The sequence below is a fragment of the Delphinapterus leucas genome, chromosome 2 (genome assembly GCF_059928025.1).
Source record: "Delphinapterus leucas isolate spDelLeu-1000000601 "Yukka" chromosome 2, BTC_Dleu_Yukka2, whole genome shotgun sequence".
Classification (NCBI taxonomy): Eukaryota; Metazoa; Chordata; class Mammalia; order Artiodactyla; family Monodontidae; genus Delphinapterus; species Delphinapterus leucas.
Window position 1 is genome coordinate 128,055,664 of NC_143130.1, and position 62,641 is coordinate 128,118,304.

The following is a 62,641-nucleotide window of genomic DNA, read 5'->3' on the forward strand; positions in this document are numbered from 1 at the left end:
TCAGATTCACAGAATTAAGTTGATTCTACTCTATTTCATGAAATGCTATTATGTTGGTCACAAAGTCCCTTTATTTGTTCTCTTTTTATTATTATTTTCACTATGTTTCTTATCCTCAGTCCATATTTTTCTTACTCTTGTGAATTTAACGTATATCTATCAAACTTTCCTTTTATATATTTATATATTTACATGTAAGTATAGAACTGAAAAAAATACACCATTCTTTATGTGTGTTTAAAAGTAGTAAAAGTGGGGCTTCCCTAGTGGCGCAGTGGTTGGGAGTCCGCCTGCTGATGCAGGGTACACGGGTTCGTGCCCCGGTCTGGGAGGATCCCGCGTGCCATGGAGCGGCTGGGCCCGTGAGCCATGGCTGCTGGGCTTGTGCATCCTGTCTGGAGCCTGTGCTCCGCAACGGGAGAGGCCACGGTAGTGAGAGGCCTGCGTACTGCAAAAAAAACCAAAAACAAAAAAAGTAAGATAAAAGAAGTAAAAGTGGCTTTATCCTAAATCTTATTCTCTTCCCAACTGTTCTCAAATATCTGTTTATTTTGAAGGGTATTCTGACTGCTCTATGTAGATCTAGCACCAAGTGGTATATCATTTTGTAGCATCTTTTCTTTTCTATCTCAGTGAGAAATTATAGTAAAACTGGGTTCATGCCTTGGTGCCAAAGACACAACGAAGCCAAAGATCTGGAGAAGGAAGGATTTATTACTTGCAGTAAGTAAGGAGAACACTGGGAATCTTTCCCAAACAGTGTCTCTCTAAACAGCAAAATTGGGGAAGTTTTAAACTAAGGGTACATGCATATTCATGGAGGGACTGGGGCAGAGGAGAATTTAGCATAGAATTGGGGCCAAGGTTGACATAGTCCAAGCTTTAGTTGACTGAAGTCACGAGGGTCAACATCATGGAGACCTTAGTTCCTGCAGGACTCAAAGACATGTATCAGATTGGTATGTATATCTCTTAAGGAGAAACTAGGACTCAGTTTTATCACTGAACTATTGTTTCTTGACTGCTTTTCCTTTGTTCCTGCATTCCCTTACTTTCCTTAAGATTATTAATTACTGAGACCTATTCAGGGGCAAGCATTGTGGCTAGGCTTAGATAACGAAATGGCTTAGGCCAAAAATGGCTTCTCTTATGTCGAGAAAGCCATGCTTGGTGGTCTGTCTCTGGGGATCCCCTACCCTATCTGCTTACAAAATGGGGCATATTTCTTAACTATATCATAAGAATAATTGCACTTAAATCATACATAGTGTTTACATGAAACGTGCTTATTCAAGAATAAGTCTTCCCCAAATTTGCCACTTTCCCATGAGGATTACTTCGAACTAAAGGCAATCAAGACTGAGCTGACTCAGGAAAAGCTCTTCTTCCCCCTGACTACCTAAAAGAAATATAAATTTCCACATTTGTGGGGAAAATCTGCAGTAATAAAAGAATTTACATTGGAAAGGGGCCTATACTGGGAGGAGAGCTACTACCAAAAATAACTTGTTACCTAAGAAACTTATTTGCATAACAGGGCAAACTTTGTTTACCAAACACTTCCTCCTCTCACCTTCCTGTGACTTGTCTTCCCCTTCTTTGTATCCCAGACCTCTACCCCTTTCCTTAGCCCAAGAAGTTTTATATCTCAATTGCCTGGCTGCCTTTTGAATCTCTTATCTTTATGGGGCTCCCCTATATACATAGTTAAATTCATTTTTCTGTTGTTAATCTGTCATATGTCATTTTAATTGTTAGATCAGCCACAGGATCTAGAAGAATAGAAGGAAAATTTTTCCTCCCAACAATAAGAACTAATTATATGAGACTAATCTGAACACAGCAAACACACCTAGACTTTATACCTAACATCTGTGATTATATATCTAACTACCATGTCTTCTGTTTCTTACTTGTGGAACCAAAATGGTAAATTCTACATTGAGTAATACAATTAAGGAGAAAGAAAATTTCCTGAGAAATGCCATGTACTCTAAGTCACAGGTTTCCAGATTTGGCTGTACATCAGAGATACTTGGGGATCTTATAAAAAATTATAGATTCCTCAGCCTCCCTAGCTCTAGTGAATCAGAATTATTGAGAGTTGTGGCCATTCCTCTAATTTACAAGTCAATTTGGTAGGAGAAGCTAATGTAATCTCTCCTAATCTTTCCAGGGATAATTGCAGTGAGGAAAGTAGAGGTGTGTGAGGAGTCTGGAGTCTGTCTGTCTGTCTCTCTGTTTACCTATCGGTCATCATGTAACTATATCTCTAGATATCTAGAGTGAGAGATAGAATGATCTAGATGATATATAGAAACAGCTTCTATATATCTTCATCTAGATGGATCGATCTCTTTAGAGAGAGAGACCTGGAGAGAGATCTCTATCTTATATATATCTAGAACTGATCCATATCTTCCTCTATATGTATATCTCCATCTATATCTATCACTATCATCTCTATTTTTTCCATATTCTCAGGCAGTTGTGATATAGCCAGTTCTGAGTAGCGCTGCTTAGTACACATAGCATTTCTGAGATTTATCAGAGATGAATAGCCAGATCTGCCATTCCTATTCTATCACAGAAAGGATTCAATTTCATGGTATTGATGTTGGCATAGATCGTTTAGAGACCGAAAAATGCTGTGTGTTGGTTAAGCGTTTAAAATAATGAAAAAAACAATAGTGATAGTAGTTATTGCAGAAAAGCCTCAGATTAATGATTCTCATTGCTAATATTAGCTATAATTTGAAAATTTTAACATCTTGAATTTCTTCTTGGTCTAATAATTCCTAGGTCTGGGTGTTTTGGTTTTCTTCTGCATCTAGTATTGATGAATAAAAGCATTTTCAATATTATTTTGGATCAGTTAACTTAGTGGTGGGTCATTTCAGATCACTAACATTTATATGTGAAATTTCTAATTCCTTAGCTACTTAATTTAAAATCTTATTTGTGTATATGGGAATATCTATTAGTAAAAATAGAAGCTATAAGTGTGTGAATAAAGCTGTCCAAATCAGACTTTAATTGCTAGTCTGAAGATCGTATAAATGTTCAAAATTCATCCCAGCACTTGTTCACTCATAGTTTGAGTGCTTGGTCAACACAGATAAATCCAAAACAAACTCCTGAGTGGACGTGTACTTATTGCTTTTAGGGGAGAAAATGGCTGACAGGTTTGCAAATCACTTGTGGCTAAATATGCTGGCCTCAGCCACTGAGAAGGAATAATTACTAGACATTTTTGTTGCCACTCAGAATTATACCACAGTCACTTTTAGAGCCAATTTTGATAATGCCCTATGAATATATGAACTCTGATCGGTCAGAAATGATTTTTATGGATCCATGCCAGACTTTTTTTTTTTAATCAATAGCTGAATGATTTCTAAAAATAGGAGCTAAAAAATATTTTCTAAACACAAGTTGTTCAGATGACATATGCTTATTTTTTCACTGAGGAAAAACTATAGACTCTAATTAACAAATAGTACCTTAACATTCTTTGAGGATAAGAGATTTCACTTATAAAATGATGACAGAAGTGATTATGAAGGTATTACACTCAGGTTGTATTCCCTGAAGATGTGGCGGTAGCTTTTTTCCCCTCCTAGTAATCTATCGGCAGCCCAAGGCTCTTTAAACCCTGAAGGTTTGATAAGAGCAATTGAAAAACTATGAACAAATGTTTAAAACTACTTTTCAGCAAGGAGGGGTTAATTAAACTCAATGAATAATCTTCAACTACTGTACTGTGTCAAGATTTCAGTGGTTTAGGGCTGCTACAGGAGGAAAAGAATGTGACAGGAAAAATGCACTATGTTTTTCTTCAAATGGAAGGGAGTGGCAATAGAAGATGAGAAAACAAAAGATGATCACATATGGTCTACAACTGGTTAACAAGGTAGTCCAGGCAGTCAGAGGACTGAGTGCTCTAAAATACTGCTTACTTATTGTGTCTGGGACAGTTTGTTTCTTTCCTGGTTAAAAAGATATTATTTTCCTACTTAGGAAATTCTCATTTAGCCTTAGCTGAGAAATTCCCTCCCTCTCTTCTTTTTTTTTTTTTTTTTTTTCTGTACGCGGGCCTCTCACTGTTGTGGCCTCTCCCGTTGCGGAGCACAGGCTCTGGACGCGCAGGCTCAGCGGCCATGGCTCACGGGCCCAGCCGCTCCGCGGCATGTGGGATCTTTGCGGACCGGGACACGAACCCGTGTCCCCTGCATCGGCAGGCGGACTCCCAACCACTGTGCCACTAGGGAAGCCCCCTCCCTCTCTTTTTAATGTTCTAAGGACTGCCACTCATCTCAGAATGGCTCCAAGGTTGGATAGGTAGGGGAAACAAACAAACAAACAAAAACATAGAAGTCTTTACTACCTGTAAAGAAATATCAGGTTTTGGCCAAGCATGACTCAGTTAAATATCGGAAATGACTAAGAGAATCTGTGGAATCACAATAATGGAAGAAGGTTTTATGCATTAACATTTAAGTGAAATTCTGAATGTACCAATTTTAAACAAGTCCCATTAATAGATTTTTAGTCGTAACAATTTTTCTTAAAGATTTACATCAAAAACATAATCCAAGTATGTAGTTTTCTATATAGAACCTTATCTTGTAGATGTGCCATTTGTATGTGCCTGTAGCTTTCTAGTACTTCATTCATTGCGCTGAAGATCCGTGGTGCACTGTGTGCTGGCATTTTGCAATGTAATTTCCTCAGGAAAGACAAACATGTTACTAACAATAAATAATAATAAAAATAATGGCAGCACCAAGAAAGGTGACATTTAAAAAAGCATTTTACATTTAATTTTTTTGTGAGAAAAGGAAATTTATACAGAGATAATTATAGAAAACACAAACATCCTAACTTTGTTAGTCTGAAACCAGAATAATTGTATGATCATAATGTGTAGATATGTATAGTCATATCTATGGATTAAATTTTAGCATAAATTTGATGTTGTCTATATAAGGGGAAAAAGATACAATACATAGGATTGGGTAAGAAGTCTCATACAATACCAGTAAAAAAATACCAGGAAATATCTTTTATTTATATTATGTAAATTATTTATTTATTTACATAGATTAAATTTTCTTTTTATTCGCCAGAAAATGAACTGGATTTCCTACTCTTGCATGCTGATTCGTTTTATGCATTTCACCCCTATTTAAATATTTTTACTGCTACCATGCAATAATATCTGATGAGAACTTCTCAAACATTTTCATGGGAAGACAGTATTGAAGGAATTTTCTTTTAGCAGGTATAATTTTCCAGTAATAAAGGCTCATTAATGTTTTTCTTAAACAAAATGTATTTTCTAATTCGGCACATTATTATTTTTTTCTTCACCAACTGCCCTAAATTATTTCATTCAAAAGATGTAGTTTCTCAAGGAATATATTCAACAGCAACTTAGACTCAAAAATGTTACCAAACCAGGTCCCTTTGTCCAACGGACAGCAACCCGAACTCTGAGTTGCTAAGGTTTATAGCCGACAAACAGCTGATTCGCAAGGAAACCGGAGAACAAGTCTCAGAACTGCCTCCCCAAAGGCGAGGATGTTGGGATATTTATGGGATAAGCAGGGAGGTCTTAGGAGTACAGAAAGGTAATGGGAGGCAGGGAAGGTGAGGCAATCCGTGTTCTGAGCAGGCGCATCTCTTTGGGAGCTTCTGCATATTCAAAATAGAGGCGCTGAGCGTGATTGGGGGGTGGAGTTTTCCGGCGTCTGACGTCACCAGGCCCGTTTTAAGCGCAGTGGTTGCAACCAGCCCTAGCTGGTTCTCAGGATAAGCTGACTCCAAGTTCCTGTAAAACAGCGGGGCTGCCAGAAGCTGGAAAGGTATGCAATTAAAAAGAAGGGGGGAGAGCTTCCCTGGTGGCGCAGTGGTTGAGAGTCCGTCTGTCAATGCAGGCGACATGGGTTCGTGCCCCCGGTCGGGAAGATCCCACATGCCGCGGAGCAGCTAGGCCTGTGAGCCATGGCCGTTGGGCCTGCGCATGCGGAGCCTGTGCTCCGCAACGGGAGAGGCCACAACGGTGAGAGGCCCGCGTACCGCAAAAAAAAAAAAAAAAAGTGGGGGGGGAAGAAAAGGAAAGAGAAAATGAAAGCGAACTTAGTGAAGGCAGTTTCTAAGTAAAGGGGTTTTAACAAGCTGTTCCCTTACCTGTTGTTCTGTAAGATGAGCTCAAGAATTTATGTTATCAGCTTCTGTTAACTCTGTGGGGCACGGTTTCAGGAAGTATTGCTGATAATAGGGGAAGTATGTGGCACAGCCTTCGGAGTCAGAGCAAACAGTAACAAAATCCTGGCTCTCCCATTTAAAGTATGAGATATTGGAAAATTGCTTAGTACCCTTAACCTCAGTTTCATCATTGGGGACAATAAATATTCACAGTGTTGATCAGATTAGATGAGACAACACATATAACATGTTTAGTACAATTCCTGGCATTTAATTATATCTCAATAATGCTAGCTATTATTGTTATCACTATTATTGAATTCTTTAACCCACTGCCTATGACCAAGATAGCCTTAACCTTCCCCTTAGCTTGTCTAAACTATATATGGGCCTTTTCCTGACTCAGGGCCCCTGACCTCCCTTTTCCTATAGCATTTACTTTAGAGAACTAGGTATTGTAACTTTTTCTCTGCCCCTTTGAGATTTAAATATTTTTAAAAGTCTCTGGACCCTGGAGCCATCCCTTTGAAATTTAATCAAGGAAGAAGCACCTCTGTCTCCCAGTCTCTGTGGGAAAGTGGGAGCCTCAGTGGGCATCTTGCTCCTAGTTGTAAAACTTTCTCTTGCCTGGAGAAAATTTACTTTTCTTTTGGGTAAAACCTGTTAGCAAATACAGATCCTCCAACTATCCTCTATCTCAGCTTGTAAAATCTCTCCTGCCTTTTGTTTCAGCAGAACTGAGTTTCCAGACTTGGTCTGTGCTCTCTCCTCTTTTGCCAGCCATAGTATCAAAATAAAATAAACTTCTCTATGCCCATCTTGTCTGGTTCAAGCTTTTCTTTAATAACTAACTCATAGCAAGTACTTAATAAATGGCGGTAGTATTGTTTTTAGTATTATTAGAATAGTGGTACGAAGGATCACTTTTTTAAAAACACATTTGCTTGAAGAATAGCTATAACAGGTGTTTGCATAAAAAAGAAATGTAGAAGTTTCTGATGAGAGTATAGTGTTTCTGCATTATTTATTTACAATAAGAATTTGGGGTGAAGACAGGATCCAGGTGTAGATGTGAGTATGAAGAGGCTGAGTTGTGGATGATTTTGCTGAAGATGAAGCATTAAAGGAGCTATGAAAACTAGCTGGCCTCATAAAAAGATAAAAAATATAGAAAAATTGTCAAGTCTTGGAATAAAGAAAACCTGTGATTCCTGTGTCTCAGTGATGGTTGGCTAGGAGGTGCCAGCTTGTGTGGAGTTGACAACGACAGGGAGAGGAAGACAATAATATCCTTAAAATAGGTTGGAGGGAAAGGGCCTGGAATTGGTAATGACCTAGAATTGGTACTAACCTGGAGCTTTCTGTCCTTTATTCACATCAGCTGATGATATCCCAGGATTCGGTTCTCAACATGTGGTGCCTATACCAGCAGCATCAACATCACCTGGGAACAACTTGGAAATGCAAACTCTCCACTCCCACCCCACTTGGGTGGAGGTTCAGAAATCTGCATTCAGCAAGGCTGAAATATAGGTGAGTTATTATTATTCATTTGTTAGGCAAAGCCTTCCAGTTAAATGTGTTCTCATTGTTTATGTTTAACAGAAAAATCCCAGAGGGTTCATTTCAGCCTTGAATTTTATCTACCCCAATTCTTTTTCAACTTAGCGAGTTTAGTGTTAAGGTAAAATAAAAATAAGAAAAGAATAAAAAAGAAAAAACAAATGTAGGAAAAAAGAAATAAAAACCAAGAGGGAAAAAAGAAAAAGACCTAAGACCTAAGACCAAATATGCCTTGCATAGCAAAAGTTCAAGAAAGGAGAACTTTCTGTCTCACATGTAAGAGAATAAGCAGGTTTGTTTTTAACGCCTATTCTGATTTTTCTGGGAAAACTGCAATGAGAAAAGAAGATAGCACAAAAGACTTCTGTATCAGGAAAAGCAAGTCAGAGGCTCTCAGACTTTTTAGTTTCAGGACACTTTTACATTCTTAAAAGTCATTAATGGCCTCAAAGAACTTTTGCTTGTGTGGGTTTTATCTATTGATATCAACCATATTAGAAATTAAAACTGAGAAATTAAAAAAGATAAAATTTATTTTAAAATAACAGTAAGAAATTTATTACATGTTAACATAAACAGACAATCTTAAGGAAGATTATTATATTTTCCAAAACAAAAAAATATGAAGAAGAGTGACATTCTTTTATATTTTTGGAAATTACTTTAAAGTCTGGCTTACTAGAAACTAGAATTCTCACCCCTGCTTCTGCTTTCAACCTTCTGCAGTATTTTGTTTTGGTTGATGAACATGAAGAAAATCCAAACTTACACCGGTCTGTAGTTGAAAAGGAAGAATTTTGTGAAATGCCCAAAAGGGTGTTGGGGACCTCTGAGAGGTCCTCAGACCTTACTTTGAGAACTGCTGGGCTAGAATATCCTAGATTCTCCAAATCTCAGTAGTTTACCATGAACGCCTCCCAAATCTCAGAGACTTGCTCCTTGGTCATGCTGCATTTTATGTGAATCAGCTGGGGGCTTTGCTCAGAGACACAGGCTGTCTGAACAGCCACTGCCTGGGCATTGCCAGTCGTTGAGAAAGAGGAGGATGAGCATGGTGATACATGCACTGGTTCTTTTTTCTTTCTTTTTTTTTTTATAGCTATTATTATCATTGTAAGAGTGTGACTTTCAGAGAAAAGACAATAAAGAGGTGGAGGAAAGTGGGGAGCAGAAGAGAAAGTTAAGTGAATTCATACCTATTTTTCTGTGAAGGCCTGCACTGGTTCTTAACGATTCTTCTGGGAAGTTACCGCCTCACTTGTGTTCACACTTTGTTAGCTGAAGCACCTACTTTAAGTGGCAACAAGCCGAATCCTCTTTCAGGGAGGGGCACTGAATATTGGTGAATAGAATTTAGTTTACCATACTTAAACCTACAGATGACCAGAAGATGCTTGTGAAAAATGTACCCCCGACTAGCTGTTTTTTTGTGTTTTTTTTTTAAAGATTTATTTATTTATTTGGCTGCATTAGGTCTTTGTTGATGGGTGTGGGCTTTCTCTAGTTGCTGCGAGCGGGGCTACTCTTCGTTACGGTGCATGGGCTTCTCATTGCGGTGGCTTCCCTTGTTGCAGAGCGTGGGATCTAGGCGTGTGGCCTTCAGTAGTTGCAGCACGTGGGCTCAGTAGTTGTGGCTCACAGGCTCTAGAGCACAGGCTCAGTTGCTCCGTGGCATGTGCGATCTTCCCGGACCAGGGCTCGAACCCGTGTCCCCTGCGTTGGCAGGTGGATTCTTAACCACTGCACCACCAGGGAAGTCCCCTGACTAGCTTTTGATAAAAGTGTTTTTTCAAAAGGAAATCATGTTTAAATAGTTATTACAACATTATACTGTTAGATGTAATTTGGTTTCTGTTTTTCTGCTTCATTGATGCCCTCTTAAGAAATGATACAGGCTTCCCTGGTGGCGCAGTGGTTGAGAGTCCGCCTGCTGATGCAGGGGACACGGGTTCGTGCCCCGGTCCGGGAAGATCCCACATGCCGCAGAGCGGCTAGGCCCGTGAGCCATGGCCACTGAGCCTGCACTTCCGGAGCCTGTGCTCCGCAACGGGAGAGGCCACAACAGTGAGAGGCCCGTGTACCGAAAAAAAAAAAAAGAAATGATACAGCAGGCAAGCATATAATTTTTAAAATATCTAATATTTCTTTTGAACATTAAGCATGAGTTCTTGATAAAGAATATGGTCTTTGAGAAAATAAAACATGCCAAAATTTAAGCTAGCAATATTATAATAAAAATGACAACATTTTCAAACATTTACTGAGTACCAGCTGTGTACTGATGTACTATGCTATGGTTTTAGGGTTTTACCTCTTACCTGGGTTAATTTCTGAATGGATTCCTTTGTGTGGTCATGTGTGGAAATTGTGATACATATAATAGTAAACACAAATAAAGGTCTTGAAGATAGTTGAAATGACTTTGATAAAAAAAGAGTTTATCAAAATCATTTATTCAACCCAGAAATAAATTTTATTGTAGGTGCTAATGACTTAAAAAAAACAAAGATTTTTCTTTCTTTGGAAAATAGTAGTCATTTCATGTGATGATTTATCTTCTTACTAATATATTAGTTTCCTATTGCTGCTGTAACAGATTACCAAAAACGTTGTGGCTTAAAACAATACAAATTCATTATCTTTCATTTTGGGAGATCAGAAGTCCAAAATGACCTTATAGGCTAATATAAAGGTGTAAGCAGAGCTATGTTTCTTTTGGAAGCTCTTGGAGAGAATCCATGTCTTTACTTTTTCCACCTTCTAGAGGCCTCTTGCAATCCTTGTCTCATGGCCCCTTCCTCCGGCTCACAGCCCATCTCTCCAACCTCTGTTCCTTCTTCACATTTGCTCTCTGGTGCTTCTGTCTCCCTCTTATCAGGACCCTTGTGATTACTTTGGACCATCCTTGTGATCCAGGATAATCTCATTTCAGGAGCCTTAACTTAATCACATATGTAAAGTCTTTTTTTGCCATGCAGGGGAACATATTCACAGTTCTGGGGATTAGGACATGAACACCTTTGGCTGGAGGAGGAGTTCATTATTCTGTCTACAATAGCTTTTATTCTTAAAGAGTGCAGGGAGATGTCTGTCGGTTTCCAGTTACTTGTGGGACCATAAGAGTTGCATATTTAGAATTTAGGTGGAAAAAATGTGTTCTTTTATATCCACAAAAACTGCAGAGGACTGCCAAATACCTTTCCTCACTCCTAACTGCAGATCACTTTATCCATGAAGATTGATAACCATTGTATCTTACAGGTTTTGTATACTATTATTATCCACATTAAAAAATCTAATTATCTCTTCAGTTTCCCTGAGTTGTTTTCATACATAGCTGGGCAACCCAGCTATGCCCCAGAATGAATGGTGGAGATCTTTAAAAAAAAAAGGCAAAGCATAAAACATGATTTAATTGCCTAGATTTTTTCCAGTTAAGTAAGTATTAAATAGGAATGTGCCAAGATTACCCACCAGTTTCAAGGATGTTTTTCTGTTTGTCACTCTCTGTAACACATTCCATGTCACTACCTCAGGTAGATCACTTAGATCACTAGGAGGAAGTGTAATAGAGGATAACTCAACTGAAGAGCTGTACACTAGAGGCTGTCAGAATTACCACCTGTCTCATTTTCTTTAGATGAAAACAAGAGTCAATATATAGACTGACCTATAAGACAATGGCTTTGTTATTCAATAAACATTTTAGAGTTAATTTCAATGGGAATGATTTTCCTTATTTGATTTTTTTGTTAATACTGAGTTTCTTATTTTTGAATTAATGTGTGCAACATATATTGAATTCCTACATTTGCCAGGCTGCATATAGGCTCCTCACACATGTTTTCACCCAATGCTTTTATGAAGCACATGTAATTGATACTAATCCATGTGTAATCAAGGCCTATCTTGTCTTCTCATCCTTAGCTATTTATGTCTTTGTATTCAGGTAAAAGTTTTGCTCGCAGCTAACCTGGGTATGGACCTAAGATTTCTTCAGGTTGCCTATGCATATCTACTTTAAAAAACAAAACAAAACAAAACAAAACAAAAAAAACCTAGGGAGCAAATTGAACTCACAGAAGGTTTTATAATAGAGATAGAAGATGGGTTTACATATGACATATCTGTGCTATTCACAGTGTGATCCAAAGACTGGTGCCTGACCACAAATTATTTGTTACCTGATCAGTGATGAAGTAAGCACAACAATTTTATGCCATGGGGATGAGAGATTACCGTAGTGTTTCTAAATATTACTCTCATTATCTATGCTTGTCTTGTCATGGACCAATACCAAGCAGTTTCTGGACTGACATTGTTTGGAGTGTTACATTTGAGAAACACTACTATACTGTAGAGTAGATAAGTTAGAATAACTTATTTGAAAGTGCCATGCAAACTGTGAGTCTACTTGAGGTTTTACCTTATGCAACTTTCCCTAATCCGGGTCCACATTTCTATAACCATTATGGCCCCTCCCCCAAACTCAAATTCCTCATTTTTTGTTACTTGATCAATTGCTTGAGGTTATAACCTATTCAAAGCAATTTATTGAGAACTATTTATGAAATATTCTCCTCAAAAGGCATGTTTTTCTCAGAATGTGATCATAAGAAAACTCATAAACTCATACACAAAAATAATACAATGAGAATATAAATCAGATCTGTGTGATTCCAAAGTCTGTGAGTTACAACCCTCTTTACAAAGACATTTTATAATACTATAGGTACATATTAGACAGTTGAGTTTGTTTTTTACCTTCTTTACATTTTTATATAAAATCTGGAAAATTTGAAATATCTAGCTGAAAATACTCTGAAAATAAAATTGAAGATGTCCTTTATGTGCCTGATGAGTAATTAATACTAGTTAATACTATTTTATCTTTGGAAAAGATAACTTTGGAATAATAAAGCGAGACCTGAAACTCCCAATTGCTACCAGAAGGGGTAAATGCAGGCAGTGATCAAGTAGTAGGAACAGAAAAATAGGTTACTGGTAAACCTGAGAACCTCAAATTAAACCCTGTGGGAAAACAACCCTGTTATGTATTTTTAATCTAAATATACATCCTGGATGCATGACCATTGTATGATCTTGTTTATGAACCTACCATTCCAAACGCCCAATACTAAGACAAGGCCAATGTCTGTTCACAAAATTTTTATCAATTGGCTGCAAATTGATAAAAATAAGGATTGCATAGTAGATCTTTAATAAAATAAAAATACTCAATTTAAAGAACAGATTTTTATTTTTAGATTTCCAAAGTAAATTTAAAAAATTACTCCATTCTCCAAAACCTTTTTGAAATGTTTACGTGTCTGTGAAATTCAAAGGTTAAGGCACTGCAAATCTAGGGCAAAGAGTACAGGTGCAGGAATCTGGGAATTTCATAGTTTAGCCATTTTCTATATATAACTGAAGATACAAATACCTCCCTCTGATATATGGACACTGTATGTAGACACTGATTAATTGATTTAATGCATAGATGGACATAGAAAAAATAACGATCATTTAATGTAATTGAAATATCTTAGTAAAAGCCATGGTCAGATACACTTTTCACAGTTTGAATCACTTAAGGAAGTTGGGGAGTTGAGTGATCATGCCACAAGTTTATGGCAGACTATTTAATTTTGGAAAGAAGAAATAATTTTTCTATTGATGTTTTTATCCACCTGTACCTAATTAAATTGGTTTTAATTATCATTTAGTGTTCGCATGGGTAAAGGAAATGCCTACATTTTTTTGCTAAGAGTGGATAGCCATTTTGCTCCTTGCAAAAGACAATGTGGTTTGGAAGTGATGTGCATATCTTTCTCTTTGCTTCTGTTCTTTTCAGGAAAAGATGCAGGAAATTGAACAGAAGGGTATGACAGAAAAACCTCCTGAAATGAAAGAAACAACAATGTATTCTAACCCCTTCTATGTGAGGCGATACTGGATGCTAACACAATAAGAGCATTACAATAGCTCATTGCTGATGCATAAACATGTAGAAAGGATGCATTTCATTTATATAAAAATTCTCTGAGGCAGAAAGGCATTTATGTTTGGAAAATAGTTTAGTCCTTGTTATAGAAACTGAGTGCCTAGGGCCTGTTTATTGGCTCAAGATAGTTTTATAAAGGAGGAAAGAAACCACTCTGGTCAATTGAAAGTGAATTTGAAGCTCCAGAGGAGAATCCAAAGAATAGAAAGTGAGCAGAGGAGGAGGGTAGCAAAGCAATGGCAGAATGTTTTATGCTATGTAATATAAATCCTCACTAGAATACCTACATATCTTTAATTAAAAAATAAAAATCTAAGGAACCAACAACTATGAGGAGATAGAGAAACTTGAACTAAGTTTTCTTGGTTATCTGGTAGGTGTGGAGATCTCCATTGAGATTTTGGTTGTGCTAAGGTTGAATTTCTGTTATAGTTGTTTGCTACTGCTGAGGATTAAGTATTTCATATTAGATTGTGTAATAAAACAGCTTATTTTATATTTCATCAGTTAGGATTACATTTAGAAGTAAATAACATAAAACCCAAGGAACTATGGTTTAAATGAGTAAAAGACGTTTTAATCTGATAACAATATGAAGACCTGGTGAAGGCAAACTCTGCCCAAAAATGTCATCAGGGGACCCAGACACATTCCACTTTTCTGTTTCCCCATCTTTAGCATGTGGCTCTTACCATGATGCTTGTCAGCACTGGTGCAAGATGACTGCTAAACCTGTAGGCATCATGTCTACATGCCAGAGAAATAGAGAGAGAGAGGGAGAGAGAAAAAGGGAAAAGGAAAGAGAAAGAGAAAGAAAGAGTGCTGGTAGCCTGCCAAGGCTGTCTCTTTTTTAAAAAGCTTTCTTTGGAAGTTCCACTTATTAATTTCTGCTGTTTCTCATTGGCGGAGCTGGTTCCACTGGCCAGATCTACTTGGAAGGTTGCTAGAGAGAACAGAAAGCCAGCACACTAAGAACTTGTGCCACAAATTTCTTCAAATTAATTCATTCTTTTTGAATATATTGACAGTATTCAGTTTAAATCAGGTATAATTATAGTTAATGTTACATTGATGACAAAATACTAACCAAACAATTTAACAGATTTTTAAAATTGAAGTATAGTTGATTTACAGTGTTTTGTTAATTTCTGCTGTACAGCAAAGTGATTCAGTTATATATATATATACATTCTTTTTTTATATTCTTCTCCATTGTGGTTATCATAGGATATTGAATATAGGTCTCTGTGCTATACAGTAGGACCTTGTTGTTTATCTCAATAGATTGTCGATGTCCTAACTAGGACATCAATTAAAACTACTAAAACATTGTCCTATTTAGCAATTTCTTGCTTCTACTGATAAATTATTGAGGCACAAAGATATTGATAAAAGTTATTGGAATAACTATACAGTTATGAAGACTGGAATAGTTAAAATAATTGTCCAGATTGTGATTAAAAATATGGACAATTTTCAATATTGATAGTAAATACTTATCAAGTGTTTGTTGTGTGTGTTGTGCATTAGGAAATATTTTCATATTTACGTTAACTTTCAGCTATGCAGCCACAAGAAATAATTGATGGGGATGGAGAATGCTCAGTTCAGGTGCCTGATATTGTATTTGCTGAAGATTCACACCTTCCTCAGGGAACTGTCATACATCTGTCTGCCAAAATACAAATATTACTGGAAGGGTAATACTCTTTAACTTCTAATTCCTTTATATTAAGGAGTTAATTAGAAACCTACTTTAGTGATAGAATGGATTTGGGACTGGGCCTGACTTCTAAGATTTTAGGATATAAAGACATAAGTCAGGAGGACACTGAATAGAGAAACGAAAGAGTCTAAAATGTTTCTGCTTTGCAATTTTGGCTAAACCTGATGCAGGGAGGAAGCTAAAGAGTTAAACGTTTAATGAGACCTGTTATAGCTTCTAGAATTTAGAGGTTATCAGTATGAAATCTTTATGACATTCCTCCCTGAAAATCTATTTCTGCTTGAATAATTTAAAAACATATATCTTCTGCTTATGAATTATTGTTATTTTTTTTTTTTTCGCGGTATGCGGGCCTCTCACCGTTGTGGCCTCTCCCGTTGCGGAGCACAGGCTCCGAACGCGCAGGCCCAGCGGCCATGGCTCACGGGCCCAGCCGCTCCGCGGCATGTGGGATCTTCCCGGGCCGGGGCACGAACCCGTGTCCCCTGAATCGGCAGGCGTACTCTCAACCACTGCGCCACCAGGGAAGCCCTTATGAATTATTTTTGTAAGAGGTTTTCACATCCAACTTAGCAAAACACCCAAATGCAAGGAGATAAATGATGTCCTCTCTGGTTGGCAACATGTTGAGGTTTTTCATCTCTAATTCTGTTATGCTATGGTCACCATCTCCTCTGAATTACGTATATATACTGTCAATTAAATTAAAAACCTTTCAATGAATTATGCTTAGAACTGGAAACAGTGAATCTATTCTGAGCTAATGTGATATTCTCTCTTCATTATCCTTTATTGGTTTAAGAAAAAAAAGTAGCCTCTGAACCTTGTGCTAGCATATAATTTTGAGGCACCACTGGTTTAAAATTAGGAATTCTCTCTACCTATCAATAATTTCACAAGTGAACAACAGGAAAACTAGTTCAGATACCTTAGGACTGGTAGTTGGTTTTTCATCTATATTATTCAATTGTTCTAAAAAGTAATGTAGATAAAAAGCTCCACTAGAACCTATCTTTCCTGCCTTGATGTTCTGTTGGCAAAAATCACCACACATAGCCTCCTTACTGTGATATCCAGGATTAGGAGAGCATACTCTGAGGTCTGCAAAAAGGAAAAAAAAATATAGGGAGAAGAATGCATGTTATACTATTTTTCTTCTTTTTTAGTTTGAAATAATTTCAAATTTACAAAACAATTTGGAAGACTATTACAAAGAACTTTTTCTCCTGAACTGTTTGGGAGTAAATTGCCAGCACGATGATCCACCATCCTTAAATACTTGGGTCCGTATTACCTGCAAAAAGGGGAATTTCCTGTATAATCACAATACAACCCTCAGCTTGGGTTTTTCTGATGCTTTCTCATAATTGCGTTCAGCTTATGCATCTTTGGCAGCGGTATCACAGAAATGATGCTGTGTTATGCTCATAGCATCCTATCAGGTGGCACATGATTTTGACCTGCCACATTGCTGATGCTGATAATTTTGGTCATTTGATTAAAGTGGTGGTTTTCCAGTTTTTCCACTGTAAAGTTACTCTTTTCTCCTTTATATTAATAAGTATTTCGTGGGGAGGTAGTTTGAAAGTATATAAATATTCTATTTCCCCCTCCAAATTTCACTTACTACTTTTAGCATACATTGATGTTTCTTGGCTTAATTACTTTTTGCTTTGATAATTGTCAAATGGTTATTTTCTAAACTACTGTTCCTTCTACATTTATTAATTTGCATTCCTCTGTAAGAAGAAGTTTTCTTTTTAAAAAAATTATCTCAGTATGGACTAATGGATTTTGTTTTGCTTAATGAGTTATATGTTATTTGCTGTTATTTACTTTGTTGCTCACATGTCCAGATCCAGTCAGTGTGAACACCTTCAAGATGGCTCTTGAGTTAATTTTGCTTTGTTTTGTTTCTATGTTTGTTTTGATATGCCCCCATCATTAAGCACTTCCTTGCTTTCTGGCACAAGATGTTCCAGGATCATCTTATTCTTTCCTAGCCCCAGGCCTGGACTCAAGCTCTTTCTACAAGGAGTTCTGGTTCCTTTTAGTAGAGAATACTATTTAGAAACCAAGATCTGTGATCTTGGTGTGGTCATTGCCATTGGGGTGTTGTTTTTCTCAGGCCATGCAAGTCGATAGAGCTACAACACACATGCGCGTGCACATATACACACACACCCTTCCTTTTACACTCATACTTAATTCTGTATCTTTATAGATTGAAAACCATATGATTTCACTAATACCTTTAATTCCAGTAGATCGCTTTCTATATTAAAAAACCACAAATTCATACTAATACCTCCTATTCAAACTGATACCTCAAATTCCTATTCTATTTCAGCTATACAAAGTGCGTTTTCGTTTTCTCCTTTTCTATATCCGTAGTCCTCTCCTCAAATAGTAAGAAGCCTAGCTCCGTTCACCCACAGTATATTTACAATTGGATTGGTGCTCCCTTCATGTAACCAGTTTCCCACTGTCACAGTAGCCATCCCCTCTGCACAGGGACCTCCTCATCCTACTTGGGCTCCAGCCACCAGCCAGGATGTCTTTTCACCACTTTTCTTCTCCTTCTCAGACCATTGCTCATACTGTTCAGGCTCTGAGACACCACACTGGGCTCCTGTCGTATGCCCTTTTACACCTCTTAGGCTCTGATAACACATACACAGCCTCTGATGCACTTCCTCCCAAATGCCTTTTACTCCATTTGGGTTTTAACAGTTAGAGTTGTGCTACTGCCTCATCCTCCCCCATAGACTCCTAACCTGTTCAGACCATGTAATAGTTTTAGACTGAGAGGGAGAAAGGAAGCAGGGAAGGAAGGAAGGAAGGGAGGAAGGGAAGGGAGAGAGGAGGGATGAAAAAAGAAATGCATGAAGGACAGAAAATAGAAAGCCAAGCAAAAAAGGAAGCTATACAATTATTTAAAATTTCAGAGAATGCCAGTCTTCATTTTACAGGTGTGAGTGTGGACACTTACCACATACAGCTAGAGGCACTCATTATTTCACCTCTTTAACAGTAAAATTTAACTGGAGGTTGCTGAAAACAGTAATCATGTCAGAAGGTGGTGATTTTATAATAAAGTACAAAGTATGCAGAGCAGAAGGATTTAAATCTGTTCAGTGATCTTTGAGGTCACTTTAGTCTGTATAATCACAGGATTCTTGGGGGAGAAATAGATGGGTACAGGAATATGAAGAAAGCTTTTAGAGAATTTTGTATTGTTGGTGATTCATTATGTGGTCTGTTTTTGTTTGTTTCTTTGTTTCCAGAAAACAAATACCAGAGAGACAGAAGATTAGACAGTACAGGATTATTATCATTCTGGTTTTGGTTTATAGGTTGATTATTATAATTTGATTGCCCACAGCAGTGACTAAACACTGATACACAGTAGAGAATAACTCTTGAAATCAAAGCCTAAACTTAGTGCATTGGCAGTGATGACAAGTCACATCCATCAACTGTTTGTGAAGATACTGGACTGAATGAGATTTTTGCATATTTTCAGTTTCAAACTCTCATGTATTTGGATCAAAATCCTAATATTTTAGGCAAATATAGTCAATTTTCTTACACAGTCAATATTTATGATGCTAAGCCTGTGTCAGAATGACTCTAAATCATCGTATTTGGCAAAATATTATATGTAACAAGCTCAGAATTAAGTACGAATATAATTACTGAGCTGAAGAAGGGAAAACATCCAAGAGTTGTTAGTTTATGCTGTTCAGAAAATGCACATATACACAGACATGCACCACAGTAACAGGCAGTAATTAGTGATTTATACTTTGGTAAGCATTCTTTAAAGGAAATATATATTTTCCTAGCATCACTTTTATGTCTACACCTACAAAGATGATTATTTCCATGTGTAGCGTCACCTAGAATGAAGTCCTCTACCATTTGAATAATTCTAGAATAGAAATAGTCACAGTAAATAATCAGTCTCCTATTAAAATAAAAAATGGCCCCACTGCTGTCCCACAGCATGTTAAAGAAACATCATAAGGTTGATAAGGAAAAATTATTAATGTTGAATATTGAACATTTACTCTTCTTACACCACATATATACACGTCTCAACTTTCACTAAGAGGGGCCCATCACAGGACCTGCTCTGTGTGGTCTATAAATAATAGATTATGAAAAAAGAATAACAGAAGTGCCAGGAAAGCTTAAATTAACCTACATATTACAGAGCTTAGAAAGAGTGACAGTTATTTATATTTAATTATGTTTTACTTGAATCAGTATTCTTTGCAAAGACTTTTATAGCAAGACTTCCTTCTCCATTGACAAAATCTTCACTTGCATTAATCAAAATAAGTTTAGTTGAATAGTATCTTCAGATAGATTTGGTATATTTTTGAGCATATGAAATTTGAGGATTCCTTTCTGTTGATTTCAAACATGGACAGTAACACATGACATCTAATAACGTACAAGAGAAGTTTAAGATGAGTTGGATTTTTTTAGATTAAATTATTTGTAAGTGGACTGCTTTTTTCCTGCCTGTTTTGATATGAGATTTTTGTGTCTATCTTTAGGTAGACACAAAAATGTCACTAGGTTCTACTCTGTTGTTTATTAAAATTTTAATTAAATTAAATTCTGGTAACACTTTCTGGTTACATGGAAGCCCCTTGGATTTGCATGTTCAATTTTTTCTTTGTTTCAGATATTTAAAAAATAATAACATTATTAAAAATTTTTAAATTTTTTGGTACTTTGTCTTTTTAATAAAATATAAATGCTATTTTTTATTGATTCTGTCTTATTTATTATTTTTTCCAGTCATCCAAACTAGTTTGACCTTTATCTTTGTGTCAGTCTTCCAGGCCTTTCTAATACCTCCGTAGCTCCACTTTCATCTGTTGTTATCCTTTACTTTGCATTATAAGTGATTTTATCGGTTGTCTTCTTCACATCTCTGATTTGGTTTTCTACATTGTTGAACTTATCCTTTATTGGTTCTGATAGCACTCATTCAATTACGTAGCCCTTCTGTCTGTCTTCCCGTTCTAAGGGTTCATCATCTGCTGTTTTTTTCTTTATTTGCACTTCGTATGCAATGTGCCTACTTTTGGTTAGTTACAGAATATTTCCATAATTCTACGTTGCTATCAGTGGAGTAATTTCTGTCCAACCTTTATATTGGAAAAATAAAAATATTGCAAATTTGCTTGGCTTCCCTCTCTGTTTACCTAGATATATCTTGAATCCTCTAGTTAGAGCTTTTATTGAAATTATGTAAGTTGAAGGATGATATTCAATAAGCTACATGGTTTGGACAGGTGGGTGGGGCTATGGAAAGTTCCAGGCAACGTTTTGTCTCTGTCATGTTTGTATGATTCTTGAAAGCATAGAAATTCAGGGCCAATTTTGCCCAACTGAGCAAATATTCCTTGCTATTGAGTGAAGGCCTTCAAATTTTGCTGTGTTGCTTCATACGGTGGTGAGCCCAGACATAAATGAATAAATGAGTGCCTGAATAAATGAGTATGTCAAGGCATGGCCAGCTTCTATACTTTGGGCCCCAAGAATGCTTTCCATATGTATAGGAAAAGGGACTCCATATAAGAAAAGCCTCCCACGTACTGCAAAAAAAAAAAAGAAAAGCCATTTTTTCCCAATTCTCTCAATTAGAATATTGTTAGTTAAATTGCTCTCTAAAGAGAGGGATTATACTAACCAAACAACTTAATTTTTCTAAGTGGGTGAAGGTAGGTGAAGGAAAGTAAAGTCCCAATTTTCCTATTTGTTTTCGTTGTTATTTTCTTTTTAGAAAAAGGTCACTCTTACTAATATTCTACCATAATGCTCTGCTTTTGGGAAAAAGTAATTTTATATCATTTTACCACGTCCTGTTTCAATTTTGACATCATTTAATTGTGTTCTTGTTGGTATTCTTATTTTTTGTATATTGTATAACAAGATATCCTAAAGTTTTGTAGCATAATATTGAAATGATTCCTAGTTTCAGCATTTTGGCATTGGTGATATTTCCTTAATGGTTATCTTTTGCTGCTTCTAATCATTTTGCATTCACAATGCCATATTCCCTGGATATCTTATTTCCTTTTCTCGATTTCATCTCCATAATCCTAGATAACCAGAGACATCTAAACTTGATAGAAGCAAGTGTAACAGTAAAATTTCTGTACTTTTCCCACACCATTCCCGGTGTTCAGTGTGACAAACCGTAGATGAATATAGGTAGTCTCTGGTTATAAAGTAGCTGTTAAAATCATTCATGCTTCCACTTATATTTTCAGTTTATTTCTCTTCTACTTCACAGCCTGGCCTTTCCATCTTTGCTTACATGATACAAATATGGGAATGTAAAGGAATGGAACATTCTAAGGTTAACAAGTCATTCTGCTTTTTTCTAAGAAGCCAGAATCAGCCACAGGCTGATGAATAGACAGCCCATTATTTCTACTTGTCAGAGTTAACATCCTGATGTCGTTCTTGGTAAGGAATGTTAACTAAAACTTTTCATATGCAAAGATATTTTAAAATCATCTTTATAGCTTTCATTTCAGGAAGGTCTCATCTAGTCATTTTATATTTTGACTTCATGAAAACTCTGAGTTTACATGTTATATAAAAACATAATGATTGATATAACTTGACATAGAAATCATTTAAAAATTAGAATATTTTTTCTTATATAATTGAAATATATCTGAAGTTGTGTTTATAAGTTGCATATTTTGGTAATAATATATACAGGAGTGTTTTCTATTTAAAGTGATCCTGTTTGAATCCTACTCTAAAGGGAAGAATCATTTTCCATATAAGATGATTATTTTCATGTCCTGTATATATATTCTTTGGTATATTTTTAGGTGGTATGTGCATGTGAACAGAAGTGCCTGTGTGTGTGTGTGTGTGTGAGTGAGTGTGTGTGTTTTTGTGTTGGTGGTATTATGAATAAATATCTTTCTCTTAGTAATAGAATTCCTTCTTTGGAAGGGACCTGTTACTATTGAGTCAATATATCGATAAGTCAATCGAAGTGGAGGGTGAGATTTCCCTAAAGGCACTGTTGCATGTAGTAGGCTGCCTTTTGAGATGGTCTGCAATGATTCCTGATTCTTGATATTGAAGTGTGTCTTCCCCCTCCCCCACACTTTCTCTCCCCTCCCTCTCCCCACTCCTCTCTCTCTCTCTGTATATATATATATGTACATATATATACACTCACACACATACACACACACACACACACACACACATATTGCTCCATTTCAGTGTGGGCTTAACCTAGTGTATCTCTTTTAACAAATAGAATAGTCCAAGAGCGATTTGGAATGCCACTTTCAAAATTAGGTTTCAAAAAGACTGTGACTTCTCTCTTGCCTCCGCTCTCTCTATCTCTTCCTTCTTGCTCTGATGAAGCAAGCTGCCACGTTTGAGCTGCACAATGGAGAGGCCAACGTGGCAAGGAACTGGGGTGGCCTCCAGACAACAACTGTGAGGGGCTAAATCCTACCAGCAACCATGTAACTGAATATGGAAATAAACCCTTCCCTGGCTGAGTCTTGAGATGACTTCAGTCTCGACTGAAATCTTGATTGCAGCCTGTGAAAGACCTTGAAGTAAAGGACCCAGATAAGCTGCACCTGACTCCTGACCTACAGAAATTGTGTGATAGTAAGTATTGTTTGAGGCCACTAGTGTTGGGGGTAATTTGTAGTAACTAATACATTGAGTTAGAATATATAAACTGTTCTCTGAGAAGTCACGGTCTGCTAATAAAAGGACTTTTATTGGTGGGTGAAGAAAAGTGAAGGCCAGAGATAAATATTTCCCAAGAGTAGCAAAATAGGCTTTTACTCAGAGTGGGGCTTGGGAGGAAGAATTGAGGTGCCTAACGAGAATTACAAGGGAATTTTGCAATATGATATGCAATATAAAGTTTCTTCTAGTTTTCAAAGGAAATTTTTAGTAACATCTACATTACCTACAAGTATATTGTTGAGTTGAATCTCTATTGAAGGGATGTGATAACATATTGTGAGTGAAGTAAAGGTGACAACGGGGGGCAGGGGAAACCTTGAGGAAGTTCTTGGGAGCCCAACCACATTGGAATTGCACCTTGTTTATTTAAAGTTAAGTTTACCTCTTTGTCAATTGCCTAAGTAATTTGGCTGCAACTGAGTTAAATTACAGGTATTTTTATTTTAGATCAAAAGCTCTGAGATGAGTTATGGACATAGATTACTGTCAAAATTGGTGAACAGCACAACTTTTAATATTACTAAACATTTGGAAAGAAATATTGACTAGGAAACATTTATAATATGTGTTTTGTGTTTATAATTTCTATGACATTTTCTATGACAATATTATTATGTAAAAAATATGGTTTTGGCCTTTAAATATACTTTCAGAGAAAGTATTAAGGCTGAGATAATGCAAAACTGAACTTCTGGAAAAATCTGTCTAATTTACATGTAATAGAAAGATAGCAGGGATAAGAGAAAGCCCAGAAAATAGCATATTGGTGCTCATGAATTAGAGAGGAGTTGATGTGGAAAAAATCTGCATTAACATTATCTTTATTTTGTTTGTTTTTAAATTCAGTTACAGATAAATAACCAGATGTGAAAGACATTCAGGATTTTGGGGAGATATCAAATGATATAGTGCTCCCAGGTCTTTGCCAGAGTCTCAACTTAGAATCCTTACTTAGGTGAAAATATATGCAATACTCATTTCCATTGAAATAAATGGAACTCTACTGTGTGTAAACAGAAGACAATTTGACTTTCACACCTCTTGTCTCCCTGCATAGGTTACTTTCTTCACTATCCTTAGGGAAATCTGTTACAGATAACCACCACCCTTTCTATTAGTCTTAAATACTAAACACTCTAGTAATTTCCAGACATGATAACCGTTACATTTCACTAATATAAAATGAGTGGCTCAGAGCAACAGTCAAAATTCTAAATTTCATCAAAGCTTGAATCTCTCCCCTACCTCAGATTTCCTTTAAACCTGAAAGTCTACAGAGTGGTAAAGGGAAAACTGGTTTCTCATCTATTTTTCTCACTTTTTTCTTCTGTTCCTCCACACCAGCAATCTGACTGTGTGTTCTGATCCCTTTATATTTGGAGCTGGGGGAGAGGAGCGGTGAGGCAAGATGTTGCTTGACGGGCACTGTCTTTTTCAGGTGTCAGTTCTCTCTGTGCCTGGCATATAAAGTAAGGGAGCCTCTGGGTGTGAGAAAGGTCTTGAGAGCTGATCCTTTCTCTTGTAGAGGGCTCTTTGGGTTTCTGGAAGACCCCTTTTCACAGGATTTGTTACCTTTGGTTCCGTTAATTCAGATAATGTCTCCTTTGCTTACAGCTTTGCTAACTTTTTGGGTTTTTTTAACTGTCCTTTCCACACATACATATTTTGTTAGGGTCTCATGGCTCTTCCAGATACCTGTCTTGGGGAAGAAAAATCCCATTACAGTCTCTCCAGACCAGTTCTTTCTTCCTTTGTGGTCTCTAACAAACTGTGCTAGGACAGGCTGTTCTCAGCATTGCCATTTCACTCTCCTTCATTGTCAAAAAAGCAAGTCAGACACAATTTTAAATTTGGTTCTTGCTCTGTCTTTAGTAACCCACATACTGCTGGGGTCATGGGCCATGTTCTCTGGTCTCCATGAAGTCCTTCTTCTCTTTCCTGTGGGGGTAAGGGTGTGATTGGGAGGAGAATATGCAACAGAACCTCACAGTCTTTTTCCAAACAAATTATTTCCCTGTTTTTGGTTAATACCACTCAATTTCTTTTATATTTTGGGGGTGGTTATTGAACCAAGGATTGCTAGATATTTTAAAATCTTTGCATAGTTCCACATAGATGATGTTTGAAATATGGAAGTATCAATACTTCCTAACTTTAAACAGAAGGTGTCATATTTTAACATCCTATTATTTATAGAATTAGGGCTTGATATCTGAAGGAATGGGATTAGCCAAGCTGTTACCATAAGTACTGCTTGCTGCAGGACAGGCCAGTCAATCAGGAGATGAGGTGTTAGGGCAGGGAATAGTGACTTTATTCAGAAAGTCATCAGACCAGGAAGATGGTGGACTAATGTCCTAAAGAACCATCTTTCCCAGGTTTGGATGCTAGTTTCTTTTAAGGTTGGGGGGCGGAGTGTGAGGAGATAAAGTTTTAAAAAGGAGATAAGTTGCTGTAAATATTTCCTAGTTCTGTCCAGACTCCAGAGGGAATGTGTTAAATTCTTCTTTCCTATAGCCGTTCACAGGTGGGCCTGGTCAGGATGTTTCCTGTGAGCTAAACAAAGGTATTTTAGCTTAATACTCAGGCATGGGAGGCAGGGTACCTGGAGATGGGCCATTATGTATATTTTAAGCTACAGGAAAGAACCCTTTAGTGATTAACTTGCAGCAAAGGCAGTAGTATATAAATATTAAAGTCAAAGAAACAGATCCAATATGGAGTCAGACTTGTTCTTTCCTATTACGAAGGTACTGAAATTAGGGGGTCATTAATCACAAGAAATCAGTGGTTTGGCATAAAAACTAACCATGTCTTTAAGGAAACTTTTTACCATTTTCTTCTACTTCACTGAAGTCTTAATAACTTTGCAATTCAGGTTTCTTTTAAGGCATTTAGTTGTGTGCTGTCTTTTCTGGATATTTGGTATTTTAAATATGTATATTAGATTTTCAGCTGATTTTTTAGTTTCTGAAAGGAATAGTTTCTTATATTTCTTTGTATTCTACACAACAAAGGGGGAATGCATATAATAAGTACTAAGTAAGCATCTGTAAATAAGTTTGTAAGTTTATCTCCATTGCAGAAATTTTATCAGAGGTCAGTGGTCCATAGAAGTCCAAAACTATTTGGTAGGAGCTCCAAGGATTCTTAACTATAGATGTAGCTGAGTAAACACAGGACTCTTGTGGTGATAGGAGACTAAAATATAAATTCTGTGTCATTAACAAACCTCTCTTTTATACGTGCAGTTGTATATTCACATACTCATAATTAAAAAGTGTGTTGGTAACAAAGATTTTGAGAGTATCATTTGGGCCAGGTGTTATAATTATATATTTTTTCCTTGTTAACATCCATAAGAATAAATGAGATTCCATGTGAAAAAATTCCAATTAATTTTATATTATACTTTGGAAAATAATTAGTAGAATTTTTGTTTGTTTTATTAGGCAGTGTTTATTCTGGTGGTTTTGAATTGAATTGAAAGCCTTAGGTACTATAAAAATAGATCTTTTCTGACAATTGTGAACGTAATCACAACAGTATGTTGTCACAATTCATGCCTGTTGGGAAAATATGATTAATGAGAAAAAGTATTTCTTAGTATGACATATTTATGCAACTTTTCCATGGTTGACTCATGTGTTAGGAAACGAACCCCAGATTTAAATAATCCTTCACTGTTTCTTATGCATAAGAATATGTCAGCACCAGTGAGGAGCTCCAGCAGGAAGGCACTAAGCTATTGGTCTTTTTCAATATATGTGCCAGGGCTGAGAAATGATAAATCAGTATGACTTCAGAGGAGAAGCTTTTAATTAAATGATACCTGTAAGTCACCCTTTCTGTTTCCTTAGAGTTCTTTGTGAAAATCTCTCCAATGTGGCTTTGATGCTTAAATGTATGAATATATTCACTCTGTCTCCAAATTGCTTCACAATTTTCACCTCACTTTTTTCTACATATTGTAAAGTGTCAACTTTAGCATTTCCAGAGTCTTTTTTAGGCACCTTATTTATTATTGCCCAGCTACAGTCAGCTTTACAAGCTTTAAATGTGTATAAATAGGAAAAAGCAACACTTTATAAAGCCTTTAAGTGTTGTAACAGAAAAACAAGCTTAAAAAATGAAATTTAACTAGAGCTTTACTGAGTTCACAGACCATTTTCACAGTAGTGTTGTGACAGTGTCTTTTAAACCTCAATTTCAGGAGAGGTTCAGGTGCCTTTGAATATATACTACTTACCTGTCTGGATAATCCTAAAAACAAGCCACAGGTCAGTGAGCTCTGAAACCAATAATAAAAGGAGTTCAGCACTATCCTTTCCCATTTACACACACACACACACACACACACACACGTGACCAGTATTGGAAGGGTTATATAAGAGAATAAAATGTCTAATTTCTGAGGACCTACAAAAAGCTACATAGCATTCAGTATCAGAAATTTTAGTCTTCATAACAGCCCCATTATACCTCCCTTGGAGAGGTTGAAACTGAAAATACTATGCATCTTGCCTGGAGGTATATAGTCAGGGATGGGAACTCAGACTAGGGGTTTCTGGTGTCACAGTCAGGTCTTCCCCACAACCCCTACTCCCCCAACACAATATACCACTTGTGTTCCCAGGAGACAATTCTCACTAACAAAGTTTAAAATTTTGCATACAATCTAGAAAGAAACAGAGGCCCAAATTACTCATGATAGTAACTCTTGCAATTCCTTTATTTATAGTATTTTATAATTTATTTTGTTTTTATTTATAGAGTGTGAAGGAGAGCTAGATAATTAACTAATGTTAGGCTGAGGATAAACATAAAATTGGTATATAATCCCTGAAGATAAGCAGTCAGAGAAGTAGCAGCATAAAGTTTCCAGACACTCAGAAAACACAGCTACCTGGGGTTAGCAGAACAGATTGTTAGAATATCAGCTACAGAAAAAGGAGTGGATTAGAGGACAAAAACTATTTTGATCAGATTTACTATAAGCAAAAACATGAAAGAAAACAATATTTTATCAGCTCAAATAAAGAAAAGCTCTTTCTGTCAGTCAAGACTGATAAGACTGATAGGAGATGTCTTTATAGGCAATCGTATGTCAATTTGTTTATTCAATAATTTTAAAATTTCTAGAACTAATGAGTCACTGATTATTTAGTCAATGAGAAATTGGTATATCTTATTGTACTAACCTACTGTTATCAAAATGTATTACAGGAAAGGGCAAAATGCAGGGAGAACAAATGGATAGTTTCCAGTTTTACTCAACATTCTACTCTGAGTTGTAGCTGGGAGCTGTCAGCTGTGATAATATGAGAACAAGGGATAAAACCTCAAATTATCTATTCAAAAGATGCATAAATAAGTGAAATTTAGTCAAGTTTACAAGTTTATTTTGGGGTGTAAGAAGTAAAATGAATTTGGGCTTTATTAAGTATTTGATGCTACCAAATACTTAAAAATTATATTTTTAAAATTTACTTAATATTATCTAAAAATTATAAAATTCCATTGTAGAAGATATTTCTGCTCACAGGTATATGAACATTAATATTTACAAAGCAGATCTACTCAATTTTTTTTTTTTGTACACAGAATCACATTTAGTGCATATCAAGTACAAAGCCTAGCCAATCAGGTGGACAATAATGTGGGAGGTGCCCACAGTCCAGGATATGGCTCCTAGATTAAAATACAACAAAAAATTGAATGTTACAAATTTACCAGAAATGAGCATTCTACATGGAATAGATCCTTGCTAACCAAACTCTTAAGGAGTTGATATGCAAACTGTAATGACAATATGTACTCTGTTTCCTGCAACTGCAATATATGTATTTGCTATTTAAATCATCTGCTTCCTAGAATTAAAGACAGTCAGATTTACCACAGTAGACATCAACTGCTGCTTTTATAGGCTCAGAGGACAGGCTTTGAGACATTTCATTTATATGTTAACTTTCTTTCTTGGTCTCACTTCCATTCCATGTATAGAATATTAACTTGGGACTTTTCTGCCTAAATTTAGAGTTAGGAAGAAAGGCTAAGAACTAAGCCTGAGACTTCCTTTGCCATAAAACAGTAGATGGCAACCCTTTTCACTTTCCAAACAAAGCAAAGTGCTAGATTCTAAGCAGTACTATAAATGAGATAACTAAGAGTTTTGTGAACCATAGTTAACCACCTATTTATAATTTAGATTGAGAGGCTGTGCACTGGACATGGGATTATTTTGGAAAGGTTGGGATATTATTCTCAACTTTTTTTTTTTTTAATTTCATATGAAATCACAGGAACTTGGAGTTTGGGAGACAGTGGACTATGGTCATAAGAATCTAAATGACAAGAGGCTGGCTCCTGTAACCCATGGTTATAGAGTAGAGGACTGCCATTGGGAAGTATCTGTAGTAACAGTGAGAGTGGGCCATTGGCCTTATTTTAACATGATCCTATGTGTAGGCCACGTTGAAGCTGAACTTGGATCTTCTCAAGTCCTGAACAAGGGGGCTACGTGGAAGCTTGAGGAGACTTAAGCAGAAAGAATCTAGAAAATTTCTGTGACTGGCCATGGCCTGAGGGGAGTATTGTAAATGACCAAACAGAGAAGTCACATTTACATGCATCAAGGATGCTACAGATAAAACATCCTTGACAAAGACAACCTTATCCATAACCCACAAAGTTTCTCTGTGAAAGAATCAGCTTTTAAAACTTTGAAGGCAGTTCAAACAGTACCAATCAAGTAAGATTTTTCCTGCTTCTCTAGCTTTGACTCATGCTGGAGGGGTTAGAAACTCAGGTTAGCAAACAGAGGAAAGAGGGAAAGGGAGTCTAGGAGAGGAAATAAAGAAGATCTCTGTGACTGTTTTCCAAATGTTGGCTTCCACAGGCCCAAATGGAAGGAGAGAAGTATGAATTGTGAATGAAGTTTGGAATAGTGCTTTTCATACTGGGCTAGATGTTGTAAATTCTTACGTGATACTGACTGTATGGGGGACTAAGATGATTTGAGGACTTTTAATTTTCTTAGATGTAAGAATACGGGACTGTCTAAATTTTCTTTCAGGGTTAATGAGCTAGTCCAAAAGAAGGGTTTACAAAATTTAAGAGAAAAATTTTAAATGGTTTATGATTGCATCCTGTGTTCTGATCATTCAATATACTTGATTGAAGCACATCTTTAACTGTTGGAGGTGAAGACTCAGGAATGGATATGTTCAAGCAAAATCTTTAAAATCACATGGTAAAGATATAAATAGTATTGTAAGGCTCTAGATAGTGTGCTTAATGCCAAGAAATACACTTAAAGTTGAGAATTACCAAAATAGAAAAACTATAGGGTAAGAAATAAACATTTTGTGAGTGTGAAAAAGTGTATGTTTAAGGAAAGGAAATGCCCACTCCTGTTGTAAATGTCTGCAATAGGAAGAACTACTCAACTGTTGCTTTACATCCCCTCTCTTCTTTTGCTCGTGTCTATAAAAGACATTAATAATGTCGCTGTAGCAGAATGCATTTTCTAGAGTTGGCCACATCTCTTATCTCACATGTTCTTCTTTAAAGCCATGTGAACATGCCGCTCTCCCATCAAGAGGTAGAGACTATGTCTCTACACCCTGGAATCTGGTTGGACCTTGTTACATCTTAGACTGATAGAATAGGACAGAGAGATGACGTACTGTTTCCAGTGAATCACTTAACTGATATGGAAACTTCTTACCTCTTGGAACTCTCACTCTTATGACGCTCCCTCTGGATAGCAGATCACCAAACTGAGAATTCAAAGACACTGGAGGCCATGAGTGGACTCTCTGGTAGACAACCCCAGTGGAGCTTCCGACAGTCAGCAACTACCAACCACGTGTATGAGCCATCTTGTATGCTCATCCTAGTCGAGCCTTCAGATGACTGTAGACCCAGCTGATATCTGACTGTGACTGCATGAGAAACCCCAAGTGAAAATCTCCCAGCTGAATTCAGTCAACTGACAGACCCATGAGAGTAGTAATTCATTCTTTAAGCCATCAAGTTTTGGAGTCTTTGTTCTGTAGCAATAAATATCTAGAATCATCTGTAATCCTAAAGCTGTGGTAGGATAGTCACTTCATTTTTGCCTATATAATTTCTTGGAAGTGTAGAATAAAGAAATCTTATTTTATGCTATTATGTCTTAGCTTGGGTTCTCAAAAGCAGAACCTATGTGATGATGCTTTATTGAGGAGTACAAACGCAGAGAAGCAATAGTGAAAGGAAAAGAAAATGAGGCATAAGAGTAAAACAAATGTTGGTATATTACTAAGGTGGCTACAGTTTCATAAACACAGCTGTGTACTCAATCAAGCAATGTGTCTGGCTAGGCCATCTGGGCCTACTGTGCCTCAGAATAACCCTTTGGAGAGCAAGGGAGAGGAATTCATTCTATGGCTCCTTCGCATATATTGCCTCTCATTGGTCAAAATCTGCCCAAAGGGCATTTGTTCCCTCACCCTTCCAGGTTGTGTTGCCTGCACCTCCTGGACAGCTGCTGAGGAATGCAGAATCATAACCTTGAGCATGGCACTTCATTTGAGTCTGGAATTTGTGGGAAGAGCCAAAGCCTCTGTGGGTGGGATCAGTCTAGGCTTAGGTGCCATAATTGTCGGAGCTTCTGCTCCACTGGGGTAATTGATACTCTGTCAGAGCCTGGCCCTCACTCTGGGAAACCCTACAATATTTAGGAATATTGAGAGATGAGGTCAGAGCAATGGCAGTTAGAGTACTCCATTGTCCAAATGCCTAAGGAATCAGGAGACAGGTAAAGCCAAGTGAACCAAAGGAGACATATGAATTGGATGTGATTCAGTCTACCCAATGGACTAATCAGATCCTCTCCCATACTTCAATGATACCCAGTTATGGTTTATAGAATAAGAATAGGTTGCCCTCACTTCTTCTGCTAATGAAGGGGATGTGCAAGTCTAATTGTTCAAGGTAATAGCTATTTGCAATACATTTTAAAAGGCTATAGAGAATTATAAGATTGAGCTACAAATGATACTTGGGTTACAATTATTACTTTCCATCTCCCTTTTCCAGCACTCATTCTAGAGTTTATTATCTTTAGCCAGCTCATTTTGGCTGATCATGTCATTTGTATTGTTGAATGATCCAGAGTATCATATCTGGAGTATTTATCAATTCTTCTGAGGGAGCTTCATTGACCCTTTCAAGGTTGAAAGTGTATAATGTAATTGATTTGTCACCAAATAGCTGGATGACCTCCCTGAAAAATGGTGCCATAAAAGGAACTCAAAATCAGTCTCAGATGTTGGCAGACTGTTTATTCAGTAAGATCAATAGCAGGATCCGCATAGTGAGAGGAAATCTATGCTATTATCTCATCAGCAGCTACCACTTTTGCAAACATAATCCCTCCTTTTATGGGCCCACAGTGAAATCACTGGAGTGGCTGATGAGATTATCTGTCTGATATTGTCAGGACAGGTCATTCTGTCTTCTCTGAAGTGTATCTGCTATGGTTGGTATTATGTGAGTTATAAAGATGCATGCATTTGTGCACTCTTCCATATATGGATCCATATGCTTCTTCCCCAGACTTTCTTGTCCCCAGATCTTGCAGTTTTGGTCCTTTGACCAGGTTTTTGACCCAGTAACCAAGCTGATCCTGCTACCCAAGAGTTATTATATATCTACATAAGACCATCTTCTCTTTCACATAGGTCTATAATCAAGTCCTCCTGGACTGCCCTTTAAGGGCAGCAACCATGCATTTCTGGCTTCAACCAACTTACTGCACTAACACATTTGTGAATCAGGCCTAAGTCCTTTCATTTTATGTTAGTTGGTTATAAGAAACACAGAGAAGGACAAAGCTGTGAATTGAGGGAGAAGCATCAGTGCTGCAGAGGTAGGGAAACTGGGCGTGCCTTTGAGCTTATTTACAAGTAAATAAATCATTTTCACCATATTCTGTGTTTCTACTATGTCTTGTTATTTGGTAGATCTGTTATGTTAATATTAGCTCATAATAAGTTTCATTGGTCTCAAGTCATTTAGTGCCCTATATTCAGTCTCTATTAGGGCCTAATAAAGCACATTAAGAGTTGGGTTTTCAAATGGAAAATGTTTCTCTACCTTAAAGGACATGCTCTTGCTCTGTGACTCTAGGGGTTTATGTGATAACATGTAAATATGACAATCTGAAATGTAAATATTTTGTAATGTGATTTAATTCATTTTAATTTTTTATGCTATTGTGATAAAAATGTTAAAAATTATTTCCCTGATTTTTAACACAAGAGATTCTATTATAAATGTTTCAGCAAATTATAAAATACTTTTGTGACTTAACACAAGAACACACATGCGTGGACTCATATAAATAATTTATGAAGCATTTCTATATCTGTTAGAATTTTGTCTATAGTATTTTTAACTTTAGTCAACAGTAAGTGTAGTATAGAGAAGGGAGCATTAGACAGAAGTTGAAAATACGGGTACATTTTTGTTTTCTCTACTTCCTTGTTAAATGTCCTTGGACTGTATTTCACATATCTAAACCCCATTAATTTGCTAAGTGCCAGTCACAATTCTAAATTTAATTATAATAATATCTGAATACAAAGGATGAAAGAGACATTTTCTTCTATCCCATTTCTATCCCATAATTTTAGGAAACTTTCTTTTTAAATTCTGTGCCCACGCTCAGATGTTTTGGTTAGTAAGTATGAGCATTGACATGATTGAAATATTTGGTTTCAACAAGTAAGATTACCATAACTATGTATAAATGCATTAAAAAACTAATTATTCCTGTGTATTAACTCCAAACCATTCCAGAGAACATATGGGTATTGAGATGAATTAGTAAAGTGTATGTCTTTTAATTTAATGATATATGATGAGGTGTTACTCTATCACAGTGTAGTGGATGAACTGTAACTTGAGAATGTTCCACATACAAACATTTTTTCAAAGGTTAAAAATTTAACAGACTATTTTGCACTTACAGAAAAGAAGTCTGTCTTTTGGCTGCACTTATTTATCTTTATCTTATCTACCCACATATGGATTGGTGCTCAACCCTTTGGAAAATAAAAAGAGCAAAATTATTTTCATATAATGTTTACTTTCTCATGAGGCTTATATTTGTATTTTTACTCATGTTTTCTTAAGATAAGCCTACTATTTCCTTACATTAAATAAAAATAAGTTTTGGTTTTGATTGTTTTCTTCATAAATTGGCTTTCCTTAACTAAAGTTTGCCTCCCAGTTTGTTGAAGTATCTTAAGTTTTGTGTTACCTTATATATGGTTATTGTGGGGTGTTTTTTAACTTTTATTTTGAAATAATTTTGCACTTAGAAAAATATAAGAAGAATAATATTACAAAAAACTCCAGTATATCCTTTACTCATATTCATCAGTTTTTAACATTTTGGCATATTTGCTTTATAGCTGTGTCTTTACATCTTTTTGTTTCGAATAATATTTTGTGTATATTTCTTTTAAAATCTTAATACAATTATGAAATTCAGAAAATTTAACATTGATATGATACTTTGATAATCTGTATCTCAATCCTATCAGCTACCCAGTGGCTAGGACCCATTTTACTTTTATAATATTTCCACCTGCAATACAGGATCCTCTCCATGATTACATACTGTGTTTAGATGTCATGTCCCTGTAATCTCCTTTAATCTGGTGGTATTCTTTAGTCTAAGACACTGATACTTGTTTTTAAAATAAAATATTTCTTATTTTGTCCATTGTTTACTCATCAGAATCCTCCCTTAGATGTGGAATCTATTAATGAGTCTTGCCCAAACAATTTTTATTATTCCAACTTTACCACTTATATTAAAGGAGCCATGAAATGGTCCAGAGGGCCAAATAAGGGACAATTTATGCATAAAAATAAATAAGTACTGGAATATAATCCACTGAATGAAATAAATCATTAGTCAATATTCCTTTATTGATCCTTTAAGGGTATACAGTTATTCTAATATCATTTATTGAAAGAAAAAACCCACAATTATCCTTTCCCTAATTGTTGGTGGAGATCATAGAGAAGACATGACCCAAGAGCTGGTTCCTCCCCCCTGCTGTTTTCTTGGAATGTATGTCACACCCACTACTCCCACAGTGGGAGCCATTTTCAAGGACACAGCCTTGAGATAGTAAGGTGGTGTTGAGACCATCTGGACAGTATACATGACTGAACCCAGCTAAGGCTTCTATATAAACTTTTAAGATTCTGGAAGGTGGGTGCAGAGATCTACTCATCTTGCTGCCACCCAAGACAAACCTCATATGTAAGTTCCCTTGTTTATTAAACCTGCCTCCTACCAATTTGTTGTGGTCTTCCTCTTTCTTTGGTCACTTCTTGCTCTCTGTGTTTGAGGACCAGTTTCAAATTCACCTGGGGAACTCCTGAGGTTGTGAACAAATACCAATGAATTATCTGGCATCTTTGGAGAATATCAGTTGACCTTGTATGGATTTCTTTTTTGACTCTGTATGTTCCACTAATCATACATACATGTATATGTATAATATGTAAATGATGTATAAGTATATATAATAAGTGTGTATATATATGACATTATATCAAGATGGTATGGTATTGGTGTAATCCTTATACCAATACCATATCTTTTTTTTAAAAATAAATTTATGTATTTATTTATTTTTGGCTGCGTTGGGTCTTTGTTGCCGCACGTGGGCTTTCTTTAGTTGCGGAGAGCGGGGGCTACTCTATTGCGGTGGGCATGCTTCTCATTGTAGTGGCTTCTGTTGTTGCAGAGCATGGGCTCTAGGTGTGCCGACTTCAGTAGTTGTGGCATGAGGGCGCAGTAGTTGTGGCTCGCAAAGCTCTAGAATGCAGGCTCAGTAGTTGTGGTGCACGGGCTTAGTTGCTCTGCGGCATGTGGGATCTTCCCAGACCAGGGATCGAATCCATGTCCCCTGCATTGGCAGGCGGATTCTTAACCACTCTGCCACTAGGGAAGTCCCGATATCGTCTTGATTACTGTAGATTTATAGTAAATCTTAGAATCAGGTTATAGATCCTCTAACTTTATTATTCTTTTTCAAAATTGTTTTGGATATATTGTATCCTTTGCATCTCTACAAAAATTTTATAGTCAATTTGTCAATTTATGCAAAAGGTTGCTGGAATTTGGATTTGTTTGGTTTATTTATAGAATCTATAAATAAATTTCAGGAAATTTGACATCTTAGCACTTATTAAGTCTTCCAATTCATGGACATGATATCTCTCTCCATTTATCTTGGTCTTCTTTAATTTCTGTGGCAGTGTTTTGTTGTTTTCAGTTTCTAGGTCTTGTACATTTATTGTTAAATATGAACTTTTATGCTATTGTGAATGGAATCTGTGTATTAATTTCATTTTAGGAAGTTTTTGGTTAGTATATAGAAATAAAATTGATAAAATAGAGTTGTGTATGTTGACCTTTAACCTGCAGTCTTCTTAACTTGATACACAGCTATTAAAATTTTAAATTTCTTTGTGAGTCACTTTTGGTAATGTTTGATTTCAGACCTTTTAAATCTATTGAGACTTATTTTATGATCCAGCATATGTTCTATCCTGGTGAATTTTCCATGGCTGTTTGAAAGGAATATATATTTTTGTGTCGTTGGATGAAGTTTTCTACAGTTGTCAGTTAGGTCATGGAGGTTGATATTGTTTTCAGGCCTTCTATATTCTTACTGATTTTCTATCTATGTTTTCTATCAGCTACTAAGAAAATGTTAATATCTCCACCTATAAATGTTACTTTAATTTTTCTTTTAATTTTCTAAATTTTTGCTTCATGTATTTTGAAGTTCAGTTGTTAGGTACTTTTACATTTGTAATTGTTGTATCTTCCTGTTGTATTGACTTTTGTATAATCATAAAAATCTCCATCTTTATCTCTACTAATATTTCTTGTTTTAAACATATATTTTCTGATGTAAGAATAATTGCTCATCTTTCCTGTGATTTGTGTTTGCATTCTTTTATTTTCAACCCCATTGTGTCTGATTTTAATTTGAATCTCTTATAGAAAGCATATGCTTGGAGCTTTCTTTTTTACTCTAGTATAACAATATTTGCCTTTTCTATTATGTTATTTAAGCCATAAACTATTTATTGATATGATTGACTTTTTTGCCATCTTAATATTTATTTTGTATCGTAAGTTTGTTCCTCTGTTCCTCCCTTACTGCTTTCTTTTGTGTAAAAATGTTTTATTATACAATTCTAATTCCTCTATTGAATTTTTAGTTGTGCTTATTTACATCGTTTTTAATAGTTTCTCTAAGGATTACAATACGCATTTTTAGTTTATAACGGTATACTTCAAATAAATACATATTTGCTTCCATTAAATATAAAAACTTTGCATTAGTATAGTTTCATTTCCTGCTTTTTGTGTGTTATTGTGATATGTATTACATGTATATACAGTATCAATCTCAAAATATAATTTTACAATTTTTGTTTTAAACAACCATGTCTTTTAAAGAAAGTCAAAGAAGGAAACGCTGTATGTATACTTTTATATTAACCTCCATATTTACTATTTCCAATGTCTTTATTCCTTCTTGTCAATCCAGATTACCTTTTTGTGCATTTTTCTTCAGTCTCAAGGACTTCCACTAGCATTTCTAGTAGCACAAATCTGGTAGCAACAAATTCAGGTTTTCTTTACTTAGGAACGTCTTTTTTTACACATTAATTTTTGAAAGGTAGTTTCACCAGATATAAAATTCTTACTTGACAGTTAATTTTTTTTCTTTCAATACCTTTGATATACCATTCTTCTGGCTTCCATTGTTTCTGATGAAATGCCAATCATTAATACTATTCATTGCCTCCAAATGTTTTGTATTTTCTCTTGGTCTTGTTATTGTATTGACTTTTAACACTTTGATTGTGATGGATCTATGTATGATTTCCTTTTTATTTTCCTACATGAGATTTGTTAAGTTTCTTGGATCTGAAAGTTATTGTTCTATAGCAAATTGGAGATGTTCTTGGCCATTGTTTCAAGTATTTTTCTGCTCCTTTCTCTTTTTCTTCTCCTTCTGGGACTCCACTTTCACTTACTGTGGAATGCTTGATATGTGCCACACATCTCTGAGATTCTTTCATTTTTCTTCTATTTTTCTTCTGTTTTTGATGTTAGACAATTACTGTTAGTCTACTTTGAAATTCATTGAGTCTTTCTCTGACATCTCAAATTTGCTGTCAAACCCATCTGGAGAATTTTGATTGTGTATTTCAACTCTAAAATTTCCATTTGATTATTTCATAGTTTCCATTTCTCTAATGAGATGCCCTATTTGTTCACTAATCCTTAGCACATAATCTTATAATTCTTTCTTTTTCTTTAAGTTTTGAACATATATATAAAACATGCTTTGAAGCCTTTGTCTGCTAAATCCAGCATCTGGGCACACTCAGACATTCAGAGTTATTCCTATTGGCTCTATTTTTCTTTCCCCTGATTGTTCATGAATATTCCATATTTCTTTGCACAGCTAATAATTATTGGAAAACTGGACATTGTGGACAATACAATGCAGCAACCTCTGATTCTATTTTGCTTTACTAAGAATTTCTGTATTTTTATTTGTTTATTCATTTCATTTAATTAGTTGTTTAATAGGCAATTAAAATTTCTGTATTCATACTGTGAAATCTATCTCCCTCTAGTATGCCATCTCTGCATTTTGCTTTCTTTTTCCAATAGCATAGCTTCTTCTTGCATACTTTTTTTTTTTTTTTTTTTTTTTGCGGTACACTGGCCTCTCACTGTTGTGGCCTCTTCCATTGTGGAGCACAGACTCTGGACGCACAGGCTCAGCGGCCATGGCTCACGGGCCCAGCCGCTCCGTGGCATGTGGGACCTTCCTGGACCGGGGCATGAACCCGTGTCCCCTGCATTGGCAGGCGGACTCTCAACCACTGCGCCACCAGGGAAGCCCCTTCCTGCATACATTAAAGTCAGTCAAAGGTTAAGGTCAGATACTTCAAGCAATTAAGGCTTCCACCCTTTGCTGTCTGAGTTGTGTGTGTGACTTGAGGAACACATTCAAAGAGACAGAAAATTCTCAGGTCTCCCCAGGCTTTCAATTTTCACTGGGCTTCTAGGATCGCCTTAGGTGTAGGTAGTTTAATCAGCCTTCAGCCAGCGAGGCTTGTGTGATAAGTTTATTTTCTCAGTCAGTCTTCAGGTCTCTCATTTCCAAAATCTGCCTTTTAAAATACTGGAAGCTCCTGATGCTTGTCTCAAAAGATACTCAGTACCTCTGGCTGGTAAAGCGGCAGGCTTTGCAGCTCTAAGTGAGGGTGGGATTATGGGGCAAGAATACCACAAATTCTGTGTGCTTACACAACACAGTAACAAATTATCATGCATAAATACTTCTCAAGTTGTTATCTGAAGTTTTAGTTCTTTTTTTTAGTGCCTGAAGTGTTGATTTTAAATAACATTTTCCAATTTTATATTTGTTTTCTGCAGAGGGGATTGCAGTACTGCCTCATGACATTCTTCCTGGAAGTAGGGTCCTTCAGTTTCAATCTGTTAAAGTAAGCAAATTATACATGTTTCCTTATTTCTTCTTTCTTATAGTTTGGGTGGGTGGGTGTGGGTGTTCATTTGCACATTGCTTTTTACACTTATGCTCGTGTACCACAGTTTATTCAAGCAAAGTTCTGTGTTGGGACATTTAATGGTCTCCAGTGTTGTTCAGTAACAATCCTATAATATATAATCCCATGCATATGTATTTTTGTATTGTTGTGGTTGTATCTTCAAGGTAAATTCCTAGAAATGGAACTTCAATGAAGAAGAATAAACAGCCTATAGTTTTGTTAGTTATTGCCAAATTTGTTCATGATTGCCTTCCCATCAGTGATGTATGAGAGCCTCAGTTTTCCTATGGCGTTTTTTTTTTTTAATTTTTATTGGAGTATAGTTGATTTACAATGTTGTGTTAGTTTCAGGTGCACAGCAAAATGAATCAGTTATACATATACATATATCCACTCTTTTTTTTTTTTTTTAAGATTCTTTTCCCGTATAAGCCATTACAGAGTATTGAGTACATTTCCCTGTGCTATACACTAGGTTCTTATTAGTTATCTATTTTATATATACTAGTGTGTATTTGTCAATCCCAGTCTCCCAGTTTAGCCTAATTTTTAAATTTTGGCCAATCTGATGGGTCAGGAATTGCATTGCACTATAGTTATAATTTTTGTATCCCTTACCATAAGTTTACATCATTCATGATTCATGTTTAATTTTATTTTTAATTATTGTCTTTGGCACTTTAAAAGAAATAGGATTTGTTTGGGACAAGCTTATTAAGTTATAAATGTGATAAAATTCACCCTTTTAAAGTGTACAAATGTGATGAGTTCTGACACAGCCATGCAACCACCACTATAATCCAGAAATATAATATTTCCATCACTCTAAAAAATCACTTGTGACCCTTTGTAGTCAGTTCCCCCCTGCCATTTAAGGCTTCTTTAGTTCCTCTCAGCAAAGTTTTGTGGTTTTCAGTGTATAGCTATTGACCATATTTTTGTCAGCTTTATTCCTAAATATTTTGTATTATTAATGCAAGTGTACATGGTATTGTTTTTATAATTTTAATTTCTGATTGTTGATTGCCAGTTTATAGATATGCAGTTAAATTTTATATATTTTATCCAATAATTTTGCTAAACTCATGTGTTCACTTATGGTAGCTTCTTAGTGGATTCAGTGAAATTTTCTATAAATTATTATGTTTTCTGTGAATACAAATTTAGTTTCTTCCTAAGCAAATAATATACTTTACTGCTACTACCTCCGTCATCATACCCATCATTATTTTCATTATCATATATGTCTTATTGCATTGGCTAGAGCAAGGGTTTGTAAAGTTTTCCGTAAAGAGCCAGACAGTAAATATTTTTGACTTTGTGGGCCTATAGTCCTTATCACAAACTGCTCAACTCTTACACTGGTAAAATAGTCATAAACAATATGGAAACAAGTGGGCATGTTTGGATTTGGCCCAGAGGCCATAGTTTTCAGACTTCCTCTTTTTTCTGTGTTTCATTTTGGAGTGTTTCTATTGCTACATCTTTAAGTTCTCTAATCTTATCTGTAATGTCTAACCAATCATTAATCAAATCCAGTGTATTTTTTATCTGTGACATTTTGTTTTCATATCAAGATGTTTGAGACTTTTTTATATTATCCATGTCTCTCCTTAACATGTTCAGTCTTTCCTCTAGCTTTTTGAATGTATAATAACTTTCAATGAGTACTACTTCTATCATTTTCTGGGTCAGTTTTAATGGATTTTTTTTCCTCATTTAGGGATATATTTTCATTTTGTATTTTGTGTCGTACTTTTTTGCATTCCTGGTGATTTTTTAATTAGATTCTGGACATTGTGAATTTTATCTTTTTATGTGTAAGGGCAATTTTGTTTCCTATAAATATCCTTGACCTTTTTATCTGGAACATGATCAGATTACTTGGAAAGAGTTTGATCATTTGGGTCTTACTTTTTGTTAGGTGAAACTAGAACTGTGTTTGGACTAATGATAATCTTTCCCTACTACTGAGTCAAGACTCTGACTATTCTAGCTGTGGCTCCATTAATTACAAGTTGTTTTTTTTCACTCAAGCTGGTGAGAACAGGAATTTTTCTAAGCCCTGTATGAACTCTGTTCCCTTTTTCTTATAATCTTTTTAGGTGATTCTTTCTAAGACCTTAGTTTCCTCATACAAATGAGCAATCCGTATTCAACTGAATATTGATAGGGACCCTCTTCAGATCTGTGACATCCTCTCCTTGCTGGTACGTGCAGCCCTCCCTCTCCAGCACTCTGTCTTATAAAATTTCTCTGTGAAGCTGTCTAGGTTTCCTTAGATCCCAGCTCCATTCTTCAACCAGAGAGACAATTGTATTTGCCTAGGCTCTCTTTCCTTCACTCTTCCCCAGGAACTTTCTCCAGGATGTCACCTGGGACAATTGTCAGGCTCACTTAAGTTGTTTCCAGTCTTTTAGGGAGGGCTGTCCTTCACTGTCTGTTGTCCAGTAACTTGAGTGTCATTGTATCATATGTTTTGTCATAGTTGTTTCAAATGAGAGGATATTCTGATCCTTCTTACTCCATTTTGACTAGAAACTGGACTCCTTATTTTCTCAATTAAAAAAAAATAGCCTTGATTTTTATATATAATGGATTTTGTCTTTTGTCTGATATATTTTGCAAACATTTTCTCCCAGGTTTTTTGTTTATATTTGACTTTGAGATATTTTTAGCAGTGTAAAAGTATATAATTTTAAATTTGTAGTCACATTTATTACTTTATTCATTTATTGCTTCTGCATTTTGATTTATAGTCTGAAAGCTTTCCCATACATTCAGGTAATCAAGGAATTCAGTCATTTATTTCTCTTAGAATTTGTGTAGCTGTGTGTTACCTTACAGGATCTGATTTCAAGTTTTTCTAAATGGCTTCCCTATTGTCCCAACATCATTTATTAAAATGTCTATCTTGGCCTAGTCATTTGAGATAAGTATAATGTTTCCCATCCATCAATTGTTTCAAAATTATACTAATTTTCTATAGCAATTTCAAACCTAACAATCTGGTGATGGTTGTTCTTTCATAAAAGGTCAAGTAGAATCAAAGGAGGAGGGAATGATTTCATTTGGACAAGACCCCAAAGCCATTGGGTTTACTAGGATTTTGATGTTTATTATTTCTTCAGAATTTACATGTTGATTAAATAAGATAAAATGGGATAATTTGGCTATTATATGAACTAATTTTATTTCTGTCTACTTAGAATATGTGAACAATCCACATATTACAAAATAGAAAGCTTGCTTTTTTATTCCTGGACTATAGAATCATAGAATGTAAAGTTTGAAAATATATTTTTGTAACATTTCATTTGACCCTTGTATTCTCTTTAGGAGTCTAAGAAAGAAGTAATAAATTTATCTGTTTTAGTACCTTCATTAACAGAGAAATCCATTCTTTCCCAAGAAATCTTTTATACTTTTGAACAGTTAGCTTACACATTGTAAAGTAAAAAGTCTGTTTTCTCCTTTCCTCACATTAATCTCAGTACCTCTGGTCATCAAATATGTGGCCCATTTACCATCTCAGTTCTTCTATTCTCAACAAATAACTGTTTGCTTCTCTCTTAAAATGTGTGCCAAGGATTGTAAACAATCCTCTAGGAGTGATCTAAACCCTAGATCTAACAGACTTATACTAACATGTCTCTACCACAAAACATTTCCTAAGTTGTGCTAAATAAGTTATAGTCAGATGGGCTCTCTAAAATCTCAAATTTTATGGAAATAAGTTATTTTATTAATCACATTTTATATGTTTTATAAAAGTGCTGTATTGTCCTTTTAATGGGTATGTACTCAGTTAAATAAGTATTTATTAAGGCAAGTGACCACTTAAAAATCTATATATTTTGCCGTTATTTCTTACACAGTACTTTATGTCAAACCCCCCCCCCAATAACAAATTATGTACCGCAGCACAATAGTTTTGAGACATACTGTACAAACAATAAGTTCCATGATCAGAAAACCTTGGGAAATCCTGGAAAATCTTCCTCTTGAGAAGTCATAATGTACATTAACATATTGCCAGTTCTGAGAGATCCAGCATTAAAACAATTGCCAATATTACTTAGCTCAGCCTTTTAGACTAGGAACTATTTATTAAATTGAAAAAATGTATTACTATTATATAATTTATTGATGCTAACAATGTATAAGGTTATGTGCAATGAATACTGCAGATGAAATGAAATAGGCATTCACTAATATCAACTGAATGTCAGAATGCCCTAAAATAACTATATGCAAATGATAACTAATGAATCAAGGGTGAAATTTTACTCTATTATTTTTAAGCAGTTGAGTTCAAAATAAGGATAGATTTCATTTACCTGATTGAAAGTATAGAGAATTCAGAGAGGCTTGTAAATTGCAAATATTTTTTGAGAAGAAAGTTTATTAAAATACCACTATTCTTGAAGGATAAAAGTGGTTTGTATATATTTACCTAAGAGTAATTTTGTTGAGGCAATCATTATGTAAATGCACCCAGGCTATATATGCAATGCTATAAAGTATGCAATGAAAAGAACACACTGATGAAATAATAACTACACTGCATTCAGTGTAATCCAAACAAACATCTCCAAATGCTGGTTCATGCTTAACATAAGTCAAAAAAAAAAAAAAAGTGAAACTTCTCATTTATCCATTTTATTTTACATAGTTTTATGGTCTTTACAGCTTAATATATTTGTAAATGATCTTCTTGAATTAACTCCTAGAGTAGTGATGTTATATTTTAATGCTACAAATTAGATATGCAAATATTATATTTCAAATTACATGAGATTAAATTGAATAATTATATAATATTACATATTAATAATTACATATTAATAATTATGTAATAAGTTTCATTGTTTCCTTTGTTGATGGAAAACTATCTAAGAAAGTAATGGAAAATTTATGTTTGAGCCAAATTATAACCTGGGAATAGCATCTCAGAAAGCTTTGAGAACTGTTTCACCCATTAGAAGTCAAAACATGATTATATAAGTTTTTTGAGTCAGAGGTCTTCAAGTACAAAGTGGTGTGTCATGTGACCCCTTACAAGATCAAAAAGGAACGTTATCTTTTAAGGAGTTGTCTTATTATTGCTAGGAGAATGTTGCTCTTTATGAGCAGATATTTCTGGCAATGGGGGAGGTTTTGTCATGCATAATGCAGATACACAGTGCACAGTAGAGGGGAGAGAAGAGGCCAAAGGGCAGAGAAAAATGTTTAAATTTTATGTTTAAATTTTTTTTGTCTTGCCATAAAACATGAATTTTACCTCACACCTTTATATTTGTTTCAGCTTTAATATAAAAGTAATAGATAGTTAATGGAGAATGCATTTAAATATATTCCTTACATAGTTAAAGACTAAATTAGAGTTTCAAGATCACAGTATTGTTAAGCTAAGATAAGAGAGAGAGAATTTTAAAGTTATGCGTCTACAAAACTCACATAGTGTGTTCACTGGCCCTGCTTATACATACTAAATATGCTATTAATAAACAAGGGACCTTGACAAAAAAACCCTGTGAAGTGAATAGGAGAACTTATTTCTAGTTAAGCATTTTTTTCTTCTTTGAATATCTACCTGTTTCTTCAAATAAAATTAATTTTATTTAAAAATATTCTATATTTGTGTGTATGTGTTTGTATATATATATACACATAAATAAAGTAAAAATTATAAGGTGATGAGAAAAATCAATTTTAAAGATAAAATATAAATAGTTTTAGAAATAAACAGGTTTAGGAAAAAGAAGAAAAAAATTCATTTAAAGTGAAAAATAAAATTCTGTTCCAATAATAATTTAGAAAACTACAAGGTATCATTATGAGCAGAAGAAACAAATCAAATAGAACTAGGCAACTGTTTTGTTTTTCTTTCATTGCCTGAGTGAGCATTATGATAAAGAAATGACAATTCTAATCTCAATTATGATAGGTTGCTATTTTACATTCTGAAGTAGAAAGAATACAAATAAAATCAATGAATAAATTATCCCTGAAAAAATAACCTCATTTCTCAACTTGGTGGTGGCCAGAAATTGAGGAGAGATTTCATTTATAATACCTCATTCACATAAAGTTTAATAATTTTTGGACAAGTAGATAATACTCTTTAAAATATTATGTGTTACTTGCTAAGGTAAAATTATGGAGAGTTTGTTAACATCTTCCAATGTAATATTGTTTCTAAATGAATTTTCAAATATATTACTTATCTGAACCTCAGTATGGGTTTTCTTGTATATGATGTTTATTTTTAGTTTTTAAAGGAATTTGGCTAAAATTTATTGATATTAGTACTTCCTAAAGTAAATTTTCTAGACTAAGATTTTTTTTAAATGTGATGACACAAAGTAAGAACCTTGAGATTAAAACTATGTGTTTAAAGCTACAAATGATTTTTGCACTTATTGCAGCCTGGTCTTGCCCCTAGACCTATAGTAGCAGCATCTTCTTTGGTCACGTGTGGGACTGCATAAAGTTATTCTGAATTTACTCAGTACTGAGAAGCACTCAGTATTCTAGGCTCTTAAAATTCCAAGTGTGTTCCACAGACCAGCAGTATCTGCATCAGCTTAGAACCATTTAGAAATGCAAAATTTTGGACCCGACCTCAGAATTACTGCAACAGAATCTGCACGTTAATAAGATCTGAATGAATTCACATGCACACTAAAGCTTAAGAAGCACCCGCCTAGGTCCTAACTCATAACCAACCCCATGAAACATTAACTGGTAGGATTTACAAAGCTATATACTAAACACGGGGCTTACTCAGTTTTGCACATGAACTTTAAGGTTAATTCAAATCTAGTTGTCATTTATGCCCGATTTCTCTTCCTTGGTACTAGTGATTTAAAATGTTCTGCCTGGTATATAGTAGGTAACAGTTAATATTGTCAAATGAATGGAAATAGTTTGAGTGAGATGACTAGTATGTAGGCATATGTTTTATGTTTTGAGATGGGCATGAATAAGGAAAGACTACAAAACAATTTCAGAGTAAAGTTTTCAGATCAGCTGCACATCTGGCAACCATTTCTCTAGCAGGTGACTTCTAAATCATTTGATCTTGGAATTGGTAGTAAACCTCTTGGTTTGGGGCCCATTTCATTACCAGAATTTTTGTAGGAAGAGTCAGAGCTGACAAGAGAACTGCTGCCTCTCATCCTTCTCTTTGCTGTCCTCTCAGAATCTGATCAGCTGTTTCTTCTTGGGGACTCCACGGCTGTGTGTACTGGAAACCTCTAGGAGCTGTTTTATTATCTAACAGATCCTCAGAATGATGGTTGTTGAACAGTGGCATGCTTCCCATCATCCTAGGACCTACTAGCTTTGTTTATGACAACAGTGCACCACTACCAATTCTGATACTGTCTTTCCACATCATGAACACCCCTGTCTCAAGAATTTCTCAAAATCTTTCTAATGTAACAAAGTCTTACTTTGTGAGCAAAAATGTACACATACCTTCTTTGATAAAATTTCAGTTTAGGGGTTTTTTTTTTTTGACCATTTTTGATTGATTTCTTATATTTTCTGGATGCAAATCATGTGTTAGAACTGTATATGTTTTACAGATATTGTTGTCCAGTCTGCACTTGTTTTTTTCATTCTCTTAACAATGTCTTTCACAGGCAGATAGTAAAATTTATATTTTCTTTTATAAGTTGTGCTTTCAATATTTATTTATTTATTGAATAATAATGGTTTTACAGTGTTGTGTTAATTTCTTCTGTACAGCCAAGTGATTCAGTTATATACACATTTAAAAAATACTCTTTTCCAGCATATTGAATATAGTTCCCTGTGTTATACAGTAGGACCTTATTTACCCATTCTATATATAATAGCTTACATCTGTAACCCAAACCTCCCACTCTATCCCTCCCCCCAAACCCTTCCCCCTTGGCAACCACAAATCTGTTCTCTATGTCCTTGAGTCTGTTTCTGTTTCATAGATAAGTTCATTTGTGTCATATTTTAGATTCCACATATAAGTGATATCAAAAGGTATTTGTCTTTCTCTTTCTGACTTAGTATGATAATCTCTAGTTGCATCCATGTTGATGCAGTGGCATTATTTTATTCTTTTTTATGGCTGAGTAGAATTACATTGTGTATATGTACCACATCTTCTTTATCCTTTCATCTGTCGATAGACATTTAGGTTGTTTCCATGTCTTGGCAATTGTAAACAGTGCTGCTATGGAACGTAGGGGAGCATGCATATTTTTAAATTATAGTTTTGTCTGGATATATGCCCAGGAGTGGGATTGCTGGATCATATGGTAGCTCTATTTTTAGTTTTCTGAGGAACCTCCATACTGTTCTCCACAGTGGCTGCAACAACTTACATTCCCACTAACAGTGTAGGAGGGTTCCCTTTTCTCCACACCCTCTCCAGCATTTGTTATTTGTAGATTTTTTCATGATGGCCATTCTAACCAGTATGAGGTGGTACCTCATTGTAGTTTTGGTTTGCATTTCTCTAATAATTAGTGATGGTGAGCACCTTTTCATGTGTCTATTGGCCATCTATATGTCTTCTTTGGAGAAATGTCTGTTTAGGTCTTCTGCCCATTTTTGGATTGGGTAGTTTGTTTTTTTGTTTTTGAGTTGTATAAGCTGTTTGTAAATATATTTTGGAAATTAAGCCCTTGTTGGTCACATCATTTGCAAATATTTTCTCCCATTCTGTAGGCTGCCTTTTTGTTTTGTTTATGGTTTTCTTTGCTGTGCAAAAGCTTGTAAGTTTGATTAGGTCCCATTTGCTTATTTTTGTTTTTATTTCTATTGCCTTGGGAGACTGACCTAAGAAAACATTGGTATGATTTATGTCAGAGAATGTTTTGCCTGTGATCTCTTCTAGGAGTTTTATGGTGTCATGTCTTATGTTTAAATGTTTAAGCCATTTTGAGTTTATTTTTGTGTATGGTGTGAGAATGTGTTCTAACTTCATTGATTCACATGCAGCTGTCCAACTTTCCCAACACCACTGTTGAAGAGATTGTCTATTTCCCATTGTATGTCCTTGCCTCCTCTGCCAAAGATTAATTGTGTGGGTTTATATTTGGGCTGCCTATTCTGTTCCATTAATCCATATATCTGTTTTTGTGCCAGTACCTCACTGTTATGATTACTGTAGCTTTGTAGTATTGTCTGACATCTGGGAGTAATGCCTCTGCTTTGTTCTTTTTCTTCAGGATTGCTTTGGAAATTCTGGGTATTTTTTGGTTCCATATAAATTTTAGAATTGTTTGTTCTAGTTCTGTGAAAAATGTCATGGGTAATTTGATGGGGATCACATTAAATCTGCAGATTGCTTTGGGTAGTATGGCCATGTTAACGATATTAATTCTTCTAATCCAAGAATGTGAGATATCTTTCCATTTCTTTGAATCACCTTCAGCTTTGTTTATTAGTGTTTTATAGTTCTCAGCATATAAGTCTTTCACCTTGTTGGTCAGGTTTATTTCTAAGTATTTTAATTTTGGGGGTGCAATTTTGAAAGTTGTTATTTTTTTTTTACATTCCCTTTCTGATATTTCATTGTTAGTGTAAAGAAATGCAACTGATTTCTATATGTTAATCTTTTTTCCTGCTACCTTGCTGAATTCATTTATCAGTTCTAGTAGTTTATGTGTAGAGTCTTTAAGGTTTTCTGTATATAGTATCATGTCATCTGTATAAAAAGACAATTTTACCTCTTCCCTTCCAATTTGGATACATTTTATTTCTTTTTCTTGTCTGATTGCTGTGGCTAGGACTTCCAATACTCTGTTGAATAGAAGAGGTGAGAGTGGACATCCTTGTCTTGTTCCAGATTTTAGCAGGAAAAGCTTTGAGCTTTTCACTGTTGAGTATTATACTGGCTGTGGGTTTGTCATAAATAGCTTTTATTGTGTTGAGATGTGTGCCTTCCATACCCACTTTGGTAAGAGTTTTTATCATGAATGGATAATGAATTTTGTCAGATGCTTTTATTGCATCTATTTAGATGATCATGTGGTTTTTGTCTTTTCTTTCATTTATGTGGTGTATCACATAGATTGATTTGCATATGTTGAACCATCCATGTGAAATTGAGATGAATCCCACTTGGTCGTGGTGTATGATCTTTGTTATGTGTTGTTGGATTCGGTTTGCTAATTTTTTTTTAATTTTTATTTATTTAATTTTTGCGGTATGAGGGCCTCTCACTGTTGTGGCCTCTCCTGTTGCGGAGCACAGGCTCCAGACGCGCAGGCTCAGCAGCCATGGCTCACGGGCCCAGCCTCTCGGTGGCATGTGCAATCCTCCTGGACTGGGGCATGAACCCGCGTCCCCTACATCAGCAGGTGGACTCTCAACCACTGCACCACCAGGGAAGACCAGTTTGCTAATATTTTGTTGAGAATTTTTAAATCTATATTCATCAAAGATATTGGCCAGGGGCTTCCCTGGTGGCGCAGTGGTTGAGGGTCCGCCTGCCGATGCAGGGGACGCGAGTTTGTGCCCTGGTCTGGGAGGATCCCACGTGCCACGGAGCGGCTGGGCCCATGAGCCATGGCCACTGAGCCTGTGCGTCAGAGCCTGTGCTCCACGATGGGAGAGGCCACAGCAGTGAGAGGCCCGCGTACCGCAAAAAAAAAAAAAAAAAGATGTTGGCTTGTAATTTTCCTTTTAGGTGGTATCTTTACCTGGTTTTGGTAACAGGGTGATGGTGGATGTATAGAATGTCTTTGGGAGTGTTCCTGCCTCTTCAGTCTTTTGGAAGAGTTTGAGAAGGATCAGTATAAATTCTTTGTATGTTTGGTAGAATTCTCCTGTGAAGCCATCTGGCCCTGGTCCTGGGCTTTTGTTTGTAGGGAGTTTTTGGGGTTTTTTTGGTTTTGTTTGTTTGCTTTATTATGGATTATATTTAATTCTAATGATTGGTTAGTTCAGCTTATCTATTTCTTCTTGATTCAGTTTTGGTGGGCTGCATGTTTCTAGAAACTTGTTCATATCTTCTAGGTTGTCAAATTCATTGGCATATAATTGTTTGTAGTGTTCCCTTGTGGTTTTTTGTATTTCTGCAGTATTGGCTGTCATGTCCCCTTTTTCATTTCTTATTTTGCTTATTTGGATTCTCTCACCTTTATTCTTGGTGAGCCTGGCCAGAGGATGGTCAATTTTGTTTACCCTTTCAAAGAACGAGCTCCTGGTTTCATTGATTTTTTTCTATTGTTTTTTAATCTCTATTTTATTTATTTCCTCTCTGATCTTTATTATTTCCTTCCTTCTGCTGACTTTAGGTTTGATTTTTTCTTCTTTTTCTAATTCTTTTAAGTGGTAGGTTATGTTGTTTATTTGAAATTTTTCTTGTTTTTTGAGGAAGGCGTATATCACTATGAACTTCCCTCTAAGAACTGCTTTTGCAGCATGCCATAGATTTTTGTATGGTTGTGTTTTCATTGTCATTTGTCTCAAGGTACTTTTAATTTCTTCTTTGATTTCATCATTGACCCATTGATTTTTTAGTAGCATGTTGTTTAGTTCCAATGTAATCCTTTTTTTTTCTCATTTCTTTTTCTGTGGTTGATTTTTAGTTTTATGTTGTGATCAGAAAAGATGCTTGAGATTATTTCTGTACTCTTAAATTTGTTCAGGCTTGGTTTGTGCCCTACTATGTGGTCAATCCTAGAAAATGTTCTATGTGCACTTGAGAAGAATGTGTATTCTGGTTTTTTTGGATGTTATGTCTGAAAATTTCAGTTAAGTCTAGCTGTTCTGTTGTATCATTTAGGATCTCTGTTGCCTTATTGATTTTCTGTCTAGAAGATCTGTCCATTGATGTGAGTGGGTTGTTAAAGGAATACTATTACTGTATTCCTGTCAATTTCTCCCTTTATATCCAGTAGTATTTGTTTTATGTAATTGGGTGCTCCTATATTAGGTGCATATATGTTGACGAGTGTAAAATCCTCTTCTTGATTGATCCTTTTATCATTATACAATGTCCTTCTTTATTTTTCTTTATGGTCTTTGCTTTAAAGTCTATTTTCTCTGTTACGAGTATTGTGACCCCCACTTTCTTATCATTTCCATTTACATGGAATATCTTTTTCCATCCCCTCACTTTTCATCTATGTGTGTCCTTTGCTCTAAAGTGGGTCTCTTATAGGCAGCATATTGTAGGCTCTTGTTTTTTTATCCAATCTGCCAGTCTATATCTTTTGATTGGAGCATTTAGTCCATTGTCATTTAAGGTAATTATTGGTAGGTATGTATTTATTGCCATTTTAAACCTTGTTTTCCAGTTGATTCTGTTTCTTCTTTGTTCCTTTCTTTTTGTTTTTATTTTTGTGGTTTGATGATTACTTTTTATCTTATGCTTGTGTTTTCTTTTTTGGTTTTTATGAATCTGTTGTATGTTTTTGAATTGTGGTTATCCTGTTTTTCAAGTATGTTAACCCCTTCCTATACCTACTTGCTTTATACTGATAGTCATATAGGCTCAAACACATTCTAAAAAAAACAGAATCTACGTTTTCTTACTCTCCTCCCCCACATTTTATGATTTTGATGTCCTCTTTTACATCTTCATGTTTATCTTTTTGCTGTTCATTGTAGTTATTGTTTTCACAAAAATGTTTCATATATTTTTTTAAAATCTGTATACTTATTTAAGTGATTTACTTCCCAATTGTGTTTTTCTCTTTCCTGTAGATTCTTGCTTCTTTTCTGTTTATAGAAAACTTTTCAATATTTCTTTTAGGATAGGTTTAGTATTGCTGTATTCTTTTAGTTTTTGCTTGTCTGAGAAATTCTTTTTCTCCTTCTATTCTACATGATAATCTTGCTAGGTAGAGTATTATAGGTTGTGTATTTTTCCCTTTTAGGATTTTGAATATATCTTGCCACTCCCTTCTGGCCTGCAATATTTCTGTAGAAAAATAAGCTGATAGCCTTATGGGGGTTCCCTTATAATTAACTTTGTTTTTCTCTTGCTGCCTTTAGAATACTCTCTTTAACTTTTGCAATTTTTATTATAATATGTCTTAGTGTAGTTCTGTTCGGGTTTATCTTGTTTGGGAGCCTCTGTGCTTCCTGTACCTCGATTTCTGTTTCCTTCTTTAGTTTTGGGAAGTTTTCAGCCATAATTTCTTCAAATACATTTTCAATCCCCTTTTCTCTTTCTTCCCCTTCTGGGAGCCCTAATATGTGAAAATTGGCATATTTATATTATCCCATAGGTCTCTTTATATTATCCCATAGGTCTCTTATTGCTTTCATTTTTTTCCATTTGACTTTCTATCTGATGTTCTAATTGGGTGATTTCCTTTATTCTGTCTTCCATATCACTTATTTGTTCTTCTGCAATGTTCATTCTGCTATTCTTTGCCTTTAGCTCAGCTTTTGTCTCAGCAAATGAGTTTTCTAATTTTTCTTGGCTCAGCTTGGTAGTTTCTTTTTACAGTACTCTGCATTTCTGTTGATAACCTTTCTTAATTCTTTCAGTATTTTCATTATCTCCTTTTTGAAATCGGTGTCTTTCATTATTTGTTCTTTCAGGGGAATTCTCTTGGCCATTTAACTGGGAACAGTTCCTCTGCTTCTTCATTTTACTTGTATTTTTCTTACTCTGTGAGTTTAGGAGAAACAATTGTCTACTGTGGTCTTAGAGGGCTGTATGTATTTTGGAGCTTCCCTGTGTAGCTTGTGTGGGTTTAATATTTTTGGTGTAAGGGCTGTTTTTTAGGAAGGATGCCTGCCATCTCTTTCCTCAGTGTGGGCTAGCTGTTATCCCTTTGATAGGGTGTGTGCAGATTTGGCAGTTGTTCTCTGTTCCTGGGGCTCTAGGTTGTGGTGGCAGCTCTTGTGCCCCCAGAAACTGTGATGGCAGTGGAGGTGGCTTGTAAGTGCTCCTGGAGCCTGGGAGGGTGGTGGTGGCTGCTTGCATGCGCTCCCACAGCCCGTAACAAGGGCAGCTCGCGACAGCTCCTGGAGCTCCTGTAGGTCATGTCCTGTTGCCTGAGAGCATGTGCAGGGAAAAATGCTGCAATGGCGTGTCCCTCCTCTTGTCCACCCCCCAAAACAATGGTGTCTGACCTCTAAGCTGGTCCAGGGCTTCCTCCGCATACACCCTCAGTTGTGGTCACACCAGACTCCAGCCAACTTCAGGCTGTTTCCATGCAGCCAACCCCAGTTTTCTCCTCAGGTCTGATCTCTGAAGCCCGAGCTCAGCACCCAGCCCCTGCCCGCACCAGTGAACGTGCCTCTCACGCTGGGGAGTGCAGGGCAGTGGCACTGACTGTCTGTGCAGGTTTCTCTCTGTTCTGACTGCCACAAACCGGTTGCTGTGCTCTCCTCCGAGGCTCCAAATCTTCTCCTCTGTCGTGGCTGATCTCCCTGCTGGTGAGGGGACTTCCCCAAGTGCGGGAACCTTTCCTCTTTCACAGCTCCCTTTCGGGAATGCAGGTTCCATCTCAATTCTTTTCTCTTTCTTTTTTTCGTTATTCTTTTGTCCTACCCAATTATGTGGAATTTTTCTTACCCTTTCAGAAATCTGAGGTCTTCTGCCAGCGTTCGGTAGATATTCTGTGAGAATCATTCCATGTGTAGATGTATTTTTGATATATTTGTGGGAAGATGTAAACTTCACGTCCTACTACTTCACCATCTTCATCTCTTCCCCTCAGTGTTTTATTTAAAAATTATCTCCTAACCCAAGGTCATGAAGCTTTTTTATCATAATTTTTTCTAGATGGTTGATAATTTTATGGTTTACATTTAAGGACACAACACATTGTAAGTTAATTTTTGCATAAAGTGCAAGAAATGAATTGAGGTACATGATTATATATGTGGATGTCAAAATTTTCAAGCAGCATTTCTTAAAAAAGACCATTCTTTATCCATTGACTTCCCTTTATTCTTAAAAATAAAATCATTTGACAGTATGGGTCTGTTCTGGGCTCTCCACTGATTGATGTGTTTATCATTTGCATAGTGCCGTACTGCCTTGGGTTCTGATCTTATCTTTACTATTGCTGATCTTATTGCTTGATTTTAGTTTAGTTTGCTCTTGTTTATCTAATTTCTTACTGTGGAAGCATAAATTACTATTTGACTCTTTATTGTTTTTTCTAATATAGGCATGCAGTGCCAAACATTTTCCTATAAGCGTTACTTTAGCTGCACCCCAGAAAATTTGATATGTTGTATTTTCATTTCCACTCAGTTCAAAATTGAGTGTATATTAATATTTCATCTTTGATGCATGGGTTATTTAGAAGGGTGCTGTTTAACTTCCAAGTATTAATGGGATTTTTCCAAATAGCTTTTTGTAATTGATAATTAGCCTAATTATATTATTGAAAACACATCTTGTATTCTTTCTATTCTCTTAAACTTGTGTAAATTTGTCTTATGGTCCCGAATATAATCTATTTTGGTAACTGTTTCATGTGTATTTGAAAGAATATGTATTTGCTGTTGTTGGGTAAAATGTTCTTTCAGTGTCAATTAGGTCAACTTAGTAGATAAAAAAATTTTAGTGGTTGCCCCATGGTCTACAATATACACCTTTAATTAATCATTCTACCCTCAAATAATATACCACTTCACATATAGTGTAAGGAATTTATAACAGTAAATTCTGAATTCCTTCCTCCCATCCTTTGTATTATGATTGGTATACATTTTATTCTTTTTTGAAATATTTATTTATTTATTTATGGCTGTGTTGGGTCTTTGTTGCGTGCGGGCTTTCTCTAGTTGTGGCGGGCAGGGGCTACTCTTCATTGTGGTGTGTGGGCTTCTCATTGCGGTGGCTTCTCTTGTTGCAGAGCATGGGCTCTAGGCACGCGGACTTCAGTAGTTGTGGTGTGCAGGCTCAGTAGTTGTGGCTCACGGGATCTAGAGTGCAGGCTCAGTACTTGTAGCGTGTGGGCTTAGTTGCTCCGTGGCATGTGGGATCTTCCCAGACTAGGGCTCAAACCAGTGTCCCCTGCATTGGCAGGTGGATTCTTAACCACTGCACCAGCAGAGAAGTCTGACATTTTATTCTTACACATACTATAGACATACACTCTTTCATACTATTTTTAATCACACAGTTATGTTTTAGAGCAATTAAGAATAAGAAAAAATAAAGTAAAATTTATTTTATTTTCATTTATTCCAGTGTTCTTTCTTCTACTGTGCAGATGCATATCTTGCTGTCTGGTGTCATAGTCCTTTGGCCTAAAGAGCCTCCTTTAACATTTCTTTTAGTGTAGATGTGATGGAAATGCATCCTTTCCAGTTTTGTTTATCTGCAAAAGTCTTTATTTGTCCTTTGCTTTTTTGAAAGACATTTTTACTAGTTACAGTGAGGTGGGTATAACTTTCCTTTTGCTCGGCTTTTAGTGTATGTGTTTGAATTAATGTAGTCAGGGCTTGGGCAGGGTTTGAGATTTGTTGTTGCTGTAGTTACCCACAGTGCACCACAGGCTTCAGATTCTTCCAGCAGTACCTTTGGTTTAGGGTGGGGCCCAGTTTGCTTGAGGGTTGTTTAGGGTGGAGACCCATTTATCATTTCTCAGTGTCAGCTGCACTTTCAGCTTTCAGTGTGAATTTTGCCTGTTTGAAATTTGCCTCTTGCTTTTGTCCCACGAGGCCCAACCATTACTTGTAATTTGCACTTGTTATCCTAGTCGTACATGGCATGGTGGCGAGTGTTTTCTGATAGTCTGATTATGTCTTAATCCTGGCCATCCTAGTACCTGAATAATGGAATTATGGCCTTTACAGTTGCTCTTGACCTGCTTTAACTGTAGTTTTAGGCACAGGATAATTTCCTGCACCTTAAGTGTCACTTGTTTTCTGTTTCTTTCTCCCTTTTGCAGTTGTTTTTTCCCAGTACTTTAAAGTTGACAGTTTTTGTTGTCTTTCCTCCTACAAATGAAAGATTTTGTTCCTCTTTGGAACAAAATCTGTTTATAATATTCTAAAGCTAATGATATCCTGTTATGGTTTCCCAGTCTGCAGCTTCTGTTCACTCCCCAGGGTCTTCAAGGAGCTGCCTTTTGCATTATGTGCAGGATTTATAGCTGTTTCTTTGGGGGCTGGGGGAGCCCCCATTACAATCTTATTCCTACATTGCCCCCTCACATATATTTTTCTACGTGTTTTTGCTGCTCTTGTCAATCTGATCCCATGTCTCTCAGGAATTATTTATAATTTCTAGAGCCACAATTTCAGCATTTTTTATTTACCTTAAATATGGATATAAATACAAACACAGAAACAAATACAAACACAAATGTGTAATTATAACTGAATATATTACAACAGATTTAAAAGTAATAGCTCATTAAATATAAGTACCTATTTCCTGTAGGAGCTGAAGTATAACTCTATTTAATATACCTTGATCCAGTCTTTTTCAATCCTTTTCCTAAACAAGTTCCTCATTTAAAATTGAAAATGACCTTACATCTTGTTCTATAATCTAGGAAGATGTTTACAATTTATTGCCCATTTCCCCAAAGCCTTTTAATCTCTCCAAACAGCTTTTAATTTCCAGGAAAGATTCCTAGATGTAAAATGCCATTTTATGAATAATTTCTCTGTTCCCCTTTTGGGCAAGCTGCTACTTATCTGGCAAGATTTAAAAGCTGTTTTCAGAAAGATTTCCAAGGGACTGGTAATTAGCTTCTTTTAACTTTCAAAAACATTCTATTTGGATTTTGTTCCATATTAAGAATATTTTATAAGATATTTCAGAGGACATTTATTCCTCTTTTTAAATGGACTAAAGGGAATATGATACAATATCTATGAAAGAGTGTAATTAAACCCTTTGCACTCAGAGATTGTATATTCAAAAACCTATAAGATAACCATGACACATGACTATATTTAATAATCATGCTAATTATTATAAATTAAATTCTCTAGGATGTTAATATTGAAGGTACGATGTTAGATGTTTCTAAACAACCAGCTATTCACTTTTAAACAGAAAGTTTATTTTTATTCTGTCTTAATACTAAAATATCCTTATTTGTTTACATATCTTAAATATTTTAATAATTCATTTTATTAGTACTATAAAAATTAGTGATATTAATCCTCAGGGCCCACTTGAAGCTATACCATCCTTGTATGCCATTCATATAGCCCTGCTCCTGTTATAATGCCTTCTCTGTACCTGAAATAGTGAATGATCAATTGCTGGTAGGGTGTAGCAATACATCATAAAGTTGCATTGGCTCCATACTCAGAAAAAAGGCAAAAAAAAAAAAAAGAATCATTCAGACTTACCTCACCTTATGTAGAGCAGATTATCTATTATGTGTCTCCTCAAACATAGATAAATGCTCTGCTTATTGGTGATCTAAACCCAATGGATGAATTTTTACTAATTAATTCCAATGATACCTTGAAGATATCTCTCTGGATGAATTATGATGGGAAGTATTATAAATGGTAATACATTTTAACATATTTAAGCTTAACATTATCTGGCTTCTGTTAGAGATAATGTTTAAAGGACTTATGGTTCTTGCATAAATTTTCTGCTGATGCTTCACATGGTTTTCAAATATTTGGAAGAAACCAGTTGGACTTAAGGTTATTAGGTAGTCTTTAATATCTACTGTATTATTGACAGTTATTGAACTGGATTGCATAGATAATAAAACCACACTTCTATTATAATGACATAAAAATGAAAAGAACCAAACTATTGACTCAAGTAGCCATGGGGTAGACAGCACTGTATGACAGTCCTTTGTGTGCTCATTGATATGATCTACCTTTTCTTAAAATTTAAAAATAATGTAGTTAAATTGTATGTATTTAAACATACCTTTGAATAAAATAACATTTTCTATGTAAAAGTACTTTAAAAAAGTAAAGATAATGGCACTGCATTTTGAAACTAATACAATGCAGCCCAAATATTATTCATAGGAAGTATCTTGCTTTTAAAATTGTTTTAATAAAAGATGAGATTATTAAAATAACTATTCAAAGCTTTAAAAAAGATTAAACCTTATAAAAACTTAAGGAATTGGATAAAATTTAAAGTTACACATTAATTAGAAAAGAAAAAGCAGAATAGAGGAATGACTAATAACTGGTCTATTGAATGAATAATTAAAAGAATAAAGCCAGCACATCTCTGGAAAATTTGACCGTAGGAGATAAAACACACAAAAAGGAAAAAAAAAGAACAACCAAGATTGGAAATGAGGAAAATTCCTGCCAAAATTTTTAAAGGAAATTGTAAATTTTTATAAAAATAGGATATAAAGTTATATGTACACATATATTGAAATATTCAGCTATTCTCACCTCTAATAAACTTATATAGCTTGGAGCTTGATAGTCTATGGTTTATGCGCTAGAGATATACCAGTGAAGTTTACCTCCTGCTGACCTCTCCAGGTGCCGATGGAAATACACTACTTGCATAGTGCTCTGATGGCTTTGACAGGTGAGAGAGAGAATAATTGCATCCATCTTCTGCCTTTTGTTAGAGATACTGTTTAGGGGTCTAAGGTATTACAGAATTTAAGTAATTCAGCTTCTTAAATTTATACATATGCCTCTTTTTTGCCCCAGTGTACATCACACCACCAAATGGTTAGAAAAGGATACTTTCAGTACAGCCTCAATATTGCACCTCAGACCACCATTCCCTCCCTCACCTCTGGCATGTGGTGGTTTTTTTGCCAATCGGCTTCCTCTTAATGATTTTTTTTCTTAATCTGCTCATTAATCCCCCATGAGATCTAACTCTTCCACATCAACATACACATTCCTTAATGTGCCATAAGCCCAATTAATGATAAAGATAGTTTGTTTCCTTGTTTGTTGATTGGTTGGTTGGTTATTATTGTTTCTAAAATTAAAGCATCTCTTGGAAGGATAAAATGAAATTGTCGTTGTTGTCCTGTTGATATCCATATGTTGAAGTCTTGATATTCCACAAAAGAAATAGAAGTGATAGATGCACAGTAATATAGCAGTTGCCGTGGCACCGCAGTTTCTTACACAATATAGTTCATGAAACAATATATATAGGGGAACTTGGGCATGTTGTTCTGTATAAAATATATATGGAAGTCTAGCTTCCCCATTAACAGACCCTAATTCTTTTCGCTGGCAATAATTTTAGGATCTCAGTTGATCATGGGTCTCTCTAAAATCAGAAGTTCTTTTCTTTCTTTTTTTTTTTTTTTTTTTTTTTTTTTTTTGCGGTAGGCGGGCCTTTCACTGTTGTGGCCTCTCCCGTTGCGGAGCACAGGCTCCGGACGCGCAAGCTCAGAGGCCATGGCTCGCGCGCCTAGCCGCTCCGCGGCATGTGGGATCCTCCCGTACCGGGACACAAACCCGCGTCCCCTGCATCAGCAGGCGGACTCTCAACCACTGCGCCACCAGGGAAGCCCAGAAGTTATTTTCATTGCATGTTCTGCTAGTGTAGATTTGGCCTATTTTTCACCTCTGAGTGATTGATTCTGGTGACAATGAGTTGCCTTTTCATTGCAGCAAAAGAGAACGATTTCAAATCGTTGTGTGTAATCAGTCCAAGGGAGAGAAGCCAACCAAGCCTCTAACTTGAAGATATTTCCTGTTTCAGTTTTCATTTTATCTCTCTGATTCATCTTTTAATCACAGCAATGCTATTGTCTGATGGAAATGCAATGTTGGAAATTTAAACATGGCATAATTTAGTATATTTCGCTGAACCTCAGAAGAGAAAAATCTCTTTCCTTTCTCAGGCACCCAGCTACTTTTTAAAAAAATGACTACTTATGAGTTGAAATATCATTACTACAAAAATAGAATGTGTAAGGTCACGCCAAAATGCACAGATATTCTTACCAGCTTTTCAAAGTAATTTCAAATGTGGTACATTTTCAGTTCTGTACTGATATTTGTTTTCCAAAGATGATTATTTGGATACAAATATAAATATGTTTGTATGTATCTTCATAATCTTTAACAATATGTCTGCATGAGATAGATACATATAGAGACATACAGCAATATTAAAGCAAATTAAAGATGTGCAGTAATATAAGCTTCCTTAGAATGGTTTATCTGGTATTTTTTTTTTACTTAAATAATTGTTTAATGAACAGAAAAAAAAAGGAAGAGATCCATTTGAAAGCAAAAAACTGACAAATCTAAACTTTGATCTTCATAAATATCAATAAAATATTCCCTGAGCTCATTGTTTCTGAAGCTTGTCTACACATTAGAATCAACTGGGGATCTTTTAAAACTTCAAAGCCCAGGACACATCCCAGCCAAATTAGATCATAAAGACATTCTTATAGAGTATCTTCTAAAAGGATTAGAGCTTTGCCTTTCACATTTAGGTTTTTAATTTCCCTAAGAAAAGTTGGAGTTCTAATTAACTTTTGGGACAACATCAGCATTCATTGAACCCATTTCTTGTTTTTGAGTTTCATATTTTGAGTGCTTCTAACTATATATAAGGACTGATACTTTAGGAACTTTATTCTTTATTAAAAGTCTGTCAAAGGAAAAAAGGAGTATTTTTAATAAACAAAACTCATTCTATCTGCAGTTACCATATGATACGTGGAACCCTTTTATAAAGTAAAGTTACATAACAGGATCTCAGTGATCTTATTTTTCTGTATCTTGAAACACCCGGCTATTTTATCATAGTGGGGATTGTCATTACTCATCAATTATTATCAATGATGCTTTAAAAAAGACTGAAATAATAAGAAAGTAGAAGATTAATGGATTTTTTTCTACAAGGCTCATGCTGAAATGAAAACAAACCAACCTTTGTCATTGAATCATTCTTATTTTTCTTACTGCCTTATCCAAAATATTGTAGCCATTTCTCAAAAAGTAGATGATTTGAAACATCATCTCTGTAGTATTGTCTTACCTTTCTTGAACACAGTTGAGAATTTTCTGCTTATAATGGTGAAGAGAAGAAAATTTATGAAGAGTTTTCACAAATATGATATGAATCAGGAGATAAATCAGGTGGTGAGACAGCACCACAATGAACCCTAGACTCTTAATAATGATGATGAAATAGATTTTATAAGCACAGTCTCAGCTATGAGTCTTCAGATTATGATGTCCGAGATGAACTTTCTCAAATTCAAGAATCAACAAGTGAACAATATATTTCTAAGGATAAATGGAAAATATGATATTCTCATTCAGTTAGTCATTCAGCTGGAAAGACATCGTCGCACAAAATTTTGCAACAAGAATCTGGACATTTTTAGGATGGACCTAGAGGATATTATGCTAAGTGAAATAAGTCAGACAAGGAAAGGCAAATACTGTATGATTTCACTTATATGTAGAATTTATAAAACAAAACAAATGAACAAACAAAACAGAAACAGACTCATAGATACAGAAAACAAACTGGTTGGTTGCCAGAGGGAAGGGAGATGGGAGGGTTAGGCAAAATAGGTGAAGGGGATTAAGAGGTACAAACTTCCAGTTATAAAGTAAGTCATAAGGATGTAATTACAGCATAGGGAATATAGACAATAATATTGCAACAACTTTGTATAGTGACAGGTGGTTACTAGACTTACTGTGGTGATCAATTCATAATGTATATATATGTCAAATCACTCTGTTGTACACCTAAAATCAATATAATGTTGTATTCAACTATATTTCAATTAAAAAAGAATCTGAAA

At 35.6% G+C, this 62,641-nt stretch overlaps 1 long non-coding RNA gene across 1 annotated transcript; it reads left to right on the forward strand.

Annotated features, from left to right (window-relative positions):
* Nucleotides 1-5,587: 5,587 nt before the first annotated feature.
* LOC111173195 (uncharacterized) lies at nucleotides 5,588-39,929 on the forward strand. Its single transcript, XR_002644130.2, has 3 exons — nucleotides 5,588-5,867; nucleotides 7,592-7,743; nucleotides 39,820-39,929. It is a non-coding gene; the product is annotated as an uncharacterized LOC111173195 (long non-coding RNA).
* Nucleotides 39,930-62,641: the final 22,712 nt, after the last annotated feature.